At 37.7% G+C, this 72,089-nt stretch overlaps 1 long non-coding RNA gene across 1 annotated transcript; it reads right to left on the bottom strand.

Annotated features, from left to right (window-relative positions):
- Window positions 1-42,225: 42,225 nt before the first annotated feature.
- Window positions 42,226-64,231, bottom strand: LOC145524023 (uncharacterized). Its single transcript, XR_014067032.1, has 4 exons — window positions 64,081-64,231; window positions 61,169-61,235; window positions 59,376-59,459; window positions 42,226-42,722 (listed from the first exon to the last, which is right to left on the bottom strand). It is a non-coding gene; the product is annotated as an uncharacterized LOC145524023 (long non-coding RNA).
- Between the last annotated feature and the right edge of the window lie 7,858 nt (window positions 64,232-72,089).

The following is a 72,089-nucleotide window of genomic DNA, read 5'->3' as shown; positions in this document are numbered from 1 at the left end:
CTGTATGCAGGTCAGGAAGCAACAGTTAGAACTGGACATGGAACAACAGACTGGTTCCAAATAGGAAAAGGAGTACGTCAAGGCTGTATGTTGTCACCCTGCTTATTTAACTTATATGCAGAGTACATCATGAGAAATGCTGGGCTGGAAGAAAGACAAGCTGGAATCAAGATTGCTGGGAGAAATATCAATAACCTCAGATATGCGGGTGACACCACCCTTATGGCAGAAAGTGAAGAAGAACTAAAGAGCCTCTTGATGAAGGTGAAGGAGGAGAGTGAAAAAGTTGGCTTAAAGCTCAACGTTCAGAAAACTAAGATCATGGCATCTGGTCCCATCACTCCATGGGAAATAGATGGTGAAACAGTGGAAACAGTGTCAGACTTTACTTTTTTGGGCTCCAGAATCACTGCTGATGGTGACTGCAGCCATGAAATTAAAAGACACTTACTCCTTGGAGGGAAGGTTATGGCCAACCTAGATAGCATGTTTAAAAGCAGAGACATTACTTTGCCAACAAAAGTCCGTCTAGTCAAGGCTATGGTTTTTCCAGTGGTCATGTATGGATGTGAGTGTTGGACGGTGAAGAAAGCTGAGCGCCGAAGAATTGATGCTTTTGAACTGTGGTGTTGGAGAAGACTCTTGAGAGTCCCTTGGACTGCAAGGAGATCCAATCAATCCATCCTAAAAGAGATCAATCCTGGGTGTTCATTGGAAGGTCTGATGTTGAAGCTGAAGCTCCAATACTTTGGGCACCTCATGCGAAGGGTTGACTCATTGGAAAAGACCCTAATGCTGGGTAGGATTGGGTGTGGGAGGAGAAGGGGACGACAGAGGATGAGATGGTTGGATGGCATCACCGACTCGATGAACATGGGTTTGGGTAGACTCCGGGAGTTGGTGATGGACAGAGAGGCCTGGCGTGCTGCAATTCATGGGGTCGCAGAGAGTCGGACACGACTGAGCGACTGAACTGAACTGAAGATGTTTTTACTTATTCGTCACTGTCTTTCCAGTCCTAGCAACCACTGTTTCTCTTGTCTCTATCCCTTTGCCTTTTTCAAAAGGTCATTGTTGAAATCATACAATATAGCCATTTCAAATTGGCTCATTTCACACATTTAAGTTTCCTCCATGTCTTTTGTGATAGATCATTTGTTTTAGTACTGAATAATATTCCCTTGTCTGGATGTTCCATACTTTATTTATCTTTCCACCTACTGTTGGACATCTTGGTTGCATTCAAATTTTCTAATAATGAATAAAGCTGTCTGTGTATAGCTTTATTATAAACAATTATAAACATTTGTGTGGAAGTTTTTGTGTGGACATGCTTCCAGCTCCTTTGGGTAAATATCTAGGAGCTTGATTGCTAGATCATATGGTATGAGTGTGTTTAGTTTTGTAAGAAACTGTGGAAATCTTTTCTAAAGCGGCTGTAGCATTTTGCACTTCTGCCAGCAACATATGAGTGTTCCTGTTGCTCCATGTTCTCTTTGGCGTTGTCGGTGTTTTGAATTTTAGCCATTCTAATAGTGTGCAGTTGTATCTCATTGTTATTTTAATTTGAATTTTTAATGACATACGATGTCGAACGTCTTTTTATATAGCTTCTTTGCCATCTGTATACCTTTTCTGGTGAAATGTCTTTAAGGGCCCACACAAATTGATTTTAAGAGATGGTTAGATAGCATCACTGACTCAGTGGACATGGATTTGAGCAAACTCCAGGAGATAGTAAAGGACAGGGAAGCCTGGCGTCCTGCAGTCCATGGGGTGGCAAAGAGTTGAAAACAACTTAGCAACTGAACAACAGCAACCTTTTATTTAAAAAAATTTAGTCTAAACTTAAAGTCCTCAAAACATATGCTTTTTACCATTAAATATAATGTTAGTCAATTGAATATACTTTCTCGCCATTCAAAATGCTTTCTAATATATATCGCTCAGTCGTGTCTGACTCTTTGCCACCCCATGGACTCTATAGTCCATGAAATTCTCCAGGCCAGAATACTGGAGTGGGTAGCCTTTCCCTTCTCCAGGGGATTTTTGCAACCTTGGGATTGAACGCAGGTCTCCCTCATTGCAGGTGGATTCTTTACCAGCTGAGTCAGTAGGGAAGCCCAAGAATACTGGAGTGGGTAGCCTATCCCTTCTCCAGCAATCTTCCCAACCCAGGAATCAAGCCGGGGTCTCCTGCATTGCAGGCAGATTCTTTATCAGCTGAGCCACAAGGGAAGCCCTCTAGTATATATAGAAAAATATATTTAAATAAATATTTTGATAATTATTAACTTTGAAAATATATACTTTCAGTTATAAAAATTATCATGGTTCACATTTTAATATAGTTTTCAGTGCAAAAAATCTGAATGGTGTATATAAGCCTGAGGCTTTTGAAATTGTATGCACTTTAACATATGAGTTGCTGCTGCTGCTGCTAAATCGCTTCAGTTGTGTCCAACTCTGTGTGACCCCATAGACGGCAGGCCCCTCTATCCCTGAGATTCTCTGTCATTTCCTTCTCCAATGCATGCATGCATGCTAAGTCGCTTCAGTTGTATCCGACTCTGTGCGACCCTATGGACAGCAGCCTACCAGGCTCCTCTGTCCACAGGATTCTCTAGGCAAGAATACTGAAGTGGGTTGCCGTTTCCTTAATTATATGATGATAAATTATCCCAGGAAAATAAAAGACAATTATTAGGAAAAAATAGGGTAAAGAGTAAAAATAGATTTCATACCTCTGTTTGTTGCTAAGATATAAGGAATTCACCACTGTTTCATGAAAATACATCAATAATAGGATCTCTAATATGCATTGTGCTTAGTATAGATTGTCTACAAAAGAGAGTAGCTTCTTAGTGATTGAAAATACAATCTTTAAATATGTCACAATAAAGTTTTTAATAGGCAATAACCATTTTTCTAAGTTGTTAACTTACTATATGGAATTAGTAATTTTAGTTTGCAATAAACATAACATTTGATATCAATCAATATTTAACTTTATTGTAATGAAAATTATAAACTTGGAGACCTAAATTAATCTTGCATTGCCTATATTTGAAAAACATTGAGGAAATTGTATGATTGGGAGAGATAAATTTGTTTTCTTGTTAGTAGTGATACATTCATATTTTCCAGAAAGCGAAATAACTGTAAAACTATTTGAAGGATTCGGGTCCAGGTTCAAGAAAAAAAAAATTATTTCCTAGATGTTAGAAAGTTCAGATGTCCCTCATAGTGAAATCTGGAGAAGGAAATGACAACCCACTCCAGTATTCTTCCTGGAGAATCCCAGGGACAGAGGAGCCTGGTAGGCTGCCGTCTATGGGGTCACACAGGGTTGGACACGACTGAAGCGACTTAGCAGCAGCAGCAGCATAGTGAAATCTCACATATGTGAATAAGCCAGTTACTGCAGGCTATTATTACCTCTGACATGGGAGAATTGATAATACCCATTATGTATTACAACTCTGTAGAAAGGTTTTCCACCGTCCTGCTTCCTCTCTTGTCTGAGCACTCATATCCCTGGATCTCCTTATTCGGTATCACAGAATCAGTGTGGCATGGGTGTCATTATTACCAAATATTGGCCCTTTATGACATGACAGTGCGGTCAACCCTTGAACAACATGGGTTTGAACTGCACAAGTCCACAAATACCCAGACTCTTTCTCAATATATACATGCAGTAGTATACAATCTGAGGCTGGTTGAATCTGTGGATGCAGAAAGGCAGTTGTTGAGAGCTGACTAAGTGATTTGAGCATCCACAGTTTGACATATGTGGGGGTTCCTGAGACCAATCCTCTGCAGATACTGAGGGACAACTGCATCACTATTGACTATCCAGAAAAAATACATCAGTATTCACCACTAATGCACAACCCACAATTTTCCAAATGTGTTTAATTTTTTACACAAAGTTTGCCCTTCTACAGGCAATAAAGCTCTACTCATGTGATATGTAGATACATATAGGCATACCTTGGAGAACTTATAATTCTATTCCGGGTGACTGCAGTATGGCAGATAAAGCAAATCTCACCAAGTGTTAGGTTTTATAGTGCATTTAAAGGTATTTCTATATGATACTGTAGTCTACTAAGTGTGTGATAGCATTATGTCTAATAAAAGGCAATGTACATACCTTAATTTAAAAATTGTTTACTGATTTAGAAAATGCTACCATCATCTGAGCTTTCAGTGACTTGTAATCTTTTTGCTACTGAAGGATCTTACCTCAGTGCTGACGGCTGCTGACTGTTCATGGTGGTGGTTGCTGAAGACTGGGGTGGCTATGGCAATTTTTAAAAATAATACAGCTATGGAGTTTGCCACATCAATTGACTCTTCCTTTCATGAATGGTTTCTCTCTAACATGCAACTGTTTGATAGTATTTTATCCACAGACCTTATTTCACAGTCAGAGTCAGTCTTTCAAATCCTGCCACTGTTTTATCAACTAAGTTTATGTAATATTTTAATTATTTGCTGTCATTTTGTCATTCTTCACAACATCTTCACTAGGAGTAGTTTCCATCTTAAGAAACCATTTTCTTTGTTCATTCATAAGAAACAACTCTTTGTTTGTGGAAGTTTTATCATGAGATTGTAGCAATTAGTTACATCTTCAGGTTCCATTTCTAACTCAAGTTCTCTTGTTAATTCCACCACATCTGCGGTTACCCCCTCCATTAGAAATCTTGAACCCCTCGAAGTCATCCATGAGGGTTGGATCAACTTCTTCCAAGTTCCTGTTAATGTTGATATTTTGACCTCTTTCATGAATTTCCTTAATGACATCTAAAATGGTAAATCCTTTCAGGAAGATTTTCAATTTACTTTGCCCAGATCCATCAGAGGAGTTAGTATCTATGGCAGCAATAGCCTTAAGAAATGTATTTATTAAAGAATAAGACTTGACAGTTGAAATGACTCCTTGGTCCATGAGTTACAGAATGGATGTTTTGTTCAGTTCAGTTCAGTTGCTCAGTCGTGTCCTACTCTTTGCGACCCCATGAACTGCAGCACACCAGGCCTCCCTCTCCCTCTCTATCACGAACTCCCGGAGTCTACCCAAATCCATGTCCATTGAGTCGGTGATGCCATCCAACCATCTCATTCTCTGTCATCTCCTCCTCCTCCTGCCTTCAATCTTTCCCAGCATCAGGGTCTTTTCAAATGAGTCAGCTCTTTGCATCAGGTGGCCAAAGTATTGGAGTTTCAGCTTCAACATCAGTCCTTCCAATGAACACCCAGGACTGATTTCCTTTAGGATGGACTGGTTGGATCTCCTTGCAGTCCAAGGGACTCTCAAGAGTCTTCTCCAACACTACAGTTCAAACGCATCAGTTCTTTGGTGCTCAGCCTTCTTTATAGTCCAACTCTCACATCCATACATGACTACTGGAAAAACCATAACTACTGGAAAAACCATAGCCTTGACTAGACAGACCTTTGTTGGCAAAGTAATGTCTCTGCTTTTTAATATGCTGTCTAGGTTGGTCATAACTTTCCTTCCAAGGAGTAAGCGTTGTTGTGTTAGCAGGCATGAAACAACATTAATCTCATTGTACATCTCTGTCAGAGCTCTTGGTGATTAGGTGCATTGCCAATGAGCAGTAATGTTCTGAAAGAAGTCTTTTTTTCTGAGCATAGATCGCAACAGTGGACTTAAAATATTCAATAAATTATGTTTAAAGTAGATGTGCTTTCTTGAAGGCTTTATTGTTTCATTTATAGAGCACAGGCAGAGTAGATTTAGCGTAATTCTTAGGGGCCCTCGGATTTTTCGAATGGTAAATGAGCACTGACTTCAACTGAAAGTCACCTGCTGTATTGACCCTTAACAAGAGAGTCAGCTTATTTTTTGAAACCAGATGCCATGCACTGACTATGACTATCTAGCTATGAAAGTGCTAGATGGCATTACCTTCCAAGATAGGCTGTTTTACCTATTGAACAAGCTGTTCCATCTGCATTGAAAATCTGTTGTTTAGTATAACCACCTTCATAAATTGTTTTAGCTAGATCTTCTGGATAACTCGCTGCAGCTTCTACATCAGCAGGGGCAGATTCGCTTTGCACTTTTTTTTCCATGGAGATGGCTTCTTTGCTTCAATGTCACGAACCAACCTCTGTTCAACATTTCCTTATGCAGCTTCTTCACCTCTCTCGGCCTTCATAAAATTAAAGAGAGTTATGGCCTTGCTCTGGATTAGGCTTTGGCTTAAGGAAACATTGTGCTTAGTTTGATCTTCTACCCAGACCACTAAAACTTTCTCTATATCAGCAATAAAGTTGTTTTGCTTTCTTATCATTTGTGTGTTCACTGGAGTAGCATGTTCAAATTCCTTCAACAACTTTGCACTCACAGCTTAGCTAACTGGTGAAAGAGGCCTAGCTCTTGACCTATTTTGGTTTTCAGCATGCCTTCCTTACTAAACTTAATCATTTCTAGTTTTTGATTTAAAGTGTGAGGTGTACAACTCTTTCATTCACTTGAACATTTTGAAGTCATTCTGGTTGTTAATTGGCCCAATTTCAATATCGTTGTGTCTCAGGGAATAGGGAGGTGTGAGGAGATGAAAACGTTTGAAACACTGTGAGAATTACCAAAATGTGACACAGAGACATGAAATTGAAAAATACTGTTGGAAGAATGATGCCAATGGACTTGCTCAATTGTGAAAAATATAATATCTAAAAAGTGAAGTAAAGTGAAGCGGAATAAAACTAGATATGCCTATACATGGGGCTTCCCTGGTGGCTCAGATGGTAAAGAGTCTGCCTGCAATGCGGGAGACCTGGGTTCGCTCCCTGGGTTGGGAAGATCCCCTGGAGAAGGGAATGGCAACCCACTCTGGTATTCTTGCCTGGAGAACCCCATGGACAGAGGAGCCGGGAGGGCTACCAGTCCATGGGGTATCAAAGAGTCGGACATGACGGAGGGACTAACACTTTCACTTTATGCCTATACATGTCTTCTTTCCTCTTTGAAAACATTATATTAAAGTATATTATATAACATACGGTTATAGGTACTACTTTTAGGTGCTAGTTATAGTCCTAGGTAACTGTAGAGTTCAATGAATTTTTTACAAGATGAACACACTTATGGTACAACATGTGCTTGTGTGCTTAGTCATGTCCAACTCTTTGCGACCCTATGGACTGTCATCCACCAGGCTCCTCTGTCCATGGAATTCTCCAGGCAAGACTACTGAAGCAGATTGCCATTCCCTCCTCCAGAGGAACTTCCTGACCCAAGGGTCAAACCTGTGTCTCTTACATCTTCTGTATTGGCAGGCAGATTCTCTACCACTAAGCCACCTGGGAAACCCATGCTTATGGTAACCATCAGACAAATCAAAATATAGAGCACTATCCAGCAGCCAAGAGGACTTTCTCACCTTCCTATCAGTCATTAACTCTGACTATTAAGAAGTCACGGGTATGCTGGCTTCTACTACCCTGGTTTGGCCATTTTAAGTTTATGTAAATAAAACCACACAGAGTGCACTCTTTTCTCTGGATTATTTCATTCTAGATATTATGTCTGAGAAATCTGTGCATGTTGCTGCATATAGCAGTAATTTGTTACTTAAATTGCTGTATAGTATTCTATTGCATGGAAATGTGACTGTGTAATTACTATACAGTGAAAGAATATTTTTACCACTTTGCCTATTTTGAATAATGCTATATTTACTAGTTTTGTGTGTGTGTGTGTGTGTGTGTGTGTGTGAGCATCATTTTGGGGATGGTACCTAAGGGTAAAATCGCCAACAGCTCATAAGAATGTATACATTCAGTTATGCTCAGCTTTTGTAGAAATTGAAGTAGTTTTCCAAAGTGTTTTTGTGTAAGTATGAGCGGTATAAAAGAATGTTATTTCTGAATTTGCTAGCTACTACTTTTTGTGGTCACACTATCAATCTTCTGAATGTCTAGTAGAGTCTTATTGTTGTGCATATTTGCATGCCCTTGTAAGTCATGATATTGCGTATCCCTTTATTTTATCATTGGTCACTTAGGTAAGTGTACTATCATTAATGAAATGCTTGTTCAAGTCCTTTGCACATTAAAAAAAAAAATTCCTGCCATTTTCTTGCTAATTGGCAGGAGTTTTATTGCATCATAGATGAGTACTTTGCCAAGTATATATGTTTAAAATATCTTCTTCCAATTTTGTCTTTTGATAGACATTAGTTCTTCATTTAAATCAAGTCTAAATTGAACATACTTTCATTTATAGCTGTTGCTTTTTGTGTCCTATTTAAAAACTACCTTTCATTTGGTTACAAAATTATTCTCCTATGTTATCTTCTGAGTTGGGGCTAAAAGAAAAGATGATTAAAATGGAGAAAGAACAGAGGGATTAGAGTACTAGACAGATTATCTGCATCATTAGTTTTCCAACTTTGCTGTACATTGAGACACGTGGAAAGTTTTTAAGCCCCTGATGCCCCTGCTGTACCCCAAATTGACTAATAAAGAATCTCTTGGTTTGGTACCCAGGCACTGGTATATTTTAAATGAAGTAGAGAGCATTTAGGCAGGAAGAAAATGAGCAAAGAAAGAACTGCATGGGAGCAAGTACTGTGAATGTCAATTTGAGCTAGACTGTGGGTACCACAGAGTGAAGTAATGGTGAATATCATGGGAATTAAAACCATGGCTTGTAAAATTTTGAGTCCAGAATAAAGATTCAAATTGAATTCAGCAAATAGCGGGGCTGAACAAGTTTTTTGAGGAAATTAATATGATTCACTAATCCATTAAGAGGATTAAAGTGGCAGGGGATAGAGGCGGATTGTAAGTGGGGGAAACGAGAAAATTTTCAAATTAGTACCTGTGTTCTGGCTCTTATAGCTCTGGTAATTATCAGAAACTGTGTGGTGAATTTCACATGTATGGGATTTTTCTGACAAGCTTTTTCTAAAGCTACCATCAGATTTTCGAAGGAATCTGAAATTCCCAAAGGCTAACAGCAAGTAAATTAGAGAAGGAAATCAGTTAGTAGTTATTACATTTTGCCATTTTAAAAGTTATTGAACACCCAAACCATGAAAAGAGAAGACTGATGGCAGAGATGTTTATGGGTGGACTGAGAGGTGTCAGAGGCTGAGTGTGTGTGTGAGAGAGAGAGAGAAAAGGGAAGAGGCAGAGGGGAGGGGAAAAGAATAGTGAAAACACAACATGAATTAAAAGACAAGATAACAGGAAGAATAGATACACGATTAAGAGGAAAATAATAAGAATGAGTAATGGAAGAGGTATTAAGTTAAGATTTTATAATTTTATTTATTTATAGGCAGTGCTAGGTCTTTGTTGCTATGGCGGGCTTTTCTCTAGTTGTGGCGAGGGATGACTACTTGCTAGTTGGTGGAGCACAGGCTTTTCATTGTGGTGTCTTCTGTTGCTGTTGAGCATGGGTTCTAGGGCATGTGGGCTTCAGTAGTTGCAGTTCCTGGGCTCTAGAGCACAGGCTCAGTAGTTGTGGTACACAGGCTTAGTTGCTCCACAACAAGTGGGATCTTCCCAGACCAGGGATTGAACCCATGTCTCCTGCACTGGCAAGCGGATTCCTTACTGTTGAGCCCCAGGGAAGCCCCCTGAGGTTAAGATTTTAAAACTTGAGTTTGACAGACAATTAGATATATAGACTTGAACTTCTAAATAAATTGTATTGAAATGATCAGAAAGAAAAATCAATAATCAGTTCATGAACGTGAAAGTGAAAGTTGCTCGGTTGTTTCTGACTCTTTGCGACCCCATGGACTATACAGTCCATGGAATTCTCCAGGCCAGAATACTGGAGCGGGTAGCCTTTCCCTTCTGCAGGGGATATTCCCAACCCAGGGATCAAACCCAGGTCTCCCGCATTGCAGGCAGATTCTTTACCAGCTGAGCCACAAGGGAAGCCCAGTCAATCCATGGTCCTTATATTTTTCCTGTAAGCATCCAGTGGGTATAATTTTCATTCTAGCCATTTGTTCTTTGCTATCAAAAACTTGTTGTTTTATTTTCTGCTTGGTGATCTACACATTAAATACATTTTAAAATAGATATTGAAAACAGAATAAGATCCTTTAACAGATTTTAAAAAGTAATTATTTTAAGTGATTAAAATTATGTGCTTAAAAGTTTAGATTTAGATGCAACTGTCAAAGAGCTTAGAAATTCATTATAATTATGAAGAGATACATTTTTTAAACTCATTTTCTCACATAGAGATAGGAAAGAATTACTGCACAAAGAGCTGATAGATGAGCTGAATCATATCACTGCTTCACCGATAAGGCTAATGTGAATGAAATAATGTGTTTAATGGGAAAAAGTTGGCAGGTTCCTAACTTTAACCATATTACATATGTGTAGAGCCAGAATAATGGCATTTGGTACCCTTGGGTTAAATAAGAAAGCCATGAGAAAAATCATAGATTTGGTTTTTGGCAGATTGTGTTCATAAGGTAAAACCACATTCAATTTATAGTAATAAGATAAGCTGAGCACTGCTTGAGTGTAGTCTTTGCAAATAGCCATCATTTCAGAGAGTGAGTCATCATAAAGTCTAGCTGTGCTTATCATTATCTTACCACTGATAGCTTGATAGCTACAGCTCCATTAAATCTTTTGTGATAAAATTAAATGTTTATTTTCTAATACTTGACAATCTGATAACTTCCATAGGGCTAAATATACTAGGTGGTAAACGCTTAGTTTTCTATATCCTCCATCCTCCTAAGTTTTTGATATGTTATGCTTTCAGTCATCTACTGGGCATTCTTTAAATTGGTGAAATTGGAAAACTTTAATCTACATCCCCATTGTTGGTTATTTTTCCTAGCAGATTTCAGCAACTGGGAAGCAAGCTCAGAAATGGTAGATAATTGTTAGGGTTTTCGTAGATGAATGGGTGGGAAAACCAAAGAGGAAGACTAGGAAAGATATTGAGTGTATTTGAATTAATAGGTAATGGGATCTGAGCTGAATAAGAAAGTTAGTAAACATGGGATGAGGTCACCAAGCAGCGAAGAGGTAAAGAAAGACCTGGCCATCTCCGATGTGTTGTAGAACCTTGAGAGTGGGAATAATTAAACAGGATAATAAAAATCTAGTGTTTATATTTAGAGTAGGGACTTTTATACAGTTGATGCTCAATAAGTACTCTTTCTAGTACCCACTATTTCCTCCTTACTCTGAGGATAAAGGGAATTTTATGTGTGATATTATTTAACTTTGTTGATTTATAAAAATCAAAAATACATTGTGCTTTAAAGTAATTCTTAATGATAAATAAAAATAGATACACAATAGCTGGAGCATGTTAGGAAATGAATGTAATAGAAGAAAGTGACTTTTAATGATGAATAAATATTATTTTTACTTTTAGTATTTATTTTTAGAGTCTTTGTAATAATTCACTGTAATTATAGTGTTCATATTTTTGCAATGTACTGGCTAAGCCCAGTTGAAATTAGAGGACATGAAGTACTAAACCACTGTAAAAGAAATAGTATCACATTATTAATAAGTTTGGTATTCCATGTAGATTAAGCAAGCTAAGGTGTTAAATTATAGATATCCAAATTACCTTTATTATCACTTTATAGGAAACCCTACTTAAAGGTAGTATACAAATATACCTAGTATAAAAGTGAATAAAATGTGTGCTATAGTAAATTAGCTTGTGATACCAGGTCTTCTTGTATAATGAATTCTTTTTTGGGGGGCTTTTATTATTAATATAAAAGTAATAATAAGGAACTAATATATCATAATGGCTTTTGTAAGCATAACTACAACTGCTTTTGTAAAATGCAGGATGATAGGATAAAAACATTAAAAAGCACATCATTAAATTATGATGAATTATAATGCCTGGTATGTTTCAATTAAACCTTGGTCAAATCTATTTTTAGCTTTGTTAAAAATTACTTAAACTTGGTCAATTTTGATATCTTTATTTCCCCTTACCCACCCATAGTGTGGTTGCCAACCTTTTAATGAAGAAGACAGAAGGACAAATATTAAACAAATAGACATGAAGAGAGGTTTGCTCTATCATTTACTTCTACCATTGACAAGAGTGTCAGAATTTGTACATGGATTTTGTGTCAGAATTTGTATGTGGATTTTGGTCAATAAGAATAGACTGAAATTTGTGGCAGAGTAAAATGTACTGAAACTCAGATGGAGTGTCTGCATGAAACTGATGCCCATGCATATGCAGGACTCAGGAAATTACTAAACTTTTTAATCTTTATCTTTACTCAGAAAAGAAATCAATAGTTCCTACTCTCAAAGACTTTATTATCTAGAAGAATAAGGCAAGGCAAATGTGTGTTCAATAAGTAAAATGATATTCAGGATGTATGAAGTTGAGAATGTTTTCCTCAGACTAGGGAATTCAAGGGAGCTTCATAAGAAACATAATACTTCAAAGGAAGCTAGGTGGGTAAGTTGGATTGAATTCATTTGGTGAGGGTGTGTGGACCAGTGTGAATAGAGACAAGAGCTGTAGGTGGGGCCAGGATATTCCAGATAGATCAGATCCTACAGAGGTCTGGAGGTATGAGGGAATATTTCACATGTTCAATATTAAATATAGTTAAGTATGGCCAAGAGTGTAAGAGAATTATGAGGGATGATGCTAGAATGTTGGGTAGTGGCATATTGTGCAGGGAATTATATGCTAAGGCAAAGAGTTAGACTTTATTGTTCCACTTGCAAAGAGCCATTGAAGAAAACACAGTGGAAAGATTTTTAAAAAGGCTCCTCTGGTGGCAAATTGAAAATGGATTTGACAGTGTATCTGGTTGAAAAAGAAAAATTTAGAGATTTAATAAGCATGTGCAAACTTAAACAGCCAGTATAACAGAAAATGATGTTTTCAAATACCTTATTGCAAAAGAGGAAAGAATCTTTTTCCTCTCATCTTGTCCTCATGATCTTTCTAAAATGTTAATTTGTATATGTGAAATCAGCGTTTCCTCTAGAGACTCTACCAGGGAGGAATCCACTTAGAGGGTCTTTCAGGTTGTAGGCAGGATCCATTTCCTTGGGCAAGGAGGGCATGCATGTCTGCTACGTTGCTTTAGTCGTGTCCAACTCTTTGTGACCCCATGGACTGTAGGCTGCCAGACTCCTCTGTCCATGGGATTCTCCAGGCAAGAATACTGGAGTGGGTAGCCATGCCCTTCTCCAGGGGATCTTCCACACCCAGGGATCAAACCCATGTCTCTTATGTCTCCTGCATTGGCAGGCCGGTTCTTTACCACTAGCGCCACTACTGAGGGCATCAGGTTCTTACTGGCTGTTGGCTAAAAGTTGCTCTCAAATCCCAGTGGCTACCTTTAGTTCCCTGCACTGTGCTGGGTACATGACTGTTTGCATATCAAGTCCAGCAAGAGAGCATCTCTCCCATCTGTGGACTAATGTAATCCAGTTGTATATAATTTAAGATAATCATGAGAGCCTTTGACTGTGTGAATCACAACAAACTGTGGAAAATTCTTAAACAGATGGGAATACCAGACCACCTTACCTACCTCCTAAGAAATCTGTATGCAGGTCAAGAAGCAACAGTTAGAACTGGACATGGAACAATAGACTGGTTCCAAATCAGGAAAGGAGTATGTCAAGGCTGTATATTGTCACCCTGCTTATTTAACTTATATGTAGAATATATCATGCAAAACATCCAGCTGGATGAAGCACAAGCTAGAAGCAAGATTGCCGGGAGAAATATCAATAACCTCAGATATGCAGATGACACCAACCTTATGGCAGAAAGCGAAGAAGAACTAAAGAGCCTCTTGATGAAAGAGGAGAGTGAAAAAGTTGGCTTAAGACTCAACATTCAGAAAACTAAGATCATGGCATCTGGTCCCATCACTTCATGGCAAGTAGATGGGGAAACAATGGAAACAGTGACAGACTTTATTTTTGGGGGCTCCAAAATCACTGCAGATGGTGACTGCAGCCGTGAGATTAAAAGATGCTTACTCCTTGGAAGAAAAGTCATGACCAAGCTAGACAGCATATTAAAAAGCAGAGACATTACTTTGCCAACACAGGTCCGTCTAGTCAAAGCTATGGTTTTTCCAGTAGTCATGTATGGATGTGAGAGTTGGACTATGAAGAAAGCTGAGTGCCAAAGAATTGATGCTTTTGAACTATAGTATTGGAGAAGACTCTTGAGAGTCCCTTGAACTGCAAGGAGATCCAACTGGTCAATGGTAAAGGAAATCAGTTCTGAATATTCATTGAAAGGACTGATGCTGAAGCTGAAACTCCAATATTTTGGTTACCTGATTCAGAGAACTGACTCATTTGAAAAGACTCTGATCTGGGAAAGATTGAAGGCAGGAGGAGAAGGGGACGACAGAGGATGAGATAGTTGGATGGTATCACCGACTCGATGGACATGAATTTGAGCAAGCTCTGGGAGTTGGTGATGGACTGGGAAGCTTGGCGTGCTGCAGTCCATGGGGTTGCAAAGAGTCGGACCCGACTGAGTGACTGAATTGAATCATGAGAATGATATCTCATCATCTTTGCCACTTTTCTATTGGTTTTTATTAGTTGGAAGGAAGCCACAAATTTTGCTTGCATCCAAAAGAATGGGATTATAGAAGGATATGCCTCAGGAGGCCATCTTAGACTGTATCCTCCATACATACATTCATGAAGCTTTTTATCAAAAGTGAGAATCTAATAAGTAATCCTGTTAAAATGGAACAATCTGTTATGCTTCAGGGGCTTCCCTAGTGGCTCAGATGGTAAAAAATCTGCCTGCAATGCAGGAGACCTGGTTTCAATCCCTGGGTTGGGAAGATCCCCTGGAGAAGAAAATAACTACCCACTCCAGTGTTCTTGCCTGGAGAGTTCCATGGACAGTGGAGCCTGTCAGGCTACAGTCCATGGGGTCGCAGAGTCAGACACAGCTGAATGATACACACACACACACATTGTTTCAGAGAGTGATCTTTTAAAAATATAATTGGAATCATCATCTGTAACTATACCCCATTTTCCCCCTGCTTATAACATTCTGTAATTTTGTAACACACTTGGAGTAAAGGCCAAAGTCCTCATCAAGGTTTATAGACAAACTTGAGTTGGCCCCTATTAAATCATTTCCTATGATTTTCCCCTTTGCCCTTGTGCCCCAGTCATATTCTGAATTTTTCTGGGTGTGTGCCTTTGAAATAATTATTCCTTCTCCCTCCTTACCTTCTCCTTGTCAGTCAACTCAAAGTCAATGTAACTTTTCCAGAAAGGCTATAATTTAGAATTTTACCAGTCATCATTGAGTATAACCTGGTTTCTATTGTCTTTTGAAATCAGTAATTGATGGTATTGTCTTCTGGTTTATACTGGTTTTGCTGGTTAGCCTCCACCTCCTCTACAGTTGAATATAAATTCTGCGAGAACAAAGTCTTAATGTGTGTAGTTCATCTTATTATTGCCGGCACCCAGAGCAGTTTGCTTCATTGGTAGGGCTCAATATTTATTTGTTGAATGAATGAAAATGCCCCATAAATCTTCTCTGGAGACAGCTTTTGTTATTACTTGAGAAATCAGATTTGAATTATAAAAAATGCTTATTTTACTTCATGTGTTTTTGGTTTAACTCTCTACATAAATTGTCAAAATCTTAGCAAGTATTGTAACTTGAAGTTCTTTAGTAATCACCATAAAAACCTCATACTCTGAGAACATCATTTTTAATGCTGAATATATGTTGGATGTTTGTCTGGACATAACCATTCTTTTCACTGAGTTGCAATTGTGAATTAACTATTTGCCTTATTTACTGATTAGCAAGTCATATTGTTGCTAACTAAATGTATTTCAACCATGTAAATGATTTCTTATTCCAATAGAAAATAATGAAGAAACTGATTGCAGCTATGATTCACTTGCATTCTTAGAGAAATCCATTAATGGCAATGCTATAAGATTAAGACTATCCACATGTGCTTTAATACAAATACCTCAGAAATTTTAGTGATTTTGGGAGTATACTACTACCTTTGAAAGGGACGTGATAATGCCATTACCAATAAAAAGAAAGACTCTTGATCAGGTAAATATATTCTAGGACTGCTTCTAGCTTATTCAGTGCTGCCAGGTGATAAGCTTGATAAAGAGGTTGGTTTGTCTTTGGAGTGCAATCTATACTACTGATGATGTGGACTGGAAAATATAGAGATCTGGAGAGGAACTGGATGAATAATGAGTTGCACAGAGCTTGTATCTTTTTTTTTTTTTTAAGCGAAGCTATTCAACATTGAAAAAAATGTAGTTATCTTTTTTAATATCAAGAAATTAGCTTTAATCAATTCCTCTAAGATTAAGAATAAAACAAGGCATGTTTTCTTTTCAGCAGACAAGACTGAAACTTGGAATTACAAAGCATACTTAAATATACAGAGATTCATAGACACACTCATTTAATAGCTTGTAACACAGTAGCTTGAAAAGAAGTATGTAAAAATTTATATATAATTAAGATCAAGGTGTAAAAATGCTGGCAATGGACTCTCCAGTAAATGCCTATTATCAGAAACTCACCTGAAGGAGCAAAGCTAGAAGAAGGTAATTAATCTTCCAGATTGGAAGTGTTGTAATAGCAATTGTCCTTTTTGAGGTATATAATTGAATTTTCAAGAACATAGAATAATCTACTTTTAAAGGTGAAAACAAAGAATGTGTATGGATTTATGACATTTCCTAAGCATCATTTTTATTTTTTAATGAAGAGTTTTAAACTATTAATCTAGGTGAGATGTCTATAATGATGATCAAATTCTGTCTTGGAACAGGCTGTCTAAATAGCTTATAATCACACACAGTGACAAAGAGTTTTAATAGGTTTCATCAACAAGGACTTCATGAATGAAAGGAGGGATAATTTCTTTTCCTATATGAGATAAGTTCTTTTTTTTCTGATGCTACCACCTCAAAAAATCTTTTCATGAATTATACAAAGCTTACAGCACTACTTTCAGTCAGATAGTACTTGCATGCCCTTTAGTGATAAAGTTTCAAAGAAAGTCCTTCTCCTCGGTGAAAAGAGAGGGGAAAGAAAGCTTCATTCACTGTTCAGCACAGTATACACGGCCAAGCGTTGTGATGGATTATAGGTTTTGTGTGTGTGCTGAGTCACTGAATCATGTCTGACTCTTTGAGACCCCATGGACTGCAGCCCACCAGGCTCCTCTGTCGGTGGGATTTTCCAGGAAAAAAATACTGGAGTGGGTTGCCATTTCCTATTCCAGGGGATCTTCCTGACCCAGGAATTGAACTTGAGTCTCTTGCATCTCCTGCATTGGCAGGTAGATTCTTTACCACTGAGCCACCTAGGAAGCTCACTGTAGGTTTACATAGATAATAAAATACAAAGGTTTCTTGCACTTTGGTGTTTTCCATTTGTTGAAGAAACAAACAGGTTTTTTGTTTTCATCATTTTTAAAACAACTTGTGCTAAGTCTCTGAATGAACAGTGTTCTAGATGTAAAGCAGTGGAAAACTTGTTTAGAGAGAATGTTTTGAGAGGGCTTGTTTTGGGGGGTGGGTTGGCTTTTAAGCTAAGATTTAAAAGATATGGTGGAGAAATCACTGGGTGAAAACAAGTGAATACGGCTTTATATGATCCAAGAGAAGAAAAGAAGGAAGGTGACTAGAGAGATGAGTCACCCCCTGCAGATGAGTCAGTTAAGAACAATGACACATAGTCATTAGATTAGAAACAGGAACGGTTATAAGTTGCTTTGGCAAGAGCAGTTTCAGTTGAGCTAGAGCACGAAATTCAAATTGCTCAGAATTGAGGAATGAATGAGGGCAAGGCTGGTGGTAGTAAAAGGAAAGCCATGAATACAACCAATATCAAAAGCAACTTATATAGCCGATTTCCTGTTGTTATATGATCTAAACACTTGACAACACAAGTTATAAGTTGGTAGCATTATTCCATGGTAGGTTATCATAAGATATTACATAACCATTAAATGTAATGTGAGAGAATATTTAACAATATATGAAAAGGCTCACTCATTTATAAATTGAAAAGTGGAATGTAATATTGGCTATACAGAAGTCTTTTAAATATATGACTCTAACACATCGGCCTATGAATATATAGATATAAAAAAAGATGGAACTTTCATGGTGGTCCAGTGGTTAAGACTGATGATGGTGGTGGTTCAGTTGCTAAGCGGTGTCCGACTCTTGTGACCTCATGGACTACAGCCCACCAGGCTCCTCTGTCAATGAGATTTCCCAGGGAAGAATATGAATGGGTTGCCATGCCCTCCTCCAGGGGATCTTCCCTACCCAGGGACTGAACCTAGTTGTTTTGCATTGCAGGCGGATTCTTTACTTATAAGCCACCAGGAACACCCCATGGTTAAGACTACGCACTGCCAATGCAGGGGAACTTGGATTTGATTTCTGATCAGGAAACTAAGATCCCACATGCCATACAGTGCAGCCAAAAGGTAAAACAAACAAAAGAAATAGAAAAAGATGTCAATGTTAGATACCATTATTTTATATTATGTTCTATATATATGTGTGTGAGTGTGTGTGTGTAAATGTAACTATAAGAGTTCATATTCATTGACTATAAACAGGTGCTATATAAGTATAAACAGTTGTAATCTCTGTGTGATTGTTTTATTGACATTAATTTTTTTAACAATGATTACATCTTGTAATCACAACTTAAAGATTAAGCATCATAAATAAAATGTAACAAGCTCTAAACTAACATAGACTTGCTTCAAGTCTATGCTCTGGTAGTCACTAATTTATCTTCCCCGGGTTACTCTTTCATCCTCTGTGAAAACAGAATTAAAATAGATGCCCTGTAAGATTTGCAAGATCATATCAACAATATATTAAAACTTCTAGCACTTTAAAAATGATTATGCTGTCAATAATTTACTGCTACAGGCTGAATGTTTGTGTTCCTTCCAAATTCATATGTTGAAACCTAATCCTCAATGTGATGGTAATTGGAAGAGGGACCTTTGGGAGGTGATTAAATTTTGAATGTTGAGCTCTCAAGAATGGCGTTAGTGCCCCCAGAGAGTTCCCTGCCCACTCTGCCATGTGAAGACATAACAAGAATATATCTGCCCATGGATTAGGAAGCAGGCTCTCATTGGATGCCAGATCTTCCAGCATGGTGATTTTGGACTTTTTAGCCTCCAGAACTATGAGTAATAATTTTTTTTTTAATGACCTGATTGGTGGTGTTTTTGTTGTAGCAGTCCCAACAAACTAGGGCACGTCCATAGATTTTTTTAAAAGTTATATATTCTTATATGTATATATGGGCTTCCCTGATGGCTCAGCTGGTAAAAATCCCCCTGCAATGCAGAAGACCCTGGTTTGATTCTTGGGTCAGGATGATTCTCTGGAGAAGAATAGGTTACTCACTCCTGAATTCTTGAGCTTCCCCGATGGCTCAGATGGTAAAGAATTTGCCTGCACTGCGGGAGACCTTCATTCGATCCCTGGGTTGGGGAAATCCCCTGGAGGAGAGTATGGCAACCCACTCCAGTATTCTTGCCTGGAGGATCCCCATGGACAGAGGGAGCCTGGCGGACTACAGTCCATGGGGTTGCAAAGAGTTGGACATGACTGAGCGACTAAGCATAGAACAGCACATATGTATATATACTACAATATGTACATATAATTTTAATATGTATGAAAAAGTGAAATTGAAAGTGTTAGTCGTTCAGCCTTCTCTGACTCTTTTTGACCCCATGGACTGTAGCCCACCAGGCTCCTATATCCATGGAATTCCCCAGACAAGAATACTGGGGAGGGTAGCTATTCCCTTCTCCAGGGGATCTTCCCAACCCAGGGATTGAACCTGGGCCTCCTGCATTGCAGGCAGATTCTTTATCATCTGAGCCACTAGGGAAGCATGTATCATATATATCATATACCTTCAGTGTGATATATTAAAAAGAACAATGGTGCAATAAACTAGGGAAAGAAGAGAATTTTAAGTAAACTAATGGAATTATTAGGTAAGCTATTTGGTACAAGTCTATATGGTCTTATACTTTTAGAATAAAAATAGTAATTTTTAATAGGAGAAAGGTTTTATCACCCATAATGTATATCCTTCAGGATTTTTTGTATTTTTAGGTATATTCAGGAAGTATCCTGTCATCATTGACTGTGTGCTTACATACTCTACAAAACCCAAATATGATTCATTGAGATGTTAAAGGTGTAATTATGCTTCTGGAATTTGGAGTGTAGAAGGATCTAAAAGTGAAATGCAAAGACCAATTATAAATTGGGCCCACAAAAATGAAAAGCAGTGATTTTTCTGCACTACTTTATAAAAAGCAGAACCAGGTCATTCAGTTATTTTTACTTTAAGGTTAGGTTAGAAGATTAACTCCTTTTCTTCTTGTGATTAAGTTTGTGCAGGTTTTATAGTAAAATTTATATCTTCTTTAAAAGTTATAGCAAAAGAGAATAAAGTTTTCCTCACCTAAGGCTACTACGAAATTGCAACTCAGAGGAAATTTCTCTTTCATATACCTTCTATCATCAATGCAGGTTCATAAATTTCAGCTTTTTGTTTGAGTGTTCTATAAAAATGGAAATCTAAGTTGAGTTTGGTAGATGCCTATTTATTTATATAAAAAGCTGTGTATACCACATATGTCCATTAATGATCTTTTTCTATATTTATTACTGCTAAGAAAGTCTGATATTTTGGCACATAGATGAAGGTGTTGGCAGACACATTCCCTACCCTTAAGGTAGTTGTAATCTGTGATAACATGGATGAAAACAGTCACATAGAGTATTCAGGCAAAAATATGATACCAACTTTGAATAAGAAACAAAAGTAATAAACTGAGGGTTTGGTGCATTTTGGAAGAAATCAGCAAAGTAGTAATAGATGCATATGTAAATAAGCTCAGAAAAAGATTGTTATCCTCTCTTGTGTTCCTGGGGAGAAATTCAGGGAAATTATGGGACTTCAGTGATAGTTTGAACAGTAAAAGGAAATACATCAGAGAGAGCTTTGGGGTAGATACTCTTGATATCACATAGATTTCCTGCTGTACAGTGATGAGTTTCATCCACTGAGGATAAAATTGGATTATATATCAACTCTCAAAGTACAGTTATATGATGGAGTTATTATCACCAACCATTAAGAGTCCCATTGCTGGACTTGCTAAGACAGCAGGGAGCAATACGGACAAAACATCTGGTATTATTAAAAGCACATCCTTTGCTGTCAGGAGATTCCATTACTGGCTTGGCCATTCCATCATAACAATCTCTAAGCCTTCTTTTTCTTATCTGCAAAACAGAGTAAATAGTCCTTGTAAACTCTCTTGTACTATCAGTAATGGTCTATGGTTCAGATTCACCGTCAAACCCATGGGACACAGTATCTTTTAACCAGTACCAACTAGCTTTAAGGAAACTTCACACATAGCAAAAACATGGCAGAGGCTATGGATTCTGCGTGACTACTTTTTTTTTTTTTTGCATGTACTACATATATATACACATATATTTGGTTGCGCCAGGTCTTAGTTGCAGCACATGGGATCTTTGATCTTCTTTGATGTATTCGGGTTTTTTTTTTTTTTTTTTTCACTTCGGCATGCAGGATCTTTAGTTGCGGCATGCAAAAAATTCTTAGTTCTGCCATGTGGATCTAGTACCCTGATGGGGGATCACACTCAGACCTCCTGAATTGGGAGTGTAGACTCTTAGTCACATGTACTGCTTTTGATGTCCAAGTCATTTCATACTCGGGGCAGTGTGATCATTAGATGCTGGAAAACCTAGGCTTAGAGAGTAATAAATGCTGCAATCCCTTTAGCTTTTTTCTTTAGTCACAGTCACCTCAGGTGCTCATAATTAGCTCAATCTTCAGAAAACTTGCTTCTTATCAATAGAGATTATTCATTACTTGCTGTGGACAACAAAGCAGGTGTTTGGTTCAATACATAGTTCTTGGCTGGATTCTCACTTATTTTCTATGTGGCATTCTATTTTTCTATAAATCTTGTGAAATATATTGCTAGGAGAATTGACTGAGTCAAATTATCAGGCATCCCTGATAAGTATCAGTCAACAATTACTCTTATTAATGAGATTCAAAATATGAGATTGATGTTTGGTTTTCAGGTGTTATCTGACCAGATTCTATTTAGGGCATGATATCTATAACTGTACTGCTGCTGCTACTAGAGACACACACCTTTATAGCTTTTCTTAGTATCACACCTGGAAGCAATTTTTACATTGCTTTCTAATCAAGAGTTGAAGGTATTCATTTTGTTTAGTTTATATTTTCATCAGTAAATAAACACTTAGACATATACTTAAGTAGCTATTATAGAGAAGTAATCCCGTTTTGGTATCAAACTGTGTTTTTTCCACAGCATTGGATTTGATTCTAAGTTTCCACTCAGGCAAAGTTGCCAAAGATCTCTTCCTATTTTGAGCATATTACTTGAATAATTGTCAAATTTTAGTGAAATTTACAAATATAAATGAATGTTCCATAATGTTTATTTATATACTCATAAACATGTGCTCAGTAGTGTCTGACTCTTTGTGAGTTCACCAGGTTACTGTCCATCGGATTTCTCAAGTAAGAATACTAGAGCAGTTTGCTATTTCCTTCTCCCAGGGGATCTTCCTGATGCAAGGATTGATAGGTCTCCTGCATTGCAGGTGGACTCTTTACTGCTGAGCCATTAGGGAAACCCAATTTATATAATACATTCTTATCCTTCAGTGTTACAGCTCAGAACTGAAGCAGACGGACAGATGATTGCATTTTGCATTGTTAGTCTTCAGAGGACCATATAAGTAGAACAAGGAAGGGAAGCTAATCACGTTGCTTTGTCTGCTTTTTTTCAGAGCTGCTTTTCTTCCATTACTTTTTGAAATCCGTAAAATAGAGAAATATCATATTTTTAGTATCTTGGGGTTATTTGATCCAAGGTTTTCTTAGTTTTCAGATTTTAAACCTTTTGGAGAAAGTTGTGAAGAAAAAATGTACTTTTTATTATCACATTGTTTCCTGTCTTTCTTCCATTTCTGCCACTTCTCTTCTCTCCTCTTGTTTCCAACTTAGTCTGATAATATTACAGCTTGAACCAACCAGTTCAATTTTGAAAAAAAAAGCATACAAGGAAGGTATAATTTTATAAAGTACAAAATAACACTAACCAACCAAAATCAATCAAAAAAGGAACAACTTCCCTTGCATTGCCCATCAGTTCCTAAGTGTGTCTCTTCTTAGAAAGGATGCTTCTTTCCCTACAAGGAGAATCTCTTCTCTATGCTACATTTTTTTTTGGTAAATGATGTAAGAGCTTCTATGTGAGGAGGAAAATGAATATTTTTTAATGTACAGGCAAAAACTACCTTTCAAAGGAAATGTGCCAGGAGATCAACAGGGGATCAACACAACATCTCTTCTATCTTCAATGATTTTGTGCCTAAATGATGTGACTATTTATTTCCCAGCAAGAGTTAGGACTTTTAGACTCTCAGTAACAGACAATGCATTACTTTCCCAGTTAGTTCATGACTTAATCAGGACTTAGTCCCATCCTAACTCATGCAGACATGATAGTAATGTATGCTGAGGCCCTTGCATCCTAGTTTGATGAAAAGAGGAGGAAGTAACGATCCAGCTTTATAGGAGCAAGAATATGAATACAGCTACAGAGCTATATCTTGCAGTGAATAATTATCTGTATATTATCTGAATGGTTTAGAGAGAAAAGTCATGGATATGGCAATGGTGGCTAAATGATAGAGCTGTATGCTTCACTTGGCCACAGCAACATGAGAAGTCTAACTGACACAATATAAAATTCAGTGGCATTCTGGTCCAGGTAATCTGCCCACCATGAAAGAATTCTGGCCAATGATTGGTATTGGGAAAGGGGTTACAGATATACTGTTCCCCTCTTAATGTGACAACAAGATTTAAGACAAGACAGGATATCAGAAACAAGCAAAGAAGGTGTGATTCAGAGACACGTTCCTTCCCTATTTGAAAGTTGGTACTCAAGTTCTGAGATGGAGTTAGAATCACAGATTTAATATATTAGGCAATGCCTGCTGAGAAGTTGATATAAATGTGGCTGTACAGGGCTGGACATCACGTACTGTGTGTATGACTGAGAAATCGGTCATCATCCCTATAGGACTGTAGGCAGAGGAGATTGGCGATAAGCTTCTTCAGCATCTCCTTTACAAGGTCATTCCCACACTTCCCTGGGATCATTTTTTTTTTTAATTTTATTTATTTTAATTGCAGGCTAATTACTTTTCAATATTGTAGTGGTTTTTGCCATACATTGTCATGAATCAGCCATGGGTTTACATGTGTTCCCTATCCTGAACCCCCCTTCTACCTCCCTCCTCATCCCATCCCTCTGGGTCATGCTAGTGCACCAGCCCTGAGCACCCTGTCTCATGCATCGAACCTGGACTGGCGATCTGTTTCACATATGATAATATAGATATTTCAATGCCATTCTCTCAGATCATTCCACCCTCTCCTTCTCCCACAGAGTCCAAAAGACTGTTCTATACATCTGTGTTTCTTTCTCTGTCTTGCATATAGGGTTATCATTACCATCTTTCTAAATTCCATATATATGCGTTAGTATACTGTATTGGTGTTTTTCTTTCTGGCTTACTACACTCTGTATAATAAGCTCCAGTTTCATCCACCTCATTAGAACTGATTCGAATGTATTCTTTTTAATGGCTGAGTAATATTCCATTGTGTATATGTACCACAGCTGCCTTATCCATTCGTCTGCTGATGGGCATCTAGGCAGCTTCCATGTCCTGACTATTATAAACAGTGCTGCGATGAACACTGGGGTACACTTGTCTCTTTCAATTCTGGTTTCCTCAGTGTGTATGCTGAGCAGTGGGATTGCTGGGTCATATGGCAGTTCTATTTCCAGTTTTTTAAGGAATCTACACACTGTTCTCCATAGTGGCTTTACTAGTTTGCAGCCCACCAACAGTGTAAGAGGGTTCCCTTTTCTCCACACCCTCTCCAGCATTTATTGTTTGTAGATTTTTGGATAGCAACCATTCTGACTAGTGTGAGATGATATCTCATTGTGGTTTTGATTTGCATTTCTCTGATAATGAGTGATGTTGAGCATCTTTTCATGTGTTTGTTAGCCATCTGTATGTCTTCTTTGGAGAAATGTCTGTTTAGTTCTTTGGCCCATATTTTGATTGGGTCGTTTATTTTTCTGGAATTGAGCTGCAGGAGTTGCTTGTATATTTTTGAGATTAATTGTTTGTCCGTTGCTTCGTTTGTTATTGTTTTCTCCCATTCTGAAGGCTGTCTTTTCACTTTGTTTATAGTTTCCTTCGTTGTGCAAAAGCTTTTAATTTTAATTAGGTCCCATTTATTTACTTTTGCTTTTATTTCCATTACTCTGGGAGTTGGGTCATAGAGGATCCTGCTGTGGTTTATGTCAGAGAGTGTTTTGCCTAGGTTTTCCTCTAGGAGTTTTATAGTTTCTGGTCTTACGTTTAGATCTTTAATTCATTTTGAGTATATTTTTGTGTGTAGTGTTAGAAAGTGTTCTAGTTTCATTCTTTTACAAGTGGTTGACCAGTTTTCCCAGCACCGCTTGTTAAAGAGATTGTCTTTTCTGCATTGTATATTCTTGTCTCCTTTGTCAAAGATAAAGTGTCCATAGGTGTGTGGATTTATCTCTGGGCTTTCTATTTGATTCCATTGATCTATATTTCTGTCTTTGTGCCAGTACCATACTGTCTTGATGACTGTAGCTTTGTAGTATAGTCTGAAGTCAGGCAGGTTGATTCCTCTAGTTCCATTCTTCTTTCTCAAGATTGCTTTGGCTATTCGAGGTTTTTTGTATTTCCATACAAATTGTGAAATTATTTGTTCTAGTTCTCTGAAAAATACCATTGGTCGCTTGAAAGGAATTGCATTGAATCTATAGATTACTTTGGGTAGTATACTCATTTTCACTATATTGATTCTTCTGATCCATGAACATGGTATATTTCTCCATCTATTTGTGTCCTCTTTAATTTCTTTCATCAGTGTTTTATAGTTTTCTATATATAGGTCTTTTGTTTCTTTAGGTAGATATATTGCTAAGTATTTTATTATTTTCTTTGCGATGGTGAATGGAATTGTCTGCTTAATTTCTCTTTCTGTTTTCTCATTGTTAGTGTATAGGAATGCAAGGGATTTCTGTGTATTAATTTTATATCCTGCAACTTTACAATATCCATTGATTAGCTCTAGTAATTTTCTGGTGGAGTCTTTAGAGTTTTCTATGTAGAGGATCATGTCATCTGCAAACAGTAAGAGTTTTACTTCTTCTTTTCCAATTTGGATTCCTTTTATTTCTTTTTCTGCTCTGATTGCTGTGGCAAAAACTTCCAAAACTATGCTGAATAGTAGTGGTGAGAGTGGGCATCCTTGTCTTGTTCTTGACTTTAGGGGCAATACTTTCAGTTTTTCACCATTTAGGATAAGGTTTGCTGTGGGTTTGTTATATATAGCTTTTATTATGTTGAGATATGTTCCTTCTATTCTTGCTTTTTGGAGGGTTTTTATCATAAATGGATGTTGAATTTTATCAAAGGCTTTCTCTGCATCTATTGAGATAATGATATGGTTTTTATCTTTCAATTTGTTAATGTGGTGTATTACATTGATTGATTTGCAGATATTGAAGAATCCTTGCTTCCCTGGGATAAAGCCCACTTGGTCATGATGTATGATCTTTTTAATATGTTGTTGGATTCTGTTTGCTAGGATTTTGTTAAGGATTTTTGCATCCATGTTCATCAGTGATATTGGCCTGTAGTTTTCTTTTTTTGTGGCATCTTTGTCAGGTTTTGGTATTAGGGTGATGGTGGCCTCATAGAATGAGTTTGGAAGTTTACCTTCCTCTGATATTTTCTGGAAGAGTTTGAGTAGGATAGGTGTTCGGTCTTCTCTAAATTTTTGGTAGAATTCGCCTATGAAGCCATCTGGTCCTGGGCTTTTGTTTGCTGGAAGATTTCTGATTACAGTTTCAATTTCCATGCTTGTGATGGGTCTGTTGTCATTTTCTATTTCTTCCTGGTTCAGTGTTGGAAAATTATACTTTTTATCCATTTCTTCTACATTGTCCATTTTATTTTCATATAGTTGCTGATAATAGTCTCTTATGATCCTTTGTATGTCTGTGTTGTCTGTTGTGATCTCTCCGTTTTCATTTCTAATTTTGTTGGTTTGATTCTTCTCCCTTTGTTTCTTAATGAGTCTGGCTAATGGCTTGCAAATTTTATTTATCTTTTCAAAGAACATGTTTTTGGCTTTGTTGATTTTTGCTATGGTCCATTTTGTTTCTTTTGCATTTATTTCTGCCCTAATTTTTAAGATTTCTTTCCTTCTACTAACTCTGGGGTTCTTCATTTCTTCCATTTCTAGTTGCTTTAGGTGTAGAGTTAGGTTATATATTTGACTTTTTTCTTGTTTCTTGAGGTGAGCCTGTATTACTATGAATCTTGCCCTTAGCACTGCTTTTACAGTGTCCCATAGGTTTTGGGTTGTTGTGTTTTCATTTTCATTCGTTTCTATGCATATTTTAATTTCTTCTGTGATTTGTTGGTTATTCAGCAGTGTGTTCTTCAGTCCCCATATGTTGGAATTTTTAATAGTTTTTTCCCTGTAATTGACATCTAATCTTACTGCATTGTGGTCAGAAAAGATGCTTGGAATGATGTCATTTTTCAAAAATTTACCAAGACTAGATTTATGGCCCAGGATGTGTTCTATTCTGGAGAAGGTTATGTGTACCCTTGAGAAAAAGGTGAAATTCATTGCTTGGGGGTGAAACGACCTATAGATAGCAATTAGGTCTAACTAGTCTATTGTATCATTTAAAGTTTGTGTTTCCTTGTTAATTTTCTGTTTAGTTGATCTGTCCATAGGTGTGAGTGAGGTATTAAAGTCTCCCACTATTATTGTGTTATTGTTAATTTCCACTTTCATACTTGTTAGCATTTGCCTTACATATTGCGGCGTGGCTATGTTGGGTGCATATATATTTATAATTGTTATATCTTCTTCTTGGATTGATCCTTTGATCATTATGTAGTGTCCTTCTTGTCTCTTTTCACAGCCTTTATTTTAATGTTTATTTTATCTGATATGAGTATTGCTACTCCTGCTTTTTTCTGGTCTCCATTTGCGTGAAATATCTGTTTCCAGTCCTTCACTTTCAGTCTATATATGTCCCTTGTTTTGAGGTGGGTCTCTTGTAGACAACATATATAGGGGTCTTATTTTTGTATCCATTCAGCCAGTCTTTGTCTTTTGGTTGGGGCATTCAACCCATTTACATTTAAGATAATTATTGATAAGTATGGTCCTGTTGCCATTTACTTTGTTGTTTTGGGTTTGAGTTTATATACCCTTTCTGTGTTTCCTGTCTAGAGAAGAACCTTTAGCATTTGTTGAAGAACTGATTTGGTGGTGCTGAATTCTGTCAGCTTTTGCTTGTCTGTAAAGCTTTTGAATTCTCCTTCATATCTGAATGAGATCCTTGCTGGGTACAGTAATCTGGGTTGTAGGTTTTTCTCTTTCATCACTTTAAGTATGTCCTGTCATTCCCTTCTGGCCTGAAGAGTTTCCATTGAAAGATCAGCAGTTATCCTTATAGGAATCCCCTTGTGTGTTATTTGTTGTTTTCCTCCTGCTGCTTTTAATATTTGTTCTTTGTGTTTGATCTTGTTAATTTGATTAATATGTGTCTTGGATGTTTCGTCTTAAGTTTATCCTGTTTGGAACTCTCTGGGTGTCTTAGACTTGGGTGACTATTTCCTTCCCCATTTTAGGGAGGTTTTCAACTATTAGCTCCTCGAGTATTTTCTCATGGCCTTTCTTTTTGTTTTCTTCTTCCGGGACTCCTATGATTCGAATGTTGGGGCATTTCACATTGTCCCAGAGGTCCCTGAGGTTGTCCTCATTTTTTTAATTTTTTTTTTCTTTTTTCCTCTCTGCTTCATTTATTTCTACCATTCTATCTTCTACCTCACTTATCCTATCTTCTGCCTCCGTTATTCTACTTTTGGTTCCCTGCAGAGTGTTTTTGATGTCATTTATTGCATTACTCATTATTGACTGACTCTTTTTTATTTCTTCTCAGTTCAGTTCAGTCACTGAGTCGTGTCTGACTCTTTGTGACCCCATGAATCGCAGCACGCCAGGTCTCCCTGTCGATCACCAACTCCCGGAGTACACCCAAACCCATGTCCATTGAGTCGGTGATGCCATCCAGCCATCTTCTCATCCTCTGTCATCCCCTTCTCCTCCTGCCCCCAATCCTTCCCAGCATCAGGGTCTTTTCCAATGAGTCAACTCTTCTCATGAGGTGGCCAAAGTATTGAAGTTTCAGCTTCAACATCAGTCCTTCCAATGAACACCCAGGACTGATCACTTTTAGGATAGGCTGGATGGATCTTCTTGCAGTTCAAGGAACTCTCAAGAGTCTTCTCCAACACCACAGTTCAAAAGCATCAATTCTTTGGCGCTCAGCTTTCTTCACCGTCCAACTCTCACATCTATTCTTGACTACTGGAAAAACCATAGCCTTGACTAGACAGACCTTTGTTGGCAAAGTAATGTCTCTGCTTTAAAATATGCTGTCTAGGTTGGTCATAACCTTCCCTCCAAGGAATAAGCAGCTTCTAATTTCATGGCTACAATCACCATCAGCAGTGATTTTGGAGCCCAAAAAATAAAATCTGACACTATTTACTGTTTCCCCATCTATTTCCCATGAAGTGATGGGACCAGAAGCCATGATCTTAGTTTTCTGAATGTTGAACTTTAAGCCAACTTTTTCACTCTCCTCTTTCACTTTCGTCAAGAGGCTCTTTAGTTCTTCTTCACTTTCTGCCATAAAGGTGGTGTCATCCGCATATCTGAGGTTATTGATATTTCTCCCAGCAATCTTGATTCCAGCTTGTGTTTCTTCCAGCCCAGCATTTCTCATGATGTACTCTGCATATAAGTTAAATAAGCAGGGTGACAACATACAGCCTTGACGTACTCCTTTTCCTATTTGGAACCAGTCTGTTGTTCCATGTCCAGTTCTTACTGTTGCTTCCTGACCTGCATACAGGTTTCTCAAGAGACAGGTCAGATGGTCTGGTATTCCCATCACTTTAACAATTTTCCACAGTTTCTTGTGATCCACACAGTCAGAGGTTTGGCGTAGTCAATAAAGCAGAAATAGATGTTTTTCTGGAACTCTCTTACTTTTTCAATGATCCAGCAGATGTTGGCAATTTGATCTCTGGTTCCTCTGCTTTTTCTAAAACCAGCTTGAAAATCTAGAAGTTCATGGTTCACATATTGCTGAAGCCTGTCTTGGAGAATTTTGAGCTTTGCTTTACTAGTATGTGAGATGAGTGCAATGGTGCAATACTTTGAGTATTCTTTGGCATTGCCTTTCTTTGGGTTTGGAATGAAAACTGACCTTTTTCATTCCTATGGCCACTGCTGAGTTTTCCAGATTTGCTGGCATATCGACTGCAGCACTTTCACAGCATCATCTTTCAGTATTTGAAATTGCTCAACTGGAATTCCATCACCTCCATTAGCTTTGTTTGTAGTGATGTTTTCTAAGGCTCACTTGACTTCACATTCCAGGATGTCTGGCTCTAGGTGAGTGATCAGACCATTGTGATTATCTGGGTCGTGAAGATCTTTTTTGTACAGTTCTTCTATGCATTCTTGCCACCTCTTAATATCTTCTGCTTCTGTTAGGTCCATACCATTTCTGTCCTTTATTGAGCCTATCTTTGCATGAAATGTTCCCTTGGTATCTCTAATTTTCTTGAAGAGATCTCTAGTCTTTCCCATTCTGTTGTTTTCCTCTCTTTCTTCACATTGATCACTGAGGAAGGCTTTCTTATCTCTCCTTGCTATTCTTTGGAACTCTGTATTCACGTGGGAATATCTTTCCTTTTCTCCTTTGCTCTTTACTTCTCTTCATTTCACAGCTATTTGTAAGGCCTCCTCAGACAGCCAGTTTGCTTTTTTGTATTTCTTTTCTATGGGGATGGTCTTGATCCCTGCCTCCTGTATAATGTCACAAACCTCTGTCCATAGTTCATCAGGCACTCTATCAGCTCTAACCCCTAAAATCTATTTGTCACTTCCTCTGTATAATCATAAGGGATTTGATTTAGGTCATAGCTGAATGGTCTAATGGTTTTCCCTAGTTTCTTTAATTTAAGTCTGAATTTTGCAATAAGAAGTTCATGATAAGAGCCACAGTCTGCTCCTGGTCTTGTTTTTGCTGATTGTATAGAGCTGCTCCATCTTTGGCTGCAAAGAATATAATCCGTCTGATTTCAGTGTTGACCATCTGGTGATGTCCATGTGTAGAGTCTTCTCTTGTGTTGTTGGAAGAGGGTGTTTGCTATGACCAGTACATTCTCTTGGCAAAACTCTAGTAGCCTTTGCCCTGCTTCACGCTGTACTCCAAGGCCAAATTTGCCTGTTACTCCAGGTGTTTCCTGACTTCCCACTTTTGCATTCCAGTCCCCTATAATGAAAAGGACATCTTTTTTGGGTGTTAGTTTTAAAAGGTCTTGTAGGTGTTCATAGAACCATTGAAGTGCAGCTTCTTCAGCATTACTGGTTGGGACACAGACTTGGATTACTGTGATATTGAATGGTTTGCCTTGGAAACAAATAGAGATCATTCTGTCATTTTTGAGATTGCATCTTCTAGGTCCTTGTTAAACATTTCTTGCATCTTCTCAATCCTTGTCTCCAGGCTATTTATCTGTAACTCCATTTTTTTTTCAAGATTTTGGATCATTTTTACTATCATTATTCTGAATTCTTTTTCATGTAAACTCCCTCTCTCCTCCTCTTTTGTTTGGTTTGGTTGGCATTTATTATGTTCTTTTTACCCACTGAGTATTTCTCTGCCTTTTCATCTTGTTTAGATTGCTGTGTTTATGGTAGCCTTTCCGTATTCTGGCAGTTTGTGGTTCCTCTTTATTGTGGAGGTTCCTCACTGTGGGTGGGGTTGAATGAGTGGCTTGTCATGGTTTCCAGGTTAGGGAAGCGTGTGTCAGTGTTCTGGTGGGTGGAGCTGGATTTCTTCTCTCTGGAGTGCAATGAAGTGTCCAATAATGAGTTTTGAAATGTCTATGTGTTTGGTGTGACTTTGGGCAGCCTGTATATTGAAGCTCAGGGCTATGTTCCTATGTTGCTGGAGAATCCACGTGGTATGTCTTGCTCTGGATCTTATTGGCTCTTGGGTGGTGCTTGGTTTCAGTGTAGGTATTTAGGCTTTTGGATGATCTCTTATCAATTAATGTTCCCTGTAGCCAGGAGTTCTCTGGTGTTCTCAGGTTTTGGGCTTAAGCCTCCTGCCTCTGGTTTTCAGTCTTATTCTTACAGTAGCCTCAAGACTTCTCCATCCATATAGCACTTATGATAAAACTTCTAGGTTAGTGGTGAAAAGATTCTCCACAGTGAGGGATACCCTGAGAAGTTCACAGAGTTACAAGGAGAAGAGAAGAGGGAGGAGGAAGATAGAGGTGACCAGGAGGAGAACAGGGGATCAGAAGAGGCGAAAGCAGTCTAGCCAGTAAACAATTCCCTATGTGTTTCCACAGTCTGGAATCCTCAGAGAGGTTCACGGAGTTACATAGAGAAGAGAAGAGGGAGGAAGGAGATAGAGGTGAGCAGGAGGAGAAAAGGGGGAATCAAATGGAGAGAGATAGATCTAGGCAGTACTCTGTTCCCTAAGTGTTCTCCACAGCCCAGAACACATACAGAGATTCACAGAGTTGGTTTGGGAAGATAAGAGGGAGGGAGGAGGTAGAGGTGACCTGGGGGAGAAAAAGGAGAGTCAAAAGGGGGAGAGAGTAATCAAGCCAGTAATCACATTCCTAAGTAAAAATGGGTACTGAAGGTTAGATTCTTAAATGTACAAAATTGATAACAAATACCACAAAGGAAAGATTAAAAATCTAGAGTAGAGGTTAAACTCTCAAAAATACAATATTAAAAAAAAATCACAAAAAGTACAAGAAATATATATGAAGTTTGCTTTAAAAATAGGGTCTTTTTTTTTTGCAAGGTAATAGTACGTTATAAAAATGAAAATTAAAGGAGTAATAGAGGACTTAAAAAAAGAAAAAAATTAAAAATAAATGATAATAATAGAAATATATCTAGGAATTTCTCTGGAGCTGTTGTGGGAAGTGTGGTGTCAGTTCAACTTCAGATAGTTCCTTGTTCCAGCTTATACTTCTCAAGATCTATAGGCCCCTTCCAATGTAGTTGGTGTTAACTACAGGGATTTTTATCTGTTGCACCTGTCACTTTCAAAGCGGTTCCCTCTGTTTATTTGGCTTCTTCCGTTTGCAGGTCTCTTCAGTGTCTAATTTCCGCCCTAACACAAGGGGGCGAAGGTGGTCTGTTGTTTAGGCTCACTTGTTCAGTCGTGCTGTGGGGAGGGAGGAACACTGCAAACAAATATCACTTGCATGTGTGTGAAGAACTCGCGCTGTCTCGGCCACACTGGGTTTGCCCCCGCTCACGGCGTGTGTGCTTTCCCAGTCTACACTGCTCAGGCTTCAGGTTGCTCTGCAGGGTTGCGTGCGCTTCCCTGGTCTAAGCCACTCAGGTTCAGCTTCTCGGGTACTCCACAAAGGCACAGACTGGGTTGGGCCTGCGTTTTGTGCCCTTCCCCGGTCGGAGCAGCTCAGGCAGCCAGGTGTGTGGTGAGCTCACTCTCTTCAGGTTTAGTGCAATGTATCGCCTTCCTGGTCCCAGCCACTTGGTTTCCGAGCACACCTGACTCTGGTGTGCCTTGTGTCAGTTCTGGCGAGCTTGTATTTGGCTGCGACCCTCCTAGCGGATGTCAACCATCCAGAATCTCAGGAAGTCTTTAGTTAGAAACTGGAAGCCTGTTTGCCGTTTGGTAGGGATGCCTTCTCTGGGTCTGAGTTTGCCCCTTTCCGGCTCTGGCTGGCCCTGCTTGCCCGCTGCATCTGGCGGGGGATGGGCCAGTCCGCAGCCAGGTAGCTCTTCTCTGGTATTGCTCAATCCTTTTTCTGTGAGCAGGCCGGCAGTGCCTTAGGTTTGGGCTTTTTGTGGGTTAGTTCTCTCTCTCTGGCTATCCCACAGTTTAGGTTGCTATCTCACGTTAGCTCCCTCAGATTGCCTTCAGGGCATTCAGGCCGGGTCCTTACCCTAAGCAATGCCACCCGCTCCTCTCTGTTCAGCCCCCACTTGCTGGTGGCAAATGCAAGCCTCTGGTGTAGATCTCTGCTGGACATTGCCATTAGGCATGTAATTTGTGGGATTTATTTATTTATTTTTCCTCCCAGTTATGTTGCCCTCCAAGATTCCAAAACTCCCCTCAGACCCGCCAGTGAGAGGGTTTCCTGGTGTTTTGGAAATTTCTCCTCTATTAAGACTCCCTTCCCGGGATGGATCTCTGTCCCTACCTCTTTTGTCTCTCTTTTTATCTTTTATATTTTGTCCTACCTCCTTTAGAAGACAATGGGCTGCTTTTCTGGGTGCCTGGTGTCCTCTGCCAGCATTCAGAAGTTGTTTTGTGGCGTTTGCTCAGTATTCAAATGTTCTTTTGATGAATTTGTGGGGGAGAAATTGGTCTCCCTGTCCTATTCCTCTGCCATCTTAGGACCGCCCCCCTTCCCTGGGATCTTTAAAAACTCTTGGAACACAGTCTCAAAATGAGTAATTTTAGGATTAGATAAGCTAAAATATATACAAAACCAACTTTCCTAGCTCTTCAAATAAGCTTGGTTTAATTAATTTTTTGTTGTTATTTAGTTGCTAAGTTGTGACCGACTCTTTGTGACCCCATGGACTGTAGCCTGCCAGGCTCCTCTGTCCGTGGCATTTCCCAGGCAAGAATACTGCAGTGGGTTGCCATTTCCTCCTCCATGGATCTTCTGGACCCAGGGATTGAACCCTCATCTCCTTCATTGGTAGGTACATTCTTTACTACTGAACCACCAGAGAAACCCTGGTTTAATTAAGTATTTCAAAATTTGAAATATCAACAATAATTGTGCCAGTATTTATTTCTCAAGCAGCAAAGACTTTAGTCCATGACACAAGCACTACAGTAGTTTTCAATATCTGACACTCATACAGTAAACCCTTCTCTCTGAATTTTTCAAAACATAGAGTTCTAGGGCTCTCACTGCAGGAATTCTAGGGTTCCTTGGCCTGACATGTTTAGATGCTATAAGGATGATATTATGGATGCTCTTCTGACTTTAAGAAGATGGATTATGCTATTTAATTGAGATTTTAAGTTTATAACTTGGTCAGTTAACATCACTGACTCAATGGATATGAATTTGAGAAAAATCCAGGAGATTGTGGAGGATAGAGGAGCCTGGTGTGCTGCGGTCCATGGGGTCACAAAGAGTTTGACACGATTTAGCAACTGAACAATAACAACTCCAACATGTTACAAATACCATTAAAACTGTAGATGTGACATTTTAAACTTGATGGTAAGCTTTTATACTTTATTGTGCTATATTTGCTGCTGCTGCTGCTGCTGCTAAGTCGCTTCAGTCGTGTCCGACTCTGTGCGACCCCATAGACGGCAGCCCACCAGGCTCTGCCGTCCCTGGGATTCTCCAGGCAAGAATACTGGAGTGGGTTGCCATTTCCTTCTCCAGTGCATGAAAGGGAAAAGTGAAAGTGAAGTTGCTCAGTCGTATCCGACTCTTAGCGACCCCATGGGCTGTAGCCTACTAGGCTCCTCTGTCCATGGGATTTTCCAGGCAAGAGTACTGGAGTGGGGTGCCATTGCCTTACATAAAGTTAATTATATCAGTTATTTTATGGAAAACATATCCAGTTTTATATTATTCCTCTACTTGCCCACTTTTTTTCTATTAGAAAACTCTTCAGTAGTCTGTCTCAGTTCCCAAACTTTGCTATCAAAATCATCTCCAATACTTACTTAAAAAGCAGATATCTTTGTCCAACTTCAGACCTACTTCACTAGGTGACTTTAATCTAATGCAAAATTTAGGAAGCTGTTAGTTGTACCTCTGTTTCTCACCCTGCCACTTCTTCACTCTATAATTGAAGAAGTTCCTTCAGTATTCAGCAAACATTTGTTGATTTCTGTCAAAGTGCTAAAGACTGAGCTAGGTACCAGTGGTCCAAAATAAGAGATATTTCTGTCTTTAAGAAGTAATCATACACCAGAGAGTTCTAAAGCACAACACAGTCTGATACACAGCACAATAGATAAGTGAAAAGTGCAATAGTAGCAAAGAAAAAGAGCCACCTCCCAGAAAAGGAGGGTACATTATTTCACAAAAGATATGACTTGTGAGCTGGGTTGAAGTAAGTTTCTGAAGAAGTAGACAGACACTCTAGAGAGAGAAAAAATAAATATCCCTAAATGCTCAGAGAGAATGAAAATTTCTGGTGGCTGGGGCCTACCCATGCACAAGTAGAAATTAAGGGGCTTGAGATGGGCCCTATGAATTATAGTAAGCAGACTCTTTTAGTCTACAGGTGATGAGAAATATTGAAAGATTTTAAGGAAAATGATATGACCAGATGAAGGTCTGCAGCTGCTTATGTATTACAAGGCAAGTCATCTCTTAAAAGGAAGATTGTACCTTAATATCTCCACTGCACCAAAACAGCAAAATAGCATTGGTTATTATGAATGAATGTGCAATGTAAAATAATCAGCTTTGATTTTTAAAATGGAATTGATTGGATTTCTTTCATCCAGGGCACATAATAATCGAAGATCTAATGATCTTGCTATGGGCAATGTTCCAAAGAACAAAATCTCTGTATTTTTATATAAAGTTTAAAAAGCAGTTATTAAGTTTGTAAACATCTGAAATGAAATGGTGTTATTTTTTAATTCCCCTCTTTCCTATTGGAACTTTTTGCTTGTGTATAGAATTCTTAAATGCAGTTCAGCTGTGACAATCACAAGTACTGTCACAAACCAGAGTGTCCTATCTTTATATATGTCCTTCATCAGCTCAGAAAGTTCTTATTCAATCTTCAGGGACAAAGGAGAAATGAAAAAATTCTCAGGACAGGCCAAGGAGATTCACTTACTATTTATAGAATAACCTTACATTGGAGAGAATCAGCTTTTCAAAGAGAGGGAACTAAAGCTTTCAGTATATGTTTAATAGGAATGACATCATTGTGAAATATAAGGAAACAACTCCAAAATGAAAGGAATCGTTTGTAATTCTAAAAGAAGAATGTAAAGAATAAGTATAAAATTATCAATGAGATAAACTGAATGATTCTGTCATCTATTTTTTCATTTATTATTCTCTCTGGATGTGTATCTTGAGAACGTTTTCTTAGGCAAGTTTTGCTATCCCCTCAAGACCTGTCCTAATAGTAAGATATTACAAAGTTAGCATCACCTTTGCACCCTGAGTATCAGCTCTATACCCATATTGAATTTTTGCAAGTGTAAAAATTGATGTGTTAATGCATAGTGGCTTTAAAGTAATTATTCCATTTAAATAATATTTAAAATAATTTTTAAAAATTCTACTCTTGTGGATCATAAATCCTGCCCAATTTAAACTCTAGAAGTGTGAGAGATACTCTGTTCCTTTTTTGTTTGGAACCAATTTCATGGAGCTGTAGTTTTTTGCAGTGCTTTTATTATATAACTGGGCCCAGAAGATCCCCACCCCCCATCTGTTCACTATAATGTTTTCTTCCCATTTTATTCTGGAAGATGCCAAGACAGCCTCCTGGTGGGTTACCTTGGCAACCTCATGTGTCATGTTTTAGAACGTCCTGGGGCTGCAGTTTTATTTCCATTTGCATGCGCTTCAGTCAGCCTAACTGTAAATTAAAAAGGCCTTTTGTAGTATCAACCTCTTTTTTTCTTACAGAGTGAAAAACAGATAATTAAGATTACTGTTCAGTAAAATCCATTTATATTTAAGACTATATATAGGAACACTTAGATTACTCTTACCTAAAGTCATGGTATTTTTCACAAGCATGTCATAAACTGATGCTGTAACACCATATAATATAATATGCAATGTATTATACACATAATATAATACCCAGTGTGACTGCTTGATCTCTGAAAAGCATGTCACTTTACAATCTTTTGATGACAACCTAGTTTTATTACATCAAGCTACAGATTTCCAATCAAGCAAATATTGAAAATATATCATTTAGTGTTTCTCATCTGAATAGTCCCATCTCTTTAGCTATATCTTTTTAAAACTGTCATAATTTTTTTCTGTAAGCTTAAAATACTTTTAACATATTTTTGCAGAAAATAGCATGCAATTTGTGTTAATCTTTCAAAGGTAGACTTTTGCATTTTTATAAAAAGCAAGAGACATAGAAGGTCTGTAATTTGAGCAAAGTTATATATAAAATTGATAACAAAGCTAAAATGAAAAGTAGTTTTCTTTGAAACTCCAGCACTTGTTAAGTATCAAAGTGAGGGCAATGAATTAATGTTTTCAGTTCAGGAAGAAAGCTACAGTCCTGCATGCTCCACAGTCTACAAGATAGTTTTTGCTTCTTAGTGAAGAGTTTAGGCATTCCATGATGACTGACAACATTTCAAGAAAACATTCTGCTATGAAATAGTTACATTTTTCTGTTTGACCCAGCCTCAGTGTTACTTTGAAATTAATAACCATCTCTTTCAAAGAAAGGATCTCTGAAGAGCTTTTCTAGGTAATTTTGAGGACCATCATAAACTGGGCTAGCTATATTTTCCCCTTTCCTTTTTAGGAGGATATACTGAATATGCATCAACATGTGCAGGGTGATTCAGTTCGTATTCTCTTTTATAGTGCTTCCTTCTAGGCTTCATTATCCTTAGTATGTCATATATTAGCTTTGAATTTGATGAATATGGTTGAAATAGATTGATCATCTTTGTTCATAAACTTTTTATTTTCCAAAATCCTCCCCATCCTAAAAGTATTAGGAGAATATTCTAATATGGTGCACCCATTAAGGATGTCTGTATCTGAATATCATTTTTTTGGTCAATATCCTTAAAGCAATATGGTTTCTTTAGACATGAATTTGTACTGGACAATTGAATACCTAATAAGGGCCTGGAGTAAAAGATGATTTTTTTTTAACTCCAAAGAGGAATAAAATTAGCTTGATATTTTATTTATTGGTTTGGAAATCCTTTGAGGAGATAATAAGGAGACAGAAGGACTGGTGCCCAGACTAACTTTGACAGTGTCATTCAGCTTGTTCATTTTAGACCAACTACCAATATCCAAGTCTTGTTCTTACAACACTATTAAAATCTTCTCCAGACTTTAGCTGTTTGTGACACCAATGATTGCTTCCAATTTTTTTTTTAGGTGAACAGTTTTAATGGCTGCATGTCAAAGGCAGATTTTTTCTCCTGTAGCCACAGTAAGGTTGCATGTGTGTGTATGTATGCTCAGTTGTGTCTGACTTTTTGTGACTCCATGAACTGTAGCCCTCCAGGCTCCTCTGTCCATGGGATTTCCCAGGCAAGAATACTGGAGTGGGTTGCCATTGCCTTCTCCAGGGGACTCTTCCTGACCCAAGGATTGAACCTGCGTCTCCGGCATTGTAGGTAGATTTCTTACAGCTGATCTTCCTGGGAACCCCACAGTAAGGTTAACTAGCACTAAATGACAGGTGCAATAGTTATCTCTGGTTCTGAGCAGCCATGATTGAGATCATTGAGCAGATCTTCTAGTCAATGAAATGGTTTTTCATTTTAAATATTTTCAGATGAACTTATGTGCAGATGGATGAGTAAACTCATCTTTTTCAATTCATGGCATATTGTCAGTCAACACTGTTCCATGCAAAGCTTCTCTCTTGTTTTCATTCTTTCTCTTAATTTTTTATAATTTTATTGTGGTATAATTTACATATGAGAAACTGAACCCATTTAAATTGTATGATTTATAACTTTTGACATGTGAAAACATCTATGGAATTACAATAGATGTAGTTTTCAAGTCCATTAACAGAAGAGCCTCTTGGTGTATTTTGAACCTCAAAGTATTTTTTTTCTTTTTGACAATAAAGACTCCTGAGGTGCCCAGAGTCACACAGTGAATTGGCTCTAGTCTGAATCTTAAATTCAAGTTTATCAATTTCTGGTCTTCAAGTCTCAACATGGAATATAGAGTTTCTTTATTAAGTATCTTGAGTCTAACTGTGTATTCTGGAGAGGTCATAAACCATCATCAGGTCTGGGTGAGTGAAGTAGAGAAAGGCATACCAATTATCAGTCAAGTTGGTTGGGTGGAAAGAGTATAAGCCCCCAAACAAATCTTTACTCTTGTTTATTCATGGCTGTTGAGGAAGGACTTTATGTTTTCAGAGCTTCAGCATCCCCTTCTTTAAGCTGGAAAATCAATTCTTTGCCACCTATTTCAGACACCTATGAGTAATAAATGAGGTGATAGATATGAAAATTCTTTGAAATTTGCAAAGTATAAGATACATGAAAAATTTATGGATGGTAAAGTGAAGTCTCTGGGAGGAAAGTAACTGTTTTTGTGGGGTGTTCATAGAAGTAAGTCAAAACTAGAGCTCTAAATACAGTCTAGTTAATAATGATAATCCCATGATCTTCATTGAATATTTTTATTTTAGCTACTTAGTAACTTTATTCCATGTCAACATTGCTTCACATTGCTACAGATAGAATTAATCTCTGAAATAACATGAATACATTTAACATAATTATTTTCGGGTAGTTTTTCCTCTGTGGTCGGGAAACTAAAGGCTGGAATTAGAACTTTTATCAGAAAATAAGATATATGCACGCTAATTCAGTATATAACATCTTTTCATTAAATTGATTTTGTAGACAAAAATTTGTCTAACAGTATGTCATATTTGTTTTCTGTTTTTGTCAGATTTAATCTCTAAATTTTTCATGCATTTATATTTCAGGCAATTTACAATTCTCTTGATTAGTGTTTCTATCCATTTCCCATGTACAGGACAATTAATCTAATTTTTTCCCTGGGGTCTATTTTTAATATTTGCTAGAGAAAAGAAGTAGAACATGAAATGCCAGTAATGAAATTACCACGAGTGTCATTTGCTTTCAGTTTTGAGTAATATAGGTGAAGTATATGTTAGCCCCAGGAAAACCCTAAATGTTGTCTTCTTACTACTTAAAGCATATGAAGACTAACTTATAATGTAAAGAAGTAGATTTTTTTTCCAAGTTACTTTTATAATAAAACTCACTTCTTGAATAATTCAGAGCAGTGGTTCTTTAGGGGGAAGAGGAGACGGTTTTGCTCCAAAGGAAGCAAAAGTATTAGTCCCTCAGTCCTGTCTGACTCTTTGTGACCCCCATGGACTGTAGCCGGCTAGCCTCCTCTGTCCATGGGATTCTCTGGTCCAGAACACTGGAGTAGGTTGCCATTCCCTTCTGCAGGTGATCTTCCCAACCCAGGGATGGAACCCTGGTCTCCTGCACTGCAGGTAGATTCTTTACCATATGAGCCACCCAGAAGCCGTTTGCTCCAAAGGAACCTTTGGTAATATCTGGAGATGTTTTGTTTTTAACAACTGAAGGGGTGCCACTAGTATCTAGTCAGTAGAGGCCAACGATTAGGCTAAACATCCTACAATGCACAGGACAGCCCCCACAACAAAGAATTGTCCTGCCCAAAAGAGCTGATATTGAGAATCCTGGCTTAGATTCAGTGGGTGACAAAATCTCATAATTGGTTGAAAGACTCATTGAGGGTTGGGAAAGGGAGAAATTTTATAGAGGCACATTGAATAGGCATAAAATAAAGTCATGATTTCAGCTTCCAGTGCTATGGTTTTCACATTAGTTTAGAAAACTAGAGACTTTCAAACGTTAGAGAAACAATCCATGTAGACGTAAAAATAAATCACACCTGAAAGCTGTTCTATCAAGGGTGTTGGGAAATCAGATTGGTTGGTTGTTTTGCCCTTCGTAGATCACTAAGGGTGGCCAGGAAGAAGGAGAAAAAAATGGAAGGGAAAATGTAGTAAGAGCAAATCCAAAAAGGTAAGCCTGTGAAGGGAATAGCAATACTGTGGTGCCCTTTGTTGTTGATATTTTTGTGTAGTTTATTGGGTGGAGGGGCATGGGAGGGTGGAAAGAGCGAGTGAATGGGAAAGTATTTGCCAGTCTCTCAACTTTAGACGGTGCGGTGGACCCCGTCACAAGATCGGTGAGGGGGCTGGGACCCAGGGTTTGGGTTCAGAGCATGGCCACTGGTTGTAGGATGTATACCTCAGGGGACAGGGGCTGTGGCCGCGGCCAAGTGCGCACCAGCCCTCTCTGAAGGCAGGGATGTTTTGGGCGCACGGAAAGAGGAGCTCAGTCCCAATCTCGCTCCTGGGGAACGCTGGTCTTGAGTGCCTCCTCTGCCAGACTCCAGCCTCCACGCCGCGCCCTCCTCGGTGTCTATTCCCAGCCGCTGCGCCCGCAGGCTGAATGAGTATTTGTTGCTCCTGTCCGTCGCGTCTTTCAGGACCTCAGGGGGAGCTCCCTGTGCCGGCTCCAGATAGTCCACGGAGAGGGCGCCTCGCAAGGCTTCTGTGATTTTGGGGGCAAGAACCAGTCAACACTGTTGCTTCGAAGTTTTTTTCTGTTTAGACAACATCCCAAGAACTTAAAGTTCCAAAATAGTTCTCCTTACACCTTATTATTATTATTATTATTATTATTATTTTGGAGGAGGGGAGGGGAGAGGTGGACTAGGACATGGAGAGACTGTGGGAAATTTGACCCAATGGAAATAGTAAATATTTTAATTAGCGTATTTACCTTCCTCATTCCAAGCTGTCATCTTTTATTTCTTTGAACAAATATGACCTGAAGTTAGACTCAGTGTAAACTCGGGCAATCTTGATTCCAGCTTGTGCTTCATCCAGCCCAGCATTTCTCATGATATACTATGTGTATAAGTTAAATAAGCAGGGTGACAATATACAGCCTTGACGTACTTCTTTCCTAGTTTGGAACCAGTCTATTTTCCATGTCCAGTTCTAACTGTTGCTTCCTGACCTGCATACAGATTTCTCAAGAGCTAGGTCAGGTGGTCCGGTATTCCCATATCTTTAAGAATTTTCCACAGTTTTTTTGTGATCCACACAGTCAAAGGCTTTGGCATAGTCAATAAAGCAGAAATAGATGTTTTTCTGAAACTCTCTTGCTTTTTCGATGATCCAATGGATGTTGGTAATTTGATCTCTGGTTCCTCTGCCTTTTCGAAATCGAGCTTGGACATCTGGAAGTTCATGGTTCACGTACTGTTGAAGCCTGGCTTGGAGAATTTTGAGCATTACTTTACTAGCATGTGAGATGAGTACAATTGTGCAGTAGTTTGGGCATTCTTTGGCATTGCCTTTCTTTTGGACTGGAATGAAGACTGACTTTTTCCAGTCCTGTGGTCACTGCTGAGTTTTCCAGATTTGCTGGCATATTGAGTGCAGCACTTTCATAGCATCATCTTTTAGGATTTGAAATAGCTCAACTGAAATTCCATCACCTCCACTAGCTTTGTTCGTAGTGATGCTTCCTAAGGCCCACTTGACTTTGCATTTCAGGACGTCTGGCTCTAGGTGAGTAATCATACCATCGTGATTATCTGGGTCGTGAAGATATTTTTTGTATAGTTCTTCTGTGTATTCTGGGCTTCCCTGGTGACTCAGATGGTAAAGCGTCTGCCTGCAATGTGGGAGACCTGGGTTTGATACCTGGGTTGGGAAGATCCCCTGGAGAAGGAAATGGCAACCCACTCCAGTACTCTTGCCTGGAAAATCCCATGGACTGAAGAGACTGGTAGGCTACAGTCTATGGGGTTGCAAAGAGTTGGACATGACTGAGCGACTTTACTTTCACTTTCTGTGTATTCTTGCCACCTCGCCTTAATATCTTCTGCTTCTGCTAGGTCTATGCCATTTCTGTCCTTTATTGTGCCCATCTTTGCATGAAATGTTCCCTGGGTATCTCTAATTTTCTGGAAGAAATCTCTAGTCTTTCCTATTCTATGATTTTCCTCTATTTCTTGGCACTGATCACTGAGGAAGGCTTTCTTATCTCTCCTTGCTATTCTTTGGAACTCTGCATTCAAATGGATTTATCTTTCCTTTTCTCCTTTGCTTTTTGCTTCTCTCCTTTTCACAGCTAGTTGTAAGGCCTCCTCAGACAGCCATTGTGCTTTTTTACATTTCTTTTTCCTGGGGATGGGCTTGATCCCTGTCTCCTGTACAATGTCACGAACCTCAATCCATATTTCTTCAGGCACTCTATCAGATCTAATCCCTTGAATTTTTGCCAAATTCAGAGTTAAATTGAAGAAAGTAGGGAAACCCACTAGAGCATTCAGGTATGAAAAAGACCTTATTGAGGGTAAAATACAGAGAGGTTTAATTAGACAACTGAACCTAGTTTAATGGAATAATCCTGTTCAGCTGAAACTAGGACTTGGTAACAAAATGGTAAAGTTGTTTAAAAAAATTTAAAAATAAATTCCCATTGTCTCTTACCTGCATCTAGAGTTATTATTGATGTTATATGAAAATAAAGTTTAAGGTTAATTTTGCTGATTGTGTTTAAACCCTCCCTGGCACTGTGCATATCTTACTGAGAGATGCTTAGGAAGAGTTCTGTGAATGTAACCTATTTGAAAGAAGAGAATTTGTAGTGAATGGGGAGCAGAGTGGGGACCATAAGGACACTTATTATTTCATTATTGAAATAAACTAATGCCAAATCTGTAAGCTAAGCTACTTTGAAAAAACATCAGTTTCATGTATGGTAGAGTAAAAGGAGGCTGAAAATTTTTGTTGGAGTTTTGCTTACTAATTGTGTAGTCTAAGACCAGTAACTTAACAGTTTGGGGGCAGTTTCTTCAACCTTAAAAGATAGTCAGTGATTTGATTAGTGGGAATATATAACTATTTTTTAGCCTGTAACATGAATAATCATCCTCCTCACTCCTAACAGCCTTAGATAGACCAGGTGAAGGTGGGATGATGCTTCCCAGGTGCTTCTCATGATGATCTTTTCCCCTCCCCTCCCCATCAGGAGATTCTTGAATCCTCGTAGACCATAGACCAAAGACTGGGTAAGTTGTCTAACTTTATAAACTGTTGAGTATTTAACTATTCTGCCGAAGATTTTTCTTTAGTCATAATTTTTTCTTAAGCAAAAGTAGTAACAACATAGGTTTAAATTGGGTTGAGTGGTGAATGATTTACCTTAGAGTTGTATTTGAAATGTTGTTAAGTTGAAATATGTCTAAACATGAGTATGGCACATACATGTTAAAGCTACTGTGTGTGGGCCTAGACATTCAAGAATGAATACTCTCAAGGTCTTTCTGGGCTACATAAAAATACCTTTATAAGTTAATTAAACCTTTAATTTCTAATTTGGTTCACTTGTATCTCCGATCTCCTGGATGAGGTCCTGTGTAAACTGAGCTCATTTGAGCCCCTTCTTGGCCTAAAGATGTGCACTGTTTTCACTGAAATTAACCTTAAATCATTATCTGCAGTGAGTTTTTATTTTGAGTACATGAGATCTTTTATCATTGATATGCCATGTTTATAAATTAATCTTATTTTATTTATATGGATTGGTATAGTATTGAATGTATACATGTTAATATATGTGAAGATGAGTATAATATTAAATTTGCTGTCTGATTAGATCATGAATATATATATATATATATGTATATATGTATGTGTCTCTCTCTATATATATATATCTCCATGATGTTTTGAAGTTTTGGGGATTTGGTACTGCATTTTCTGGTAGATATTAATAATTTGAGTCAAAAAAGGTCTCAGCCATTGATGAGGTGTTACTTGGAATTCCTTAGGTGGGACGAATAATCTATGCAGATGAGATTCTATAAACCTGTTCATCAGATATTTCCAAGGTTGTATTTGGGTAAATTCTCCTTTATGTCTTTAATCTCTAAGATATAACAGTGTTAACACTGGGGAATTTGAACTAAGGAATACAAGAATTATGCCGGTGTGTTGGGCACATTCAAGTCAGATCTGTACCACTCACATAATCTTGGAAACAAGATAGTGAAAGTGTACTTTTCAACTGAGTTTATCAGTTACTAGGAAGATAAATTAGGGGTAGCTAGAGGTTTGATGAGAATGCTGAGATCTGTGGAGAGGCTTGTTTGGGTCAAATTAATTGTGCTTCACCCATTTTCTATGGAGGAATGGAATGAAAGTCTTTTTGAAAAAGGGAAATATTTTCCCTTCACCTGAAATTAAATTGGAGAAAGTTCACAGTATCCGTTCATAGGGCTTGGTAATGTTTCTTGGCATTTTGGAGATTCATACTTACATGTACTTAAAAAGATGATACAAATGTCCCTGCCTGAACAGAGTTAGGAAGCTGCATTAGGAGTAAACTGCAGTGACATTTTCCTTGGTAGCTCAGACGGTAAAGCGTCTGCCTGCAATGTGGGAGACCTGGGTTCGATCCCCGGGTCGGGAAGATCCCCTGGAGAAGGAAATGGCAACCCACTCCAGTACTCTTGCCTGGAAAATTCCATGGATGGAGGAGCCTGGTAGGCTACAGTCCAGTCCATGGGATCGCAAAGAGTCGGACATGACTGAGCAACTTCACTGGCAGTGACATCTGTTGTGGGAGAAGGCTGTATACATTTGACTGATTCTTGGGAAGAAGTTGGCCTGAAACCATTTAGAACGTTTTTCTAACCAGGAAGACCAAAGGTGGACCTCTGGAAGTGAATAGAAGCCACCAGCAAAGAGGAATATTTCATATCAGAGCAAGTTGAGTGTTCAGTTGGGTGTCCTTGGAGAATTGGACAGATGTGTTCCTTCTTACCGCAGTCAGGATTTGTCCTCTGTCACCCAGAAGACTCAGCCTCCATATGACATTGGTACCTGCCCCTTCCTCCATGTGACCCCTAAGGGGTGACAGTCTAGTGAATGGGGAAGGACTCAAGAGAAGAAAGCACCTAACCTGGTCACTGCTACAGGCTTATTAGCCTGAAATGGGCTCAAGATGGGAAAAGCAGAGGTTTCACCTTTATAAAGTTTGAAATTTTGATTATTACATTAGGTGGACATTTTAACTAGTGAAATGGAATGATCCTTTTGATTAAAGGGAGGTTGGAAAACTGTGGATACTTCTTAAGGTTTTATCTAGGACCAGGAAAAGAATTATCCCAGAGAAGAAGATTGAAAGACAGTGGGAGAAAGTTTTTTATGTTTACTAGGGAGTCTAACTTCTTTAAAGAAATGATTATTCTGTAATTCCTTTGTCTTTGGCTCAACTATGGGATCTTGGCCAATGTGCTTAATTTGTCCAAAGCTTTGGTTTCTATATCAGTACACGAACATACTATTGGTACCTATCTCAAATCTTATTGTGAGAAACAAATCTTACTAACACAGTGCCTGACACAATGTAGAAAGTGAAAGTGAGTCTCTCAGTTGTGTCCGACTCTTTGCAACCCCATGGACTGTACAGTCTATGGAATTCTCCAGGCCAGAATACTAGAGTGGATAGCCTTTTTCTTCTCCAGGGGGTCTTCCCAACATCAAAACTGTGGTTTCCTGCATTACAGGTGGATTCTTTACCAACTGAGCTATCAGGGAAGCCTGATGGTTCAGTATCAGGCTCAGTTAGGTGCTAATTTATCTGTTTAGGTGAATTATCAGAATGACTTGGCTGAGGCAATAGAAATCAACAAATTTCTAGCCTGGGCTGAAGAAAGTGGTGACCAAAGGCACAAAGTTGTCTGATGCCTTGATTCTGACTACTACTCCCAGATGTGAGGAAGGAAGCACCAACTTGCCTAACCAGTTTTTTTCCTACGCCTTTAAAAGTAAACACAGTAAAACAGCTTCTTAAAGATACAACTGAATATATATCTGTAAAAATAGGGGCATGAACCAGGGCTTCTCTGGGCCATTTATATAAAATAGTTTTAGGGGAAAAATAAAGATTCTGGTGAAGTTTAAAATGGAGTCCAATTGTTGAAGGCAAAGGTAATACTTAAAAGTCAGATTTCATAGATGTCTAAATCCAAATGCCAGTGAGTTATTTTCAGAGAATACCACATCAAAGGCACTTGTGGCTGTGGATAATGTGTAAACATTTGAAATCTCAGACCACTACCTTGGCTTCAAACACTGGGAAGGTGTTTAAATGGTGACCAAGGAGTAGTATCACTTTTGCTTTCTTTGAGTTTATATGTTCTAGTTGTTTGTGAAAAATAAACCAATATATTGTGAAATTAAAGGCATAAACTAAACTCCAGAGGAATGACATATGGTTAGGAAGGCACTAAAAATATGCAGATGGATTTTGATGTTCTCATAAACATAAAGGCTTGATTTGATTTTTGCCTTTTTGTTAACTTTTAGTAAAATTACACAAGCAAGTATCTGCATACCAGGGAAAATAATCTCAATTAAAACATCCAAAAGAGAAGGCATCCAGCTCACTGTGACTTGTTCAACCACACAAATTGAGCTATAAAATAGATATATATGTATAAAAGAATACCTATGGTGCATTTTTCTGTTCTTTAAAAGAAGTAAAAGTACCTAGCTCTTTGATCTTGTCTCTAGTCTCTTACCTTTTTAAACATGGTTCCAAGGACACTTATTTCTCCATAAATATGTAATCATTAGGAGCTGACAAAATAACTTTGTGCAACTCCTTGTTCATTTTCTCTCCACAGCTTCGTAGCTCTTAAATTAGAGATTAAAAAAATTCGAAGTGTGGGAGGCAGAGGATCAGTGCAAATCCATCTGAACTTGAAAGAATCTTTTGATATTTTTAACTAAGTGTCTATATTGGGATGAACTGTATCATTAGCTTTTCATGGAATAAACTACTGTTTTTAGAAACTAACCCAAGTTATGAAGAGCAGTAAATATTATAGTTTTAATGAAAATGTTGTTATAAATATAGAGTTGTATATTTTAAAACTTATTTCTTTTCTGTCTTGTCTTCTGAAAGCAAGTGTTTAAAACAAGCTTAGAAATGTAATTTTGAATTGAGAGTGTACTCACAAGTCCTTCTCCCTCATTTTATAACTGAATCTTAGATTGAGATTCTACATCAATTAGTAGGACTTGGACTGGAGGATAAACCTTGCTGTATATCTTTATGACAAAAAGAAGTCCAGGAAAGTTAAGATTCTGTGACAGTGCCTTGTTTTTTTTTTTAAAGGTTTGGATTTTGGGGGGCAGACTTATATAAGTGAGAATAGCTTAATTTGATATAATATTAGTCTTATTTAATGAAGGAATAGAAAATAATAGTTTTAAATCATTTATCTAAATTATTTTAGTTTAGAGATGTAAACTCATAGTTTGAAAATTTCAAAGAATATTTGAGAGAACATTTACCTGGATAAAGCCACAGGAATTACTGTTTATCGTTCTTTCCTTCTTTAGTAGGATATGGCAATCTTTCTTAAAATTCTCGATTTTTTTCAACATTTTATAGATTGTAACTTTTGTTGAATTAAAGCACAATTCTTAAGGAATTTGAACCAGCTTTTTTATTTCAATTATTTAGTTATTTTTAATAGTGCTCATTTTATAACATTAATTTCTGTGCTTGATGTATTGAATATTTTATTATGTGCTGCTGTATGTACTTGAATGTTCAAATTCTGGTCAACTCTAGTAGTTCTGAGCAACATCATGTTTGTCAAATTTACTAACTGCTTGGCATACCATTTTTCTTAAATAGCCTTATAGGCATTTACTGAACTATGTACTAAACATAGTTTATTCATTTGTAATCTGTATGATACTATATTGGAAAAGGGAATGGCAACCCATTCCAGTATTCATGCCTGGAAAGTTCTATGGACAGAGGAGCCTGGCAGGCTACAGTCCATGGGGTCGCAAAGAGTTGGACACGACTGAAGCGATTTGGCATGCACCTACACGATACTATATATGTATAGAAATTCATTTGCCAATAAAAATCCCACCTATCTGATAATTTTTATAAATAGAATAATAATTGTTTAATATAGCATAATTGGCACTCTCTTTGAAAGGAATCAAACTGTGGATGAATTAAATCATTTGTTATTTGCAGTCTAGGCTATCTTTAAACTACAACTAAAGAGGATGTTAAACTTTTTAACTTAATTGATTTATAAGGCAAATGATTGTGTTGCCACTTGTTACTGAAATCGGTAAATTTTGGTATAAAGCATTGAATTAAATAACCACTCCATTTTCTTTAGAAGCACTTGAGTTTCTATAAGGTTTAGAATTTCATCCACTCTTCAAACTCCTTTTCATTAAATTTCTCTTCAACCACCATGATTTAAGGTAAAATACCTAAATACCTTTTGTAGTGGGTAAGAACTGATGCCCTTAATTTAACCAACCAGTGACAGACATGATGTGAAAATAGTTAAGTGACAATGAAAGCTACTCCTAGAGACAAATAAAAAACACACTGCATAGCTTCACAGGAATTTTCATCTGTTTAATGTATACTGACGTTTGAATCATTGGGAGTATTTGAAGGACGGTTTGGGTCATTAAATAAAGTATAGATGGTAGTTCATCCATGTTGGTTTCTGAAGTTGGCTGTAAAATGTATTATGAAATAAATTCCTCCCACTTGCTATTTTGTCCCCCGTATGTTTGATATTGTGCATGTGAATATCAGGCTGAAATAGTGGGACTTAAGTACTTAATTAGGTGATTCAGAGTTAGATATTAAGTATAGGAGGATGGGGCATCTCTAAATATTTTAAACCTTGTGGCTAATGTATCATAATATATTTAAGGCATGATTGAAACTGGATTGTCTTCTAGTAAAAGTTCAAGAATCCAGAATTGGATTTGACTGTTTTAAAATTTCATGGTCATTAACTTGTAACCAGTGTTATTGTTTTATCACAAAACAGTATTCTTGTTAGCAGAAATCATTGTCACCATGAGAGTACTTCCAATCACAAGCACTAGAGATTTGATCCTGACACATGTTGAGAGGATGTCGCATTCAGTTAAAACAAAACTGGCCCATTAATGGTGAAAAATGTGTTTTCTGGAGCCAGACTGACTGTATGCAAATCTTGGCTTCACCATTTCGTAGCCAGGTGATTTTTGAACAAATGGCTATCCTCATCTGTCCTCCCATGAGGCTGAGTTTGTGTAATGACATATTTATACATTCTTCAAAGTCTTGCTCTGAGGGCTGAATGACTTAGTATATATCAAGTGTTTAGAATATTGCCTAGCACATTTGAATTATCAACAAATATTAGCTATTAGCTAGTTCTTCACCCTGCCCGCCGCCCCCTGCTTTTTTTGTCCAGCTGCAGTGCGTTTCAGACTACTTTGTGCTAAATTCTCACCTCTTGCTTTCTCTTGCTAGATTCATATCTTTTTGGTTTATGGAAGAAAGTAACTTCTGTAAGACTGAATTATGTATGTATGGTTATATAAATATATGTAAAGATGTGTGTGTGTATGAGAGCCATATAAGTAATATTTTGGACAATATATCAGGAGGATTTATAGGGTAACTCTTTAAATAGCCATATTCTTGTTAAAGGCAATAGTTTGGACCATTCTACATATGTACTTAAACACAATGTTTACAGATCTTAATAAGGTACTGACATGACATGTACACCTTTCATTGAGTATATTAGATCACTTGCTCCCAAACTTCTTAGAAGATTCTTTTAATGATAACAGATCTGTGAATCAGCACATAATAGTCAAAGAAGTTTTTCCTCAGAGGACACCAAAAGGTTGACGTGGGAAACTTTCAGTTTAGTGGTTAAGACTGACTGAAAATTGCCTTTGCTACTCAGTAGCTGTGTTATCTTACACAAGTTACTTAATCGCAACTCCTCTTTAAAACAGCTTGAATTTTACATTCTTGTAATTCATATAAATGCTTTATTATATTTCAGACAATGTTGCTCATAGTTCAGATGATTAAAACAGGAGCTGGCAAAGTATGCAAAAGGAAACTACAATTCTATAACTCTTACCCATTGTTTCAAATGCTTACCTTTATTTTACAAAGAGAATGAATAAAAAACCTCACAATTATTTCCTCTTAGATGAAGAGTTCTCAAAGAACATGTCTAGTAGTGGACCTCTACAGCATTTTTATATATGAACAATAATTTTTTTCAGTGAAAGTAGCATTTGCATAACAGCTTGTCTTAACTTTAATTTGGAAACATTAAAAATTAATGTCAGGATACAAAATTGGGTTGTATCCCACACTTGAAATATTTTTTGATAACTTAAAAAAGCCTCAATGTCACATGATTTTTCACGTTATGTGTTATGTGTTATGTTATGTGTTTACATATTTTATGTTATATGTTTACTTCTCAATTTTTCTACAGAATAATCAACTCAGAAGTTGTGAGAAACTGAATTTTGCTTTGGCTGTGAAAACAGCCTCAGAAATACCAATTCTAGATATACTGAACCGCATCTTGTCTTGCCAAAATCTAAACAAAAAAACAGATCCTATAATAAAAGCAACTTTTTGACTATAGGAAAAAGCAATTTATGACTTCCCCAGTGGCAGTTTGAACAAATGTTGAGACTTTGGAGGATCTATTAATGTGGGAAAAATAAAAGGACATGCTTCTTTCAAAGATCTGCTCCATTAAGGTTAATCTCAGCAAATGAGTCACCACGTCAAACCTCAGCCCAGAAAGTTTTGTTTTTTAATAAAAGATTGGCAAAATAGAAAAGTTTTATTGTCCAAATGTGCAAGTCCACATTTTACTAGTTTTTCAGAACATTAGGCAAGAGACCCATGTAAAATGAAAAGAGGTGGGGTTTGAGCTAAAAATGAATTCTGAATGAGCCATTATTAAAGCTTTCATCCTTGTGATGGACCAGCTGCTGGATTGCATGCTCACACTGAGTCACTCAAGGCTTACAGAACACCCAGTGTGTGCTGGGCACTCAATAGTGCAGCACCATCTATGGGATATATTGAATAATCACAGATCTCCTTTTAGACATAAATTATTTTACACTGCCCAGGACCTTTTCAAACAAAGCAGAGGAAAGTATAAAATGAATCATTTACTGGAGTTGGCTTTACTGCTTAGGAAGGAAATTTATTTGTAGGCTCTACTTATAACTGTGACACAATAATTATGAAACCCCTTTCAGTTAAATAAGACAAATACTAAAGGCTTTATAAAATATTCTCACCAAGAAATAAAGAATCTTTTAGAAATACTTTATAAGACATCTTGCCAGAGTAGTGACATGTAAAGAAGTTTATAGCAACTGCAAGTATCTGCATGTGTGCAAAGTCGCTTCGGTTGTGTCCGACTCAGCTACCCATGGACTGTAGCCCACCAGGCTTCTCTATCCATGGTATTCTCCAGGCAAGAATACTGGAGTGGGTTGCTGTGCTCTTGTCTAGAGGATCTTTCCAGCCCAGGGACTGAACCCACGTCTTTTAAGTCTCCTGCATTAGCAGGTGGGTTCTTTACCACTAGCACCACCTGGGAAGCCCACAAGTATCTAGGGAGCTGCGAAAACAGTTGCATTATTATACCTATGTTTTAAACCACATTCTGCCAAGAAGTAGAAAAGTGTAAGAGAGGAGTACCTTTTATTTGCTTGTTTTAATTAATTTTTTAAAATTTTTTACCCTTTTTTTCAAAGGTTTGTTCTGGTAGGAAATGGAGAAACCCAATAAAAAATGTATACTTATCATAGATAAGTCCAATGTTGCCTTCCCCCCTCTCGTTTTTGATTTGTATTGGACTATGGAAGGACAAGGGAGTAGAAATGAGAAGGGAATAATCTTCTGGCAAGTAAGTACCTACAAGAAGGAAGTTGTAGAGACTAGAGAACAAGGAGATAAAAGGTTTCTGTCATTTAGAACAGAGAAAAATATAAAATTAAAATTCTGAGAGTAAGTAAAGATAACAATGGTGTAAAAGGTATTCATTTTGTAAAGAAAATATTTTTTCTACATAATTAAGTAATTTAAAAGTAAAGGTTCAAAAAGTTCCTGTGCTCAAAAATATAAAAAACACAGAAGTAAGCTAACTGTTTCAGGTGCAGACAAGCATTAATTTTACTTCTTTAAACAGATTCTTATGTGTTTCTAATATAAAAAAAATTATTTTGTAATAGTATTTTAAACTAATGATTAGCAAAGAAGTAATAACTTTCGATTTATTATATATTTGCCCTCTCTAACTTTGCATCCCTTGCTTCCTATTAAAGTACCATACCTGTCAAGTCCCATCACTCTTAAAAACCTATCCCTGTTCACTTTTATCTTTTTACAGTTAGTTTTGTTGGACTTTCTTTTTTTTTTTGGCTATTTTTTATGTATCTCTATTGCCTCTGTTTTACGAATATGACATTTTTCCCTTTTTATATGGTTGAGCACACAAATCTCTCTTTTTCTCCCTTTTCCCCCTCAGGTTTATTGTGATATAATTGACAAAATTGTAAAGATACTTAAAGTGCCCATCATCATATACATTGAAAGGATTCCCCCCGAGTTAATTACCACACATTCGCCTCTGAGGTGTATCTTTTGGTGCGTGAGAACATTTCCGTTTTCCTCCTAGCAAATTTCAGTTATACAACAGTATCACACAGTAGGGTTATCAGCTATAGTTACCATGTTGTTTGTTCGATCCTCAGATCTTATAACTGAAAGTTTATACCCTTTTGCCAACATTTTCTTATTTCCCCCAACCCTTAGCAGCTACTTTCCTACTGTTTCTGTGAGTTTGATATGTTATGTATTCCACATAAGTGATGCCATGTAGTATTTGCCTTTCCAGTTCTGACTTGCTTCACTTAGCATAATGCTTTAAGGTTAAGTGTAAATTGTTGCAAATTTCAAGATTTCCTTCTTTCTCATGCCTGAATAATATTTCATTATATATATACACCACATCTTGATATCCCTTCATCTGTTGATGGGCACTTAGGTTGTTTCCATAGTTTTCTGGCCATTTAAAACATCTCTAAGTGAAGTGAAAGCTGCTCAGTTGTGTCCGACTCTTTCCAACCCCATGGACTATATAGTCCCTGGAATTCTCCAGGCCCTTAATACTGGAGTGGGTAGCCTTTCCGTTCTCCAGGGAATCTTCCCAACCCAGAGATTGAACCCAGGTCTCCCGCGTTGCAGGTAGATTCTTTACCAGCTGAGCCACAAGGGAAGCCCTAGAATACTAGAGTGGGTAGCCTGTCCCTTCTCCAGGGGATTGTCCTGACCCAGGAGTCGAACCGGGGTCTCCTGCATTGCAGGCGGATTCTTTACCAACTTAGCTATCAGGGAATATTAAGTTTCTGCCTCTTTGATAATGTCTTTTAATTTTTTTTCTTCTGCAGCCTTCACCCATTTCATTAATTAAATTGTGAATAATTAAAGTTAAATGAAAAGATTATTCGCTATGAGTACATTTTTGTGATTTACAATCATAAAAGAACTCTAACCAGAATGCATGTCTCAGTCATGGATGCTGTTTTCCACTCTTTTTTTCAGTGCCCATAATAGTGACAGACACAGCACTGGAAATAGAGATGAGGATCAAACAGTGAGAAATTATGTTGAAATACTACATTGTAGTTGTTGTTAAGTTGCCCCGTCATGTCCAACTGTGTGATCCCATGGACTGCAGCATGCCAGGCCTCCTTGTCCCTCATCATCATCGCCTGGAGTTTGCCCAAGTTCATGTTCATTGCATCAGTGATGTTGTCCAGCCATCTCATCCTCTGATGCCCTCTTCTCCTTCTGCCTTCAATCTATCCCAGCATCTGGGACTTTCCCAATGAGTCGTCTGACCAAAATACTGAAGTTTCAGCATCAGTCCTTCCAGTGAATATTCAGGGTTGATCTCCATTAAGATTGACTGGTTTGATCTCCTTGCTGTCCAAGGGACAGCACCACAGTCTTCTCCAGCACCACAGTTCAAAAGCATCAATTCTTTGGCATTCTTCCTTCTTTAAGGTCCAGCTGTCATAATCGTATGTGACCACTGGGAAGACCACAGCCTTGACTATACAGACCTTTGTCGGCAGAGTAATGTCTCTGCTTTTCAACACACTGTCTAGGTTTGTCATTGCTTTCCTGCCAGGAAGCAGTCATCTTCTGATTTCATAGCTGCAGTCACTGTTCGCAATGGCTTACTAATTAACTGTTTTTAAATATGAAGGTACTCTAGACTTAACGGTGGGGAGAAACCAGTAGAAGATGCTTATTAATAGGTTCTCTGGTCATATTTCCTCTAAATTTATGAATATGACAGGTATTCACAAGTATAGGGGTGATTATGGGAATCTTATCAAAATATATAGTATCAGAAAAAGTCCGTTGTGTATACATGAAAAGGATCAAAATGTCATAGTAGGTAGTGGAGAGGTGGACATAGGACATTATCTTAAAAAATGAAAGAAGAACTTACAGAGGTATTTTCCTCTTACTTATTTAGGGTATCTTCTTATGATTTTCCAAACAAAATGTTAGGATTTCATGATGTGATCCTTTCACTTTGAGTCCTACAGTGCAGTCAGTACAAGAATCTCTTTTAAAAACAGGCACTATCCATTTTCCCAAATATTTTTTTTAATTAATGCTTTGATACTAAAATTAATCTTTTCTGAAACTTACCTTGGTGGATTCTTTCTTCAATTTTTAATTTGTTTAACTCTGGTATATCACCATTTGTCTATGGCTTTCCAATTTATTGTAATGTTATTTAATAGACTGCTTTTAACATTTTACTTTGTAAATGATTTGAATATTGTTATCACAGTATTTTCAACACTCTAATTGACAGTGAGGGACTGAACAGTAAGATTGAGCAATGAAGATGGTAAACTAATATTAAATGGGGAGAGATATGAGTGTTAACCTGTTTCACAGGTCATCAGTTCATTTATGAATTAGTTTGGACAGTGATGTTTTGCTTTTCTGTCCTACTTTATAAATTCACAGTGTTTTGGAAAATGAATGTTAGAGTAATGGGAAATCCTGATAAATATTTGAAGCTAGAAGTGTATAGAAAGTATTCTTAAGGGCAAATTGTGATGACTAAGGATCAGGTGTGCCATTCATGGAAGCTTCCTATCCACCAGTGTTAGACTTCTCTGCCACTGGCAAGGTGGATGATCAGGTCTCTGAAGGTGTTCATCCGTGGATGCATACCAACCATGCTTCATATAATTTCACCCAGTCTCACACTTCACACACTATTCATTCCCTTTTCTTTTCTCCCATTCTCTTCCCTCTCCCCCTTTCATGATTGATGCTGTCTTTGAAAACAGTTTCTAGCTGCTTTCTTTTAGAGATATCTTTATTTTTATTTCAAGATAGACTTTTTTCCTTAACTTTTTATTTTGTATTGAGGTGTAGCTGATTAAAAATGTTGTGATAGTTTCAGGTAAACAGAAAAGGGACTGAATCATACATACACATGTATCCATTCTCCCCCAGATTCTCCTCCCATCCAGGCTGCCACATAACATTGAGAAGAGTTTGATGTGCTATATAGTAGGTCCTTGTTGGCTATTCATTTTAAATATAGCACTGTGTGTACATGGGTACATGTCCATCCCAAACTCCCTTTCCCCTTTCTTCCATCCAGAAACCATAAGATAATTCTCTAAATCTGTGAGTCTCCTTCTGTTTTGTAAGATAATTTGTATCATTTCTTTAGATTCCCCATATAAGGGATGTCATATGGTATTTCTTCTTCTCTGACTTACTTCATTCAGTAGGACAATTTCTAGCTCCATCCATGTTGCTGCAAATGGCATTATTTCATTCTTTCTAATGACTGAGTAATATTCCACTGTTTCTATGTACCACTTCTTCTTTATCCACTCCTCTATTGATGGACATTTAGGTTGCTTCCATGTCTTGGCTCTCGTAAACAGTGCTGCAGTGAACATTGGGGTACAGGTATCCTTTTGGATTATGTTTTTCTTTGGATATATGCCCAGGAGTGGGATTGCAGAGTAAGATAAACTTTATTTTGAGCAACTTATGCTTATAGAAAAATCAATTAGAATGTACAGGATTTCCATATATCCCCTCCTCCACCTTCCTGCAGTTTTCCCTATTAACATCTTGCTTTGGTATAGTACATTTGTTAAAATTGATAAGTGAATGTTAATATACTAACTTTATTCCACTATTTATATTAGGATTTACTCAGTTGGACCTTCTGTGGGTTTCACAAGTGTGTAATCATATATTGGCAATGAGAGTATTGTGCAGAGTAGTTTTATGCCCTAAGAATCTGCTGTGCTCTAGTCATCTCTCCCTATCTTCCAGTCCCTGGAAACCAATAATCCTTTTGCTGTTTCTGTGCTTATTTATTTTCTAGAATGTTGATAGTTGGCATTATAAAATATATAGCCTTTTCAGTCGGGCTTACTCATCAGTTTTTTTGATGAATCTCCATTCTGATTGGTCACTTAGTCTTTGTTTTGCTGAGGTCTTCACACCTCTTCCAGTGTCTTCATGGAAAGGATCTTAAATGATCCCATACATGTTCTCTCATTTATGTGGCCTTGATCGTGTCTATGGAAAATTCTCATAGATTCATTTTCTTTACAGCTGAGTACCAGCTGACCAGTGGGGATTACTTTTTCATTGTGCTTTTTATCAAAAAAGTAGCTGGTGTTTGACCTTAGCCTGGAAGATGGAAAGATGACTGGCATTCATTCAGGGGACCTCCTTCCCTTACAGCAGCTCCTCTTTGCTGATATGGAGTTGGCAGATAGTGCTTCCCATCCTTCCATTCTGCAAAAAGACTCTACGGTAAACCCTCATCACTGTAACTGAGGGATTTCAGAGTCATTGTACTGACTGTTAATCCCCATAAAAAATTCTTGTCTGGAACCTTACTTTGGAAGCTCAGTTTAACATCCTACAGCAGAAACAACTCAGAATATATTTTTTTCCTCAAATATTCAGAGATTTATCACGAATCCTTCTACTTTTTCCTTTGTATGCCAAAATGACACTCAAGGAGTGACTTTCCCAGACCCCTTAATGTCATTTTTCCTGTTTTCATCTGGATACCATCTAATTGATAGTTCTAAAATATGTGCAATAAAGCAAAACTACCAGATCAGCAAATACTGCAAGAGAAGATACATATTTGTGGCATATATACATCAAATGAAAATAATATAAACTTAACAATTTTAAATATTTTACCTATGAGAGGAATGGATCATGGGATTCTTGAATAAAAATGGTTATGAACCAAGAATTCTTTGACTCTCCCATGGAAGTAGTCTTCTACAAAATACCAGAAGAAAATAATTTACAAATTATTATATATATAAACAACTTTTTAGGTTTCTATACTGTTTTCCTCTTGCTAAATATGAGAGCATGACCTACTTTTCTCCAACTTGTGCCTCATTGGGTATTTGCTCTATTTTATACACAGCTATTTTCTCTTTGAGTTACTCTTCTACAGAAAGCACTTCCCAAAATGACTCATTAAAAACAGTTCTGCGAATCTTAATCAGAGGTTCATAGTTTGTATTCATCTAGTTCACAACTCTGTGAATTGCCAATTTTTGTTGAATTATTTACATAGAAATGAATACATTTTAACTGTTCATTAATTGGCAGTATCTAATATTATCTTCTATTTGCTACTTGCCTTGTGGACGTTAAGAAAATGATTTTGAAATTCAGTTGGCATTTTGGGAGGCTGACCTAGATAATCCTATTTCTGGAAAATCACTGACTTATTGCAGAACATACTTAAAAAAAAAAATCTCTTCTTAAAGGTATATCACTCTTTTCTTTAATATCCTTAATACAGTCAATGGACTCTTTTTGTTTTAAATTGTTTGCCTTCTAACAACTGATTATCTGGAGAAACTTAGGCTAACACCAGCCAACAGAAGGAAAACCCAGTAAATGTGGCATGACATAGCAGATAAGATCGTGAAACTATGAAGCCAAACTGAGGGGATATGAGTCCTTCTTTTGTCATCTCCTGAGTTACTTTGAGTATGTTTCTTGACCTGTTTGTAACTTAGTTTTTTTATATATGAAAACCAAATGAAAGTGAAAGTGAAGTTGCTCAGTCATGTCCGACTCTTTGCAACCCCATGGACTGTAGCCCACCAGACTCCTCAGTCCATGGGATTTTCCAGGCAAGGGTACTGGAGAGGGCTGCTATTTCCTTCTCCAGGGGATCTTCCCAACCCAGGGATCAAAGCTGGGTCTCCTGCATTGCAGGCAGACACTTTACCATATGAGCCACCAGGGAAGCCATGAAAACCAAATAATAGCACACATCTCATAGGGTAAAAATGAAGATTAAATGAGTTAACACATGGAAAGGGCTTCTCAGTGTCTGGGACGTTTAAAACACTCAGTGAATGTATGCATTTTAGTATTTGTAAAGTCGTGAGGGGAAAAAAGCCAAATCCTATTCTTCGTCTGGCAGTACCAGGAATTGTTGTATTTTCAGTTTTTTCCCCTGCATAAAGAACAAGGGAAAGTTAATCAACTCAAATTCTGTGATTACCCTTTGCACCAACCTGGCTTGAGAAACTATTGGCTTAAAAAAGCTAAAAATAATAAAAATCCAACACAGGACACTAGAATTTAAATTGGCAAGGTCTTTTATTTTAAGAGGTATTGGCCCTGGTTTAAATCATGCGGAAAGGGGTTCAGAAATCTCCTTTGCTCATCAGAATGTTTAATCTTCTACCTTACGGAAAGAAACAGTAGTCCTTAGTAAGTGTACATTCCATTCTGAAAAGAACTTATTCCAGAAGGGAATAGTGTGTCAGTTTCCTGATGGGTTTCTGGAGTTCGGTTCCTTCACTTGCCCCTCCAGAGGGGCCTCTGTTTGAACCCCTAACAATGAGGAGGTTCTATACAGGCCCAGAATCTATAGTTGAGAACTGGTGCTCTTGCTCTTTTGTTAGCTTAAATTACCTTCTTTGATTTTATAACAAGTTATTTGAAGGATTACTCACATCCTGGCATTCTGTCTACTTTTCTCTTATATGTTTTCTTTCCTCCTGGTTTGCTCTTCTTACAAACCTAGAGATGAAAGGCACATGGAGCATGGTTCACACAGAACATTGCAGTGAGGGAGAAGCCGAAGTGTTTCCCAAGTTCTCTACAGCCAACCCCTGCAGACCTCCTGCCGATACTCATGCTATACAGAAAGGTTTGAGGGTAAAAATCCAAAGTGGTGTCCAGAAATTGTTTAAAATCTCAAGTGACTAAGTTGATGGTTACTTTTTCTATATCAGTGTAACTTTAAAATGGCGAATGGTTTCTCCTCCTAGGTATCTTTTTCTAACATTATATATTTAATAAGCAATATCCTATAAGGTCAATAATGTTACACATTTAAAAAGTAACTGACCCTCAGATTTCAATACTGGTCATAGTTCTACAAGAATCAATACTACATCTCAAATTAGTCTTTACATTGACCCAAACAGAGTCACTATATGCATATTAGTCAGGTGTCACAAAATAAATCGAATTAAAGAGTGAAGAATGTACAGCTTTTTATATAACTTGATATGTGATACTTCCAGTCTTAGTTCTCTATCACGTTTTTACTTTTATCAAATTATTCCAATAGCTAAACCATTAGTCACCTGCTCGTTAAGTGAAATAAAACAGGCAAAATGTCCTTTACAGTGTCTGGTATATAAAGGCATTCATTAAATATTATAATCTTACCTCCTTCAATTTCTGTCTTTTCAAATAGGGGTATTAAGAATTTAATCAGTTCCTTTATGTATGTATAATACTTGCAAATTTGATGTTGGAAGCGAGGACTAAAAGCTGCTTTATGATGTAGCTGGTTTATTCATTGAGTGGGGAGTTGGATGAAATTGGGAAAGTCTTGAAATATTCTACAAGAGCATTTTATTTAAAAAAAAAAAAGTCCCTCACTCTTCTGCCCTCCTCCGGGGCACTGCCCATATAATTCTGGAGGCGTGAATGTGGGGAGCTTCCTTTCCCAAATTTCCAAGTTTACCTTAGACTTAATCACAAAAGGGATCCTGGTGACTCAGATGGTAAAGAATCTGCCTGCAGTGTGGGAGACCTGGGTTCGATCCCTGGGTCAGGAAGATCCCCTGGAAAAAGAAATGACAACCCACTGCAGTATTCTTGCCTGGGAAATTCCATGGACAGAGGAGCCTGGTGGGCTACAGTCCATGGAGTTGCAAAGAGTTGGACACAACTGAGCAACTAACATTTGCAGTCACAAAAGGAAAAGTGCAAGTGAAAGTTGCTCAGTCGTGTCCGACTCTTTGTGACCCCATGGACTATACAGTCCATAGAAATCTCCAGGCCACAAAAGGAGATCTCACTGTATTTTTCAGGAGGTCCAATACCATTGAAAAAGGTTCAGGATTAGCTGGGAAAGTAGACAGACAAATTTGGACAGGGCAGTGCCAAGAATGATGACGCATCTGTAGTTTTTTAACTCAAATCCCTAACTTCTCCTTCTTTCTGTCCTTGTTTCATTATTCTTAAAAAAACTGCCTTTCTAGCTGAAATTGTCAGAAATTGCCCTTCAATGATTTTGTCATTGCTTTAAGGCCTAAAGCTATTATTCTCCAAAAGAACTCATAATTACATCGTGCGTGAGTTCTCAGTTGCTCAGCCGACTCTTTGTGACCCCATGGACTGTAGCCTGCCAGGCTCCTTTGTCCATGGAGTTTTCCAGGCAAGAAAACGAGTGTGTGTGTGTTCAGTCACTTCAGTCGTGTCCAGCTCTTTACGACCCTATGGACTGTAGCCCTCCAGGGTCCTCTGTCCGTGGGATTCTCTAGGCAAGAATACTAGAGTGGGTTGCTATTTCCTCCTCCAGGGGATCTTCCTGATCCAGGGATCAAACCTGCATCTTCTTTGTCTCCTCCATTAGCAGGCAGATTCTTTACTGCTGAGCCACCTGGGAAGCCCTTATATATAAGGGTTGATTATTATAACTTCATGAACTTTAATATAAGGGACCCAAGAGTTCTTTTTTTTCTAATATTTGAATTTATGGGTTCTCTTTCTAAAAAGCCTAATCATTTTTTTTTGTACTAGATTTTCTTTAAAATTAATCATCTGCAATAAGTGCTAAGTTGCTTCAGTCATGTCTGACTCTTTGTGACTCTGTGGACTATGGCCCACCAGGCTCCTCTGTCCAGGGGGATTCTCCAGGCAAGAATACTGAAGTGGATAGCTTTTCCCTTCTCCAGGGGAAGATTGGGATGTTCCCAACCCAGGGATCGAACCCAGCTCTCCTGCATTGCAGGCAGATTCTTTACCATCTGCACCACCAGAGAAACCCAGGAATACTGAAGTGAGTAGCCTGCCTCTTCTCCAGGGGAACTTCCTGACCCAGGAATCAAAATCGGGGTATTTCGCACTGCAGGTGTTTCTTTACCAGCTGGGCAAGCAGGCATACTTTCTAGTCTGGAGTTTTGCACTAGGTTTCTGGTAAGTCACGTTACTGTCTTGTTTTATCCTCACCTACCTCAGTTTCCTTTCCCTACCACGGCCAACGTGATTATAGTCATACCATTATCCTGTTTCAAAATTCTAGAAACCAGCTGAGTATTTCAGTCATTAAGGAATTCACATTTTTTTCATTTTGCCATTGGTATTGTGATCATATTACAAAAGAGGCATTCTTATTTTGTATTTATCATAGAAATGAAATAAAAATTAATGTTGATTTTCTTAAGAAAGATATGTGATTTTTATTTGCTTTGGCTTTATTTCTATAGTATTAGATGTATTTTAAAAATATGCATTACTTTATGAAAATCCTTCATGGTACCCCATTTTTGTTATAATATTTTGTAACTTTTTAACAATGTTAAAAACTCTACTTACTTTTCAGATTCATTGTTTTATGTTTACTCACAGTTCTGTTTCCAGATGTATCGAGGTATTTGCTATTCAGTTTTTTGATTCATATTCCTTTTTTCCTCTGCATATTTGTACTGTTCTAAACTGAATACCTTTTTCCTTCTTTGATACTAACTCCTGTTCTTCCTTAGTAGCCAGTGATGTATATATTACTGAACTTTGTATCCTACCTCACAATACATTTTCTGGCCTGCCCCACCCCCCTTTTAGACAGTGAGCTCCTTGACAGCAGATACTGGAAACTAGCTTCATCTGGAACTAGTAGATGCTAGTCAATGAATGAATAAATTTGTAGCCCAAGAGCATTTTTTTCATGCAAAATGGGCCTCCTTTACCACGTTTAACTCTTAGAAGACCAAAGTTTCTAACTAGGAACAAAATCGCCACACTTGAAACTGAGGCAGGTGGTTTCCTCTATTCCTCTTCCTCCTTCCTTGCCAAAATCTTCTTTCCCCACTTCCCCTAAAAAATTCAGAGCTGGAGGTTGGGATGAATAAACGTGAATGTATTTATAGATGCTCTGTTAAAAAAGGAAAACAAAAAACCTCAATGCCCTTCGAGACTTTTCGGCATTAATGACCTTCCTTCTGTCATTATTATTGTAGGCTAGAGTAGAGTGTAATTTGCACAGATTTCCCTATTCACAGGAATATCTGGAATATTGTTTTAGATGAAGTTAATATCATACATAGATTGTGGCTATCAGTTTTGACATGATCTAAGAAATATTAAAAAGTTATAACTTGTCTATGTTTAACATAGATGATAATCTTACAACACAGAATAGTACATAGTGTCTCACAAGGGGCTCTTAACTGTATGCATTGCTGCATTGGAAGTTTATTAGAAGATATGGAAGAATTTGATCACTCTTTGGAAATTGGTTCAACTGTTTTGCATGACCAAGTTTCCCTTATTTAGAAAGAAAGCCCTTATTTTCCTTCAAAACAATGCCGTTTTGTCTCCTATTTTATCTCACTAAGGAACATTTTATTTGTGAACCAAAAAGTAATTCCTCATACAACAACTGCAGATTCATTAGTGTAAATTTAGTTAATTCTTGTCAACTATAAGTTTGAAATATGAAAATAGTTGCTATAGAATAATGAAAAGGCTTTTTTTCCTCAGGTTGTTTTTCTGCTACACTTAGAAAATGGGAAAGAGGAAAGAGAAAAAAAATGAGAATGAGGGGGAGAATGTGAGGGGGTAGAGAGGAAAGGGGCGGGGGAAGTACCTCATTCAGTTGTAACACATCAGAAGATGAGAAGGTAAACATGCATTTCTGAGGTCTAAATAATATCAACATCTGATGAGAATTCTGATATGACAGTGATAGCTTCACTAAATCATTGTGATAACATAGTGCTTGGGATTTTGTTTTAAGGACTTCAAGATGTATCATATTCTTGTATCTGAATTTTTATATAGTTTATTTTCCTTCATAATACCAACCATTATAAGAAATGAAACCAATGTTGGTAACAAGTGTTTTAGTCAAAAAACAAAACCCCCCACAAATGTTAGTAGTAAGCTACTTGAATGACCTATGTTGGTTGAACAAGCAAGGAGGCAGTTTTCTTTCACTGATTCATTTCATGTTCTGTTGACTTGAGCACTTATATTTTTCCATTATAGTACAATATTTTAAAAAATTAACATGAATATTATGCAGGGGTGGAAAACGTTTCCCTTCTAGTTTCTTTGACTGATCTAATAATTAAATTGATATAATACAGACTAACAGAAGAAACAAATTTAGTTATGTGCGTATGAGAATCTCATAAAAACATGAGACTTAAAGGCAGTCAGACAGTTTAGGCTTACATGCTGACCTGAGCTAAGGGTAGAGGTAGGGGCTTGGGGCTTCAAAGGGGAGAGGGCTGATTCATAGGAGGAGGATGAAAGCAGATGTTTGGTAATCAGATATTTATGCCGCTGTGTAGGTAAGTCTTTCAGATAAAGTTTTCTTTGGTAACAGATCCCTTCCTGGCCATTTTCTCTATTGTTGATGTTTGGTCGCTAAGTTGTGTCTGACTCTTTGTGACCCCAAGATCTGCAGCACGCCAGGCTTCCCTATCCTTTACTATCTCCCAGAGTTTGCTCAAACTCCTGTCCATTGAGTCGGTGATGCCATCCAACCCTTTCATCCTCTGTTGCCCCCTTCTCCTCCTGCCCTCAGTTGAGCTACCTATTGTACCTCCGAATGAAACAAAAAAAAACACATGTGTCATACCCCAGGAATGGAGATACTCCAAGTCCTGATATTTGAGCCTGATGTCTTCTAGTGTTAGTCACTCAGTCGTGACTGATTCTTTGTGACCCCATGGACTGTAGCCCACCAAGCTCCTCTGTCCATGGGATTCTCCAGGCAATAATACTGAAGTGAGAAGCCATTCCCTTCTCCAGAGGATCTTCCCAACCCAGGAATTGGACCCAGGTCTCCTGAATTGCAGTTGGATTCTTTACCATCTGAGCCACCAGAGAAGCCCATGTCTTCTAGAATTAAGCTAACCAATCCCTTGGATTTTTCATTTACTTGAGCCAGTCCATTACCTTTTCTGTTAAAATATTACTCATTTATTGTTTGGCTGTGGTACGTCTTCGTTGCATCATGGGAGAGCTTTCGTTGCAGCACAGGAACTCTCTACTTGTGATGTGGGCTTCAGTAGTCACATGTGGGATTTTAGTTCCCCAACTCGGGATTGAAACCACCAGGGAAGTCCCTTATTACCTTTTCCTTTAATCACTTTTGTTTTCGTACTTACATCATCCATTTCTAATGGATAGTATCTGTAATCTTGATTTCAAATCTCATTGTCAGACCATAACTTTGTCTTTCCAGTTTTCTGTCACATTACTTCACTTCTTCAACTTCTCTGAAATTGCTGTTTCCTTGACTCTTCGATGCCTAAGTAGATATTTGCATATAGTAGGTCTTGATAGATATCTCAAGTGAATGAGTGAGTTGAAGGCGTTAGTGATATGACTCTTCTATTTAGTTCTCTCTTCTCTTTAGATTTATTTAATTTCATTTATGTATGACATAGCCACTTTCCTGGCAGGACCCTCTCCTTCATTATCTACCATTTTCATCTCATATCTTTGGTAAAACATTAATGTTTCATCAGTCCAACTGCCCTGTCTTCATGATTCCACTTTGGCTGCTAAACACGTAGACAATGCTGCCTGCTCTTGTAGGAAGTGAACTCTATCACAAGGGAACTCTCTTAATTCTCCCCTACACACCTAAAATTTAACTTTACATGATACTTTCTCAGAGAAGGCAATGGCAACCTACTCCAGTACTCTTCCCTGGAAAATCCCATGGATGGAGGAGCCTGCTGGGCTGCAGTCCATGGAGTCACTAAGAGTCGGCCACGACTGAAGCGACTTAGCAGCAGCAGATACTTTCTCTTTCCCTTCCAATACAATGAAGAGACCCGTGGGGACTCTGGGTTCCATGTGTTCCCAGCTGGTTTGAGGTCTTTTATTTATCAGTTATTCCTTGGTAATATTGTATCTTTAACCTCAACCTTCCTATTTTTAGTTTTTGATACATATTTGTTTTCTCATTGTTTCTCCTTCAAATTCACATTCCCTTCTAGTTATTTTCCCCCCTCCCCCCTAATATACAGACTTCTTGAAAGCGTTGTCAACATATATTGTCTGAATTTTTTTCACCTGCCATTTTATTCAGTTCAGTGAATTCTAGTTTATTCCTGTGTTCTTACCTGATAATCCCTTTGACAAGAAAACCTAATAACTTCTTTCCACTATTTAATAGATCATACAAATCAGATACTGGACACTTTTCATTTTACATTTTATTCTCAGTTTGATATTATAGGCCTTGTTTGATCTTCCTCTGTTAAACTGCACAAGTTTTCTGCACTTTAAATTCAGTTTCTTGATCTTGATAATAAGTTTCCTGTTACACTTACACAAATTGTATATTTGCTCAATTTGACTAATGTTGTTCTCTTCTACCAGCTTGTGTGTACTATTTTGTTCATTCTATTAGCTATAGCATCTCATGATTTTCTTGCTGTATAGAATTGATTAAAATAGATATTTTTAAATGAGAGTAGAGTGATTATCTAACTCAATATGGTAGGCAGAATAGTGGCCTCCACAGAGACATTACTTTGCCAACAAAGGTCCATCTAGTCAGGGCTATGGTTTTTCCAGTGGTCGTGTATGGATGTGAGAGTTGGACTATAAAGAAAGCTGAAAACCAAAGAATTGATACTTTTGAACTGTGGTGTTGGAGAAGACTCTTGAGAGTCCCTTGGACTGCAAGGAGATCCAACCAGTCCATCCTAAAGGAGATCAGTCCTGGGTGTTCATTGGAAGGACTGATGTTGAAGCTGAAACTCCAATACTTTGGCCACCTGATGCGGAGAGCTGACTCATTTTAAAAGACCATGATGCTGGGAAAGATTGAGGGCAGGAGGAGAAAGGGACGACAAAGGATGAGATGGCTGGATGGCATCACCGACTCGATGGACATGGGTTTGGGTGGACTCCGGGAGTTGGTGATGGACAGGGAGGCCTGGCGTGCTGCGGTTCATGGGGTCGCAAAGAGTCAGACATGACTGAGCAACTGAACTGAACTGAACATCCTTAGAACTTGTGAGCATGTCATTTTCCATGGCAAAAGGAATTTTTCAGGTTCAATTAAATTAAGGATGTTCAGATGGGAAAATTATCCTGGATCATCTGGGTGGGTAAAAGGTAACAAAAAATAGTCCTTCTAAGGGAAAGAGCAAAGCAGGAGAATCTGAAAACATGACAAAGATGGTGAAGTGATATAGCTACAAGCCAGGTAATGCAGGTAGCCTCTAGAAGTTAGAAAGTACAAGGAATGATTTTTCCCTTACAGCCTTCAGAAAAAATGCATTGGACACCTTGATTTTAGCTTTCTGAGACCCATTTCAGACCTCTACCTCCAGAGTTGTAAGATAATAGATTTGTGTTTTTACCACTAAATCTGTGGTAATTTGTTATGATGGCAGTGAGAAACTAATACATGGACCAATTTGATCTGCCTAATACTATCAGAGACTTGTGTTCTCTTAAAGATAATGACCAGATTCTTCACATGAATGACATATAGCATCTAAAATTGGCTTTTTAAAATGGCATCAGCTTTATTTTGATCACATACTAATAACCTTAATAGAAGTTTACAATTCTAAAAAACTTCCAGTTTCCTAAATAATTACATTCTCCTTTGCTTTGCCTATTGTGATCCTTGGCCACAAAATTCCTCCCATCTGACCATTTCCTCCAAAATAGAGTATATTTGTATAGTATAACTATAGGAAATATTGCATGGTCATTTCATGTATTCTTTACAAGATGCATATAATTTAAAAGTAATTTTTATATTTGTATATCTGTTGAATATCCTTCTTGTTGTTCAGTCAATAAGTCATGTCTGACTCTTTGCAACCCCATGGACTACAGCACACCAGGCTTCCCTGTCCTCCATTATCTCTCAGAATTGCTTGAACTCATGTTCATTGAGTTGGTGATGTCATCCAATCATCTCATCCTCTGTCACCCCCTTCTCCCACTGCCCTCAATCTTTCCCAGCATCAGGGTCTTTTCCAGTGAATTGGCTTTTTGCATCAGGTGGCCAAAGTATTGGAGCTTCAGCTTCAGCATCAGTCCTTCCAGTGAATATTCAGGGTTGATTTCCTCTAGGATTGACTGGTTTGATCTCCCTGCAGTCCAAGGGACTCTGAAGAGTCTTCTCTAGCACCACAGTTCGAAAGCATTATTTCTTTGGTGCTCAGCCTTCTTTATGATCCAACTCTCATATCTGTACATAACTACTGGAAAAATCATAGCTTTGACTAGACAGACCTTGCGTAAAGTGATGTCTAATTCTTAATACTCTGTCTAGGTTTGTTGTAGCTTTTCTTCCAAGGAGCAAGTATCTTTTAATTTCACGGTTGCAGTCATTGTCTGTAGTGATTTTGGAGTCCAAGAAAATAAAACCTGCTACTGTTCCCATTGAATATCCTAAATTGGGTTAATATGAGATATAATCATAGTAAGTAAAAGCCAGAAGGACTTGGAGTTTATCCACCCCTACCTTATTCACACAAGGCAGCTGAAACTGAGGAGTCATCAATAATGTGGCCAATATATTTTATCTGATTGAGGATAGTAAAATGAGGGAGATGATAAACCAGCTATTGTAACCTCCTTCATTACTTTTGAAAGAACAGACAGAGAGGCATAAACTTTCCTATGAAATACACATATTCCAATAATTCTGACAGCTCAAATATGATGATAGATGTTAAAAGGAATAGAAAAAATTGGGGATTGGAGTTTTTTCAATTGTCATTCTTGCTTAATTCTGCCTTGACTGTATTAGAGACGGTGATGATACAGATGATGAATGATGATGATGGTGAAGGTCTTGATTCTGGGGTGGATCCAAATTTTGTGTGACCTAAATTAAATCTGGAGCAATTTTTGGAGTTCTCGATAAAAAATATATATATCTGTAATCACAAATACAGATTTACTTGTGAAATGATTATTTAGACTGAAAATATATCAGAGTTATATGTCTTCAGAAGCTGATAGATACCATGATCATTGCAGTATCCTAAAAATTATGTAATGTTATCAATGAACTGTCTAAAACAGTTTTAGAATATATTTTTCTATGTTTTGAGTACATATTCTGACCACTTCTTCATATGACAATAATTTCATATCTTTTTCTATAAAAAGAACAAAACACCAAAATATTTTCTCTAGTATGATTGTCTGAATTTTTATTTAAAATTGACTGTATAGAAGAGTTTCTTTCAGCCCCATAACGTTTTATTGATGTCATGTAAAATTTTAGGATTGTCAGAGTTGAAAGAACCTCTTTGTTACATCATATGGTTATAAAAGCTGGAGTAATTTTCCAACAGCCATTTTGTGACTACATTTAAGCATGCTTCTATTCTAATACCCACATAATTCTAGTGCTGGGCTCTGCAGGGAACATTTGAAATACACTGTGATCTCTGGCTGTGTACATCCATGAGAGAATCATTCACTGAGTGGTCACTAGAAATATGCTTGAAAGTTATTCCTAGGGCTAGATGGCTAGCAGTTACATAATATATGAATGACTGAAACTCACATATGTTGTGTCAGATTTGTTCCCAAATCAATTGTCCCTTAGCTGAATATCAAAACAATACTTGTAGCCAGTTCAGTGCACCCAAAATATGGGAAGAATCATGAAGCAGAAGCAAAGAGAAAAGAAACGGTGGTCTTAATTGAAAGTGGGTAAAATCTAATTTGTAAAAAATTTTGCACACCACATGACCATGTGAACATACTTTTGTGACATCTGTAGAATTTGAGAAGAGTTTGATGTCATAGAGAGTCTAGACCCTCTATCTCATTAGCCCTGTTGCACATTTAACTTTGATAATATTTTCATTAGTGTTTTAGAATTTGCATGGGTCATGGCCAAAGGTAACCAAATTACTTTCTTGGTAACAAACATTTCAGAATTCTCAAGAGTGGAAGCTATCTTTGAATTCTGAGGAAATAAGGTAGGAATAGTGGTATGGTGATAGAGTTAAAAATGAAGTAAATGACAGATGTTGGCTTCCAAATTATTGCTGAATAATTAAACACATGATTCTGGCTTCTTTTTACACTTTGTCTGTGCTCTTTGTCATCATGAGTTTGAGTACTACTTTTATATCAATTTAGATAAAAATTTGGAAAAACACTAAATAGAACTCAGCCCTGTGATTTCCCACTAGGTAGCTCTTCCAGTCTAACACCATTTAAAAATATTATTTGAATATCTGATTCTTTAAAGCTATTCTGCTCTAATGAGATTTTAATAGTGTTTGCTTTAATTGTGTATGCTTGATAACCTAATATAATACTGTTGAGTTTACTGTAAAACAAACAAAAAACTATGTATATCTCAATTACATACCTAGACCTAGAGTGCTATGTTAGAAC

This window comes from Giraffa tippelskirchi, chromosome 10 (genome assembly GCF_054371585.1).
Source record: "Giraffa tippelskirchi isolate mGirTip1 chromosome 10, T2T-mGirTip1v1.2.pri, whole genome shotgun sequence".
NCBI classification, from domain to species: Eukaryota; Metazoa; Chordata; class Mammalia; order Artiodactyla; family Giraffidae; genus Giraffa; species Giraffa tippelskirchi.
Note: the sequence above shows the minus strand (reverse complement) of the source record. Positions and strands in the feature narration are given on the sequence as shown.